Source organism: Chanos chanos, chromosome 10 (assembly GCF_902362185.1).
Source record: "Chanos chanos chromosome 10, fChaCha1.1, whole genome shotgun sequence".
In the NCBI taxonomy this organism is placed as follows: domain Eukaryota; kingdom Metazoa; phylum Chordata; class Actinopteri; order Gonorynchiformes; family Chanidae; genus Chanos; species Chanos chanos.
In genome coordinates this window covers 27,167,587-27,239,675 of record NC_044504.1, presented here as the reverse complement: position 1 = coordinate 27,239,675, position 72,089 = coordinate 27,167,587, and the positions used below count along the sequence as shown (strand labels likewise).

Below are 72,089 nucleotides of genomic sequence, written 5' to 3'. Positions count from 1 at the left end.
CCAGACAGCCTTACAGGAGACTCACAAATGACGCTGTTCACCACTGTGCCAGCACTGAGTTCCTCCAGCCAATGTTTCATCCCCACAATGACACAAGTGCAATCCCAGGGGTTCTCAAAGAGATCTATCTGCACCAGAGATTTAAGCTGATCTAAAACACCAGTAACTGGCAAGTTCCGGAAATGATTATTGCGGAGATTCAATCTAGACAGCGTGAGACCCTCAAAGACTCCCCCCGGTAAAGTTTTGAGAAGATTATTGTTTAGGAAAAGCAACTGAAGATTTGCCATGGGCCCAAATGTTCCCGCTGCAATCTCTCTGATGACGTTGTATTCCAAATACAGGAACTGGAGACTTTGTAAGCCATAAAACATGTCCACTGTGAGGCGCTCTATAAGGTTTCCATTCAGATACAGTCGTCGCAGGTTTGCCAGATCCTCAAAGGCTCTGTCATGAATGAGAACTATCCGGTTGTTTCCGAGGTGAAGCAGATCTAATCCAGTGGCATCAGTGAAGTCAGATCTGTTTACAACGGAAATATAATTTCCGGTGAGGTACATCTTTTTGGGATTGTATGGTTTGGGATTCAGATCAGATATGTGCTCTATTTTTCTCTCTTGGCAATTGACGTTCAAACCAAGGTCAGATATTTGGAGATTGCAAGTGCATGCAGTGGGGCAGTCCAGAGGCACTGGAGATTTGGTCTGATATGCCACCATAGGGCCATAATTTTGGGGTTTATTGGAAGGGACACGAGAGGTGGGTTTCGCCCGCAATTTGCTCGATTGCCGGGGGCTCTTGGTGGGTCTTGTGGAGCGTAATATGCCAGATGAGGTATAGGAGGCAGTTGCTGTAGAGGCCCTAAAGTTTCCTCTTGTGCTGTAAGCTGGCTCTGCACGCATCTCATACTCTGCAATGGCTCTTCTGGGGCACAGCTCCTGTTTGGAGATCTCGTCAAGATCTCGACCATGGAGCCGGAAAGGAGTCTCACACACAACATCTCCTACAAGCGCTGTGTATGATATGCTTTCTAGCCAGGCTTTAAGAGCAATGAGTTCACAAGAACAATTCCAAGGATTTTCTTCCAATTGTAATTCCACAATTTTATCCATGTGTTCCAAGAGGCCATTGTAAGGGAGAAGCTTAAGCTGGTTCCCTCTCAGATCGAGGTGAGTTAAGGGGACATACTGAAAAATGTTGGTTGGCAGAGAAGATAGCAAATTATCATTCAATATCAACACCTCCAGATGATGCAGTCTGCTGAGAGTTTTTGCTTGGATGTGGGTGATATAATTATAATCAATTTGTAGATATTCTAAGCTTTCGAGTCCAAGAAAAGTATCATTTCTCAAAATCTCAATTTTATTATTATTGAGATGTAATCTTTTTAATCCTTGAAGTCCATTAAATGCCCCTGTATCAATTTCAGAAATGTAATTATTGCCCAGATGTAAAATAGTCACTCCTTCATATTGAACAAAATCACCAGCAGAGAGTTTTTTCAGAAGATTTCCACCAAGCAATAAATGACATGTATTGAAGTGCAAAGGTTGAATTTCTGAAACACTGACAATTCCTCTGTTTTCGCAGTCGGCGGTCAGTACACCATCTCTCTCTTCACAAACACACAGCCCTTGACATACATCTCCATAAGTGGCAAACATCTCAGTGGAGCGTAGAGATGTGACCACAAAAGTAAGGATTATTGTCCAGATATGCATTTTCAAAGGAATGGCTGGCAAAACTCACATTTCTGTTGCACAGATAGTCGCTTTCATCTAGAGAAAGAAAGAAAAGTATGTGCTGTTGAGTTATTTATCTATTTCTCTGCATTTAATACCATAAGTACTAAGATCTGACTTCAGTAAATGTCCCAGCTAAACACTAAATTATATGTTAGGAGGAACTCACTGTGTACCGCTAAATCAATGACATGATTTAGCGGTAATGCAAGATGTACAGTCTAACAGTGGCGTGAACTGGAGCCCAGCAGGTGATGCACAGAGCGACATCCATACAAGCATTGATGTAAAGAATAGAAGACAGATCTGACCTATATTACCTACCACAGCAGTTCACAGGCTGATGTGCTAAACTAACCGTGAATGAATCAAAACAGACTTCATCAAATGGTAAATACAATTTAGGCAACGTCCCGATCTGTTTAAAATAGGCGAGATATGTAGATTTTACTCATCAAGTGTTTGTAACGGTAAGTGGTCGCAGACGTTCGCAAAAATATTTTTTTAAAGGAGGTCGCCTCTGATCTGGTATCATTCATCAAGTTACTTTGCACATTGTAGCCAAGCATGGGAATGTATTGAGACAGGGCGAGCGGAGGGCGCGTCTCCTACCACGTTCAAGATATCACCCCCCAAAATATAAAATTGCTAGGTCTTTTTTTTTTTACAGTTTGCAGCCGGCATGATTCCACTGCTGTGCTACCCGTGTCACTTTTTTGAGGGGTCTATTCTGACCACCTCCGTTTCAGCTGTCCCACTTACTTGTGATTTCACTCAAACGCATATATTACCACTCTACTTGCGTAGGCATTTAACTAACAAAGGCACTTTAAAGAGCGTTTAAGTGTGTACGACACGACAGCTAGGTAGTTAGACAAAGGTGGATACAAATATTTAGAACTAGGACTCAGCTGACTGGTCTTCTAAAGCGAATGTAGCCAATACGCCAAGCAAGTAATGCAGCCATTGCGTTATTTGTGTATTACGCATCTTGGAAAAGCGAAATTACCATGTTAAGCAATGACTAAACTTGCTGCCAAAAATTCATGAGCTCAAGAGACTTGTTGTAAAAGAAAAAAAACTGTCTCCAACTATTCTGTTGTTGGCTGCTAGTCAAACTGATTCACTATCTGATTCAGCCTGGTACGTAAATAAAAGGTAAAGAGAATTTTTTCAGCATACTTCCACTTTGTGAAGTTGAAAATCTTTAACTTTTACTGTTTCAGTGAACCTCATTTGGAAATGCATTTAAGTAATTCAAAACTGTCTGTGGGAGAACCTCCCAGACCTCCCGCGGAATATTGGTCCTCCAACGTGTCATACTAAATTACGTTGTCGGTCGTGGGTGATTCATGGAAGAGGGATGTTGACACAGTCTCTTTCTCTCTCTCTCTCTCTCTCTCTCTCTCTCTCTCTCTCTCTCTCACCAAGAATAAACGGACGCGCTTTGAGGCGAATGGTCGCGCTTTGAGAACGTGCTTTAAAAGCAGCAATTCATTCTATTTGATTAATTATATAGCTTTCGTAACTGCCTTTTCAAACTGAAAACTCTGCGGTCTGTCACGAACTTCATAGTATGTGTGTCTTTCACATTTTTTAAGCTTGTATTTTCCCTCGCCACTTAGTAAAACGCATCGTAAACATATCTGTTTGCCTTTACTTCTGTTTGCTGATCTGCATAAAAAGAATCAAATGATATTTAAGGTTTGATTTAATCTGTCAACACGTTTAAAAATGGATGTGAAATTTAAATATTTCTTGCCTCACCCATAACAGATGACCGAATTCAGATAAAATTATTTAAAGCTTACCAGCTGGTCGCCAGAGAATGATTTCAAATCATACCGACGCCGTTTAGTTTGAAATACGGTACTCCGTTGACCCTATTGAGCACCCCAAAAGAACTGCTCCGATCCAACCATCCATTGCATAGCCAATACCACCGCGACGATGAATCAGAAATGGCAATTCAGTCCTATTCGAGGAGGAAGCGAAACAGTGCTTGAGTCGCTTAACATGACCCTGATGATGATGATGACGACTACGATGATGATGCACACGCACAGGCAGAAGCCTACCTATCGCATGGAAAATATGTTTTTCTAAAGAGGGAGCTGTAAAAGAACAAGGCACCTGAACAGCATCTCTCAACCTCTCTGTCATTCGGGGAACGTTCTGAAACAACAACAACAACAACAACAACAACAACAACAACAACAACAAAAACAACCAACGAAACAAACAAAAAATCCCCTTAAGTTTGAAGTGCCTTTTAATGTCCATTTTCATATAACTTGATCTAAATACATATGTATGTTGTACCAACAGTATCCAGGTTCTGATTTTATTATTATTATTATTATTATTATTATTATTATTATTTTTAATCAAAGAATTTCCAGATCTATTAAAGCAGATGCACTCCAGTTTGGTGGGGTCAAAAGTTCAAAGCTCCACACCAAGTATGTTAGGCACTACAGTTTATCAATTCATCGCCAAGATCATGTTCTTTTTCTTAATATATGTATTTGTACTATGTGTGCATGAACACACACACACACACACACACACACACACGCACTTACTTGCTCACTCACAAAGAAGAATAGAAGGAGAGGGCTCTGTTGCCAAAAGTGAAGTGAGAAACACTGTACTTCTTATTGTTTTGTGGTACAAACTGCGTGTGACCGTTCTTCTAAGTACAAAGAAGAACAGTGACATAGGACTCTACATTACAATCGGACAAAATTCCAGTATTCTGTCTATTTTGTTGTATAGCCCATGAAGACTGGTTTTGTCTCCTGTTAAATACACACAGCTGTGATATGTGTTTAACATATTATTAATGAATGAATTTTTCTTAATTACAGACACTAATTAAGAACACCTGTACAATATCAGACATAAAAAAGAAGCAATCTCCTCAGCTTTCTCTTTGACTCTTAGAAATAGAATACCCCCCCCCCCCCCCCAAAAAAAAAAAAAAAAATCATATCATCATGTGACGCATGAAATATTCAATTTTACTCTTGTCATGCTTGGCTTTCAAACTGGGCTTAATGTAGACTGGAGTCCATAAACTGTCCCACTGTGTAACACAATAACACAAAGAAATGGGTCAGGGGAAGAAGACGTCAGCTTTGATTTGTAAGAGGCTTTCAGCATTATATTTTCAGATTGGGACAGCTGACAGATAAAATAAAAAGCAAAGCTTTTAACTGTTCATTTTACGATTATGTATATATCTCAGTGCTGACTGAGTATCACGGGATTGTATATATGCAAGAAAGAAGAAAAATGTCTGCTCCGTCACAAACAGAGCATATTAGGAGGAGGAGGAGGAGTGTATATTAAACTCTACACAAATTGCAGTATTGCATAATTGCTGTATCCTGAGATCATGTTCTGCATGACACCTTTATAGCCTCACTTGTCATAATACAAGCACAAACTTTCTGCATAAAAGCATAGAATACGCACAATAAAATCTTTCATGACGCAATAAAGCAGTCTTAAGCAGTCTTGAATAAAAGCATTTTATGCCTACTTGTTGAATTTGATTGGACATATCACAAGGACGCTGGCTGGAAAACACATTATACTTCATTAATCAACACTATATATGCCTCTAAACTTTGAAGAACTGTTACTGCTCCAAGAAATCAGCACAGATATAATTCATGACAGGAAACCCTCTCCAAACCCTTGGGAACAGTAAGTAATCTGCTGCGTGTCATGTCTGGCAGTTTTCAGGGAAAACTGGGGTTTATTCTTTCACCAAATGTGGGTAAATATTATATGTACACATAATGACTATATTACATCTCCAACAATCATACTATCTGTCATTGTGCCACCTGTAGTCACTGATGCATGTTTTTTCTTCCTTTTCTGTTCCTTTCTGAGTTTTTTTTGTTTTTTGTTTTTTTTTTTTGCCAGAGGCTTCATTTACAGAAGAATGCACTAAAATGAATGAATCATTCACTCTCAGTTTGCTGTTTATTTATAGGTTTATTTTCTACAAACATAGTTGCATGCATCCCATTTGTGCATGGCTTTGTTTCTTCTCCTCTGGTTCAAACTATGGTTTGTGTCACATAGAATCCACATGTCCAGAGGGCAAAAATATATGAAGCAAACCATGGCGACCCTCCAGATTTAATCCCCCGGGGATTTCATTTGTTGGCAAGTCTTCCATGACATTGCACAGATTTTCATTGCTACACTCCACAGAACAATGCTCCTCACAGTCAAGCAACAGCAACAACAAAAAAAGATGAGTTCAAATGTTTAATGAGTCTAAACATTCAGTTTGAATCAACTTCAAAATGCAACTGTCATTGTGGTCTTGATAAGTTGAAAGAGTGAAAGAATGTGACAGGAGCTGGAGGGGTGCCTTGTCAAGGCTTTCTCTAGTGAGACAATGCTGAGGTCATGGATGGTAAGTGATCCCTTGTCCATAAGACAATGGGTATAATTACACAAGGCTGCCTGGGTAAACACTTTGCTAATTTGTTTGAGAAATATGAAGTAGACTAATTAGTTCAGAGAGTTATGAACTACCGTAATTACATCACGTCTTGTTAAAAAAATTAAATAATGTGTTCTTCTAATATTCTGAATTATTCACCCGAGCTATTTTTGGTCTGAGAACTAAGGCTGTGTATGTTTTTGATTCAAAATAAAACTATGATCAAGAAATTTACCTTTCTCTTGTAGTCACTCTTTTTAATGGAGACTATTTAGAGCACCAGACACAAGCTTTCACTAAACCTTCATCAGTATCCATTCTAGGTCACATCCCTTTTGCCAATAACAGAGAAGATGAAGCAAGAATTGGAGAAGATCTGGGTCTCTTTACGTTAATAACACAATATAATTTAATCTGTCACCAAAAACATCACACATATACTTTCTCTAACACCTTCCCTCTGTAGATACAACAACTCCTTTTGTGCTACAGAGAGCTGAATAATTGATTAGTTAATGAAAGTAAACTAAAAAAGCATTTGTAGCACTCCATTATGCATGAAAGGAGAAGCCCTGGATGTTCTAGAAATAGTTTTAACCTCCTCAAGGAGAGAGGAGCTCCTTTGTTAGGAACAAACCTGAAAAAGGTGCAGCTCTGACCTATTATAACGTCTTACAGTTTTATCCTATGTTTTTTGATGGAAATAATTTATAGATGTAAGGAGCGGTAATATATTGGATTTAAGGGGATTTCACTGATTTGTTATGACATGGCTAGTATGGATTTATTTTAGTAAAATGAATTAAAAAAAATTAAAACAAGCAAACTGGAAAACCTAATGTCACATACACAACATCCGTAGATTCCAAGTCAGTACCTTGTCATTGTTGTGACATGAAGTCATCTTTTATTTGTGAAGCTGTCTCCTTAACTGATGATTAAGCTATTTCAAACAATAAAATAGGTCATCTCTCTCTCTCTCTCCCTCTGCAGCCACAATTCAGCACCATATAAAATAAGCAAGCATATATCCTATCTGATCCTATAAAATTCCATATGGAGAACAATACTATACGGTAACTGTGGCAGTTTTAAGTACTCATTAGGCCTCCAGAATCGCAGGATTTCAACTCTATTTCACCTCAAGTCATACATAGACTCACATACAAGCCTCAAGATGCAATAGTGCTCTCTGCTGTACATGTTTGATAAAGAATGATTGGAAACCAGTGTCATGCCCAGACCGCCCCAACATTTTCCACTGCAGAAAGGCTGTAAATACTTCTAAGAGTAATACAACAAATTAAATTGTTGCCACTCTGAACTTGGCTAACCTCACAGTGAACCCTAACTGATGTTGACCTAAGCATCACGGTTGACATAAAAGAGGAATTAGCGAGTAGGTTGCTGATGATGGGAACAGTCAAATCAAAAGCATGCTCATTGTAAACAGAGACAAAGAGATTCTCCCTTCCCCTCATTCAAATCTTGGAATATCAGGCAGTGTTGCCACAAAGACAGCCTTCTCTGTATGTTTATGTTGTTTTCTGGTGTGAAGCCATTTGCATGTTCACAAGCACAGGAAAACTGTAATTTTGGGCCTCCAGAGGCGTAAACATCATCTGTTGTGTGAAAGCTAAATTCATTACAGGATTCATGGAACAGGACATGTGAATGTTATGGGATTCATTTTGTGTTGTAAACTATTTAAGAAATTTTGCACTCTCAAAATGGATGATCATAAAGCTCACATACCAAACCAGGAGGTACGCGGCACGATTGCCCACTTTAACAAAGAGTCATCAGTGTCAGAGTGACTTTACAGACCTTTCTCAGATCTCCTGCATTTTATACGCATAGATAATCTAGCAACAGAAATATACCTATGAAAATCAACTGGTTGTGGTTACCCATGCTAACATGGCGTAGCATGTGCAACCGCCACGCCTGGAGTAAATCTTTGGATTCTCCATATCCCCAGTTGTGCCTGATCTCCCATTGATCTCAGGCACCAAAGGATTTGTGCATCATGAAACTAAGGGACCATACTGAGGCGACCTCGCTGTGCGATTTTTCATAATCCTCGACCACGCGACCACGTGGTCACTGTGACTCCTGGCCTCAATCTCTGTGAAATGTGAAGAACCCTGCTCTGTCATCGTTGCTGTTCTTGCCTTGAGAGACTTGACACCAATTTTCAGTTTTGCATGGAACCCATTTGTCAGTCTTCGAAATGTAACCAGTTTACACTGCAGCATTTTGGCATTATAAACTAAGTTAGCTTCACTGAGGACTACTTTCCAGTTGTAATTAGAATAAATCTACCACAGCAGAGCCTGTTGAGAGACTTGGCTGAGCACTCTGTTTCAATTATCCTTTCATTTCTATCTTACCTGGTTCATTCATTCATTATTGACATTTTGACATTTGACATGGTAGTTATATGACTTAAGTTGAGTAAAGCATGAGAGTACGGTCACAGCAAGCGGACTCATTTGAGAACTATCCCCATATGAACATGTATTAAGTCAGGAAACCATTCATTACATATTTGATCTTTTATTTAGACTATTTCTCTAATTTGTGCATGTGTATATGTTATCTGGATGATGTGTATCCTTTTTTTATCACACAAAAATACTTTTTGGTTCTTTTAGGCAAGGAGTTGGTACAAACAAATAAGAGAAAATCAGAAAGTTGAAATGAAAGTTTGCTCATCAATTAACTTAAGCACACAACTTCAATGCGTGTGTCATGGGCAGAGAACAGAGAACCAAGCTCTGATTGTTTTAGTGCATTTTTGAAATCACAGTCCATCATCTGGTTTGCATCAATCAGAGACAAAAAGCCTCTTGAGAGCTGCCAGTTTCAAATAACAGAATCTTGGTGCTTTTTTGACAAACCGGCTTAAATCTGTCAAAGACCAAGCTTTCAGCCAGTTTGTGAAGAAAGCACCAGCATTCTGTTTGTTGAAACTGGAGGCTGTCAAGAGGCTGGTTTCCTCCAATTTATGCCATTTGGGACATGGGTGAGAATAGTATCATCTGTAGACAGTGGTGGACATGATAATCCCAGGTCCCATCTGAGCACAGATGGCCTTAATTATTCTTGGGCCAAAGGCATAATTATGCTATCCTTTCACCATGCTGCTCATACAGACTTCAGTAGCTTGAATGCAGTATACATGGCCCTCTTAAAAAGTTTGCAGATACCTTCTGCATCACCTGAATAACAATTAACCCAGGAAAATATTGTCCATTTCTGGCATTCTGGGGTTGTCTCTGCATTGTACCCTATAGCTGCAACTTTGACCAATATACAACTTATCTTGCATAGATACAGTCTTTGAATTGGTCCATATTTCAAGAGTTCATTATGTGACTGAGTGACCTATGACACAGACACCAGCTTTGATGTATACCATGCCTCTCTCCATTGCTGACCATGGCTCTAACAGCACCAACATGCCCTCTCCACAGCTGTGTCTGATCACAGCCTGCCCGCAATTAGGATACCTTCATTGCTGACCGTGGCTCAACCAGAATGAGCAATTTGTCCACTACTCCTTGCTTCACCCCTGAGAACCTTGGAGCTTATCCAAAAGGCCTGTCCCTGGTAAGCTGGCAATCATCGACGAACAAATGATTCTGACTGGTACCCATCTAAAAGGAGGGAAATGCTGCAAGAGGAACATATCTAGAGAGAAAAAAAAGAACTTTTCTTCAAGGCTCTTGAATTTTAAGTTGTATGTTCTCAATGGAAGGCTGAGTAAAGAGCCCTAAACAGTTCAATAAGCTTCATGAATAAGTTAACTTAAAATGAATCATTAAGTATTTCAGAATAGAATGGACAACATCATTACATTTTCTCTCTGCTCTGCTATTTTGATGGTCATTGTAGTTTTAAACAAAATGGATGTAGGAAGACAAGTCTGTTCACAAAGAACACGCCAATGAACAATTTTAATAAGACCCTTAAGGTGGAGAATGTCAAAATGTTCTCACATTATTCAGAAAATTGCCAGGCCTGTCCATCTCTGTTGGGTATAATTGTTTTCTCGCTAAGGATGATCATTCCATATCTGTTGTTAAGAAATGTTCCATGTTTTTTTTTTTTTTCTTTTTTCGTGAAATATACTTTAGCAGAGTGCCTAATGACCTACCAAACTAGAAACATTGCATTTAGAATATTTTGCTCTATTCTTATTCATTCTTAGGTAATATCATATTCAAGTTGTGACAACTTATCCCACACCATGTGTCCATTATGCCAGTGATGTTTTAAATGAGTCATAATTCATGTAGAAGTAGGGAGTGAGGATAAAAAGAAGAGCTATTTTTGCATGAAACGCTATTCTTTCTTAAGGTATTGAGAGTCACTCCATATGATGTATTGAAGCTGAAACATTTTAGAAACAACAGAACACGCCCCAGTCTTGCCACACTTGCACAGTCACCATAATATTTTTGGATCATTGCTATCAAACGTCATAATATTTTATCTCTCTTTGATTATTTGTCTTCACATATTCAAGCTGTGCTGACTTTTAAGGATAGAACAAAATTCCTCAGATTAATTATGACTGAACTTTACTTGTCTATCAATGGCATGTGTCTATCAGCATAGTTTTTCACTTTCAATAGTCTGGTACCCCAAATTATTATCAGTAATACTAATAATTTTTTTACATGAATAATCAAAAACGCGTTAATTGACAATAGTAGTAATTAAACAATAACCTCTACACCAGTGATGAGCCATCTATATGACGCTGATAAAGAGACTTAACACAGGACTCAGGAGTCAGTACATAAAAACAATCCTTCATTTATTTCTTATTTTGAGCCCATCAAATGTGCCTGCCTACTGTTCATTACATGAAATTGCATTGGGTCTTGTATTTTCTGGTGAGTACCTGCAGCGCTGGGATCTGTTGTAGAGGTTATAATGATCTCACTTAATGGGAAGATTCACTCTTTTTGACATATGAGCTCATTATAACCACTGTCTTTCTTCATACATTATGACTCCTTCTGACAAACAAGCAAACACTGAAACAGTAAATGGGAGATGATGAGCCAGGTGGACATAATCATATTTTAGCTTGGTCTATTCAGTCACTTGTAGACCAGCAATAGTGTTTAGAGAGGTAAGGATGAGAAGAGAATATTTGTTCAGGTACTGCTTCAGGGTCAAAACACCATCTATGACTTCTGAGGTACTATACCTGCATACAATTCATTTCTAAACCTTGTTGGCACAAGCTTTAGGGGATATATCTTAGCACAAAGTATATTTTATTAAGCCTTTGCCCAAAAGAAAAATACATCAGTTGCTTGATTTGTTTGTTAATTTCATGACATTTAAAAACTAAAGAAAGCAAACGTAGGTTAAATATCATGACCTTCTCTCCTCCTCTCTGACTTCAAAGCATGCCAGAATTCACAAGTTAGTGCTAATACTTTTAAACAACTACTTTCAGCTATCTTTTGAACTGGCACAGATGCTAACGCATAAACAGTACATAATCAAATGTGCATAAAAAGTGAATACATTTTGTTGAGAATTAATCCCAGTCATAAAGCAATGTATCTGCTCAGTAATTTAAGAGGTTAGAGTTTTCTAAAGCTCATTCACTTTTGTTGCATATTAAATAACTAATAATACTCCAATGCAAAAAGCCCCTTTGGTAACTGTGTAGCTTTAAAATATTTATAGATATTGCATAAATAATCTATTCATAGTTCACATCTATTAAATCATTTAGTGTAGCCAGCTTGTCCTGAAAATATTGTTGTTGTTATTTTCTGTAATGCTCACATCCGTTCCTCTACTTACATTTGACTGCCAATTTCTTCCTGTGTCTTTGCCTAGTGCACACCCCCCCCCCCCCCCCCCCCTTACACACACACACACACGCACACGCACACGCACACGCACACGCGCGCACACACACACACACACACACAAGATTTACAAGATTTGTGCCTAATATATAAACATTGATATAAATTAATAAACATACTATTAGATTCGATTCGATTCGATTCGAAAACAAAAGAAAACATGGTATTTACCAAAAGAACTTTATTTTCATTATTCACTTGTACAAATATATCTAGTTATATATAATGTATGGATAAATCTAAGGGTAGACACTGGTATTCAGACAACGGTATTCAGAATAATGGTGATCTCCATGGGCCTGAGCTCATTAGAAGATGCATGCTGGTTTCATTACACTGAGACTTCTAATAAACTAAACTGATTTACCTCAATAAAGCCATGCTATATGGTACAACATATATGTACATTTTGAAGTTTTTTCAAATTAATGTTTTTAAATGAATTTACTGTATTCATTTCGTAATCATAATTGTTGGCATGTAATGCAAGAGATATAATTAAATGAAAAACTAAAAACTACACAGTGACAATACAATTAAAGCAAATTTAGGTACTTTGTAGACACAAATCTTAATGATTCCCCTAACACTTGCAAGACAACATTTCCAAAAAATATTATTACTTTTATTATGCTTAAGGGTATGGTGTTTATTGTTATTAGTAGTAGTGATAGTAGTAGCACTAGCAACAGCATTACTCAATAATTTATTTCAAGAGGATGCAGTGGTTACAAAGGCAGAACTCCATGTGCCCCTCTAGTGGTCAAAGCGAGACTACCAGCCGGACCACTTTCTACCTCTTGTCACCAGCTTTTAGGCCTTTATCTTTATTCCAGATCTCTAGTGCTTATATTAGTCATCTGAACTGGCATTTGAGAAAGAAAGACAATGATAATATATTGCTGCTATATGTGGCAGTGAAAAGAACAACAACAGCAACAAAAACAACTGTAATCAAAGGCATTAGTCGTAGCGGTACCAACTTTTTCACTCTGTTATAGTTGTCATTGCTGTAACTGTATTAGTAGAATTAGCTGCTAGAAGTCGAGTCGTAGTGACAGTGAACAGTAGTTGAACAGTTCACCCCAAGCAGTTGTTACTGTGCAAATCTAGCAGAAATAATGCGTGAAATAATTAAAGTCACTGGAAAACTGAATCAACAACATGCTCTGCTCGAATCTGAAGACGCTGCTTCAAATACGGGAACAAGGTGAAAAGTACATCATCGACTAGTAGGGTCATACTAACGGAGGCACACTATTAGTTTAATAGGAATATTCTGCTGTTACTCATCATAATGAGGAAATACATTGAAATACAATTATCAAATAAAATTCCTTAATTACCTCAGGTAAACGTCTGACGGGGATGAATGAGAGACAAAGAAATTAAATAATTCTAATATTCGTTGATTCGGGCATTAACGTGGACAGTACCTTGGTGACGTAAAATCCAGGCGACGCCCGCTGGTCCTGACAGCTCCCAGTCGCCGTTTGAGCAGTGGAGGGCGACATTAGAGAAAGGACTTAGTGAGAAATTAACAATGGCATTTCGGGTTATACGGCTGGTTGTACCTTCAGGCACAGCAGCGTTCAAAGCATGCAGATCGGTGCAAACGGTAAGATTTCGTAAATTTATCTGTTGTCCAGCCCAAGTGGAAACAGTTTAAATCAAAGAGTTGAAATCTGTGCTATGATATGCTATGCTAGGCTAACCACAAGGACACCAAAACAAAGCGGACTGTCAGTCAAATATATTGTTCATAGGTGGCAACAACCACCGACTAAATTGTTTAAAGCGGTTATGATAATGTGCACATACTGTTTACCTGGACAAATGTCTGCGATTTATTAGTGATTTACGTTCAATATGCTAACGGTTTAAACCATCCTTGTGTTATTGGTTTGTGGCTTTTGATAGTTGTATCAGAATGAATTTTCTATTACTGGTAGCAAACCGTACATGCATGTTTAGCAATTTATGAGTTACTGTACCTGTGGTGTTTTTTTTTTCACATCGCTGAATTTTCTTGCATTTCCCTGTCTGTCAGCTTTGATTTTCTCTTAAAATCATCTGGACTCGTATGGTCTTACATTAAAAGAAGTTGTCTGTAATCTGAATTCACTTATTAAAATTAATTGCATGACCTCTAAACAGTTTGGCAGTTAATGTTTGTAGGCTGTTTTTCTTCTTATAATTAATCTTAAATTAAAGTGTCTGCCTAAATCAGGATTCTGCTCACTTCTTTTTAAGGCGGGAATTCATACAAGCACAGTGAGCAACCTTAGATATGGATGGTGGTCATACGCTCTTGGAGAGAGAACTACCCCACGGTTCAATGAGTACAGCAAGATTATATCTATCGATGGTAATCTGGCATCTGGTAAAGGAGCACTTGCCCAAAAACTGGCTGATAAACTGGGTAAGGAACTTCACATGGCTTGAATCATTTGGTGTGTGACCACAGCAGGTGGTGATTGGTAATAAGCAAAAACAATTATTTTTGAGATATGTGTTGAAATCATTAGCATTAGCAAGTGTCTTATTTTTACTTGCATTATGATATAAACAGCGATAATAGTTTTGCAGTGGCACAACATACAGTATAGCTTGAAACTGATTTTAGCGAAGTCTAATGAAATGTTACTACAAATGTTATTCTTGGGCAAATGTTATAATTGTCAAGTATTATAAAAATGACATTCTTTCAAGCCTCTCAGGACCAGATTTTGGAACACTTTTCTCGTTTTTATGTGACCTTTTACTTCTTTAATTGACTGAGCTTTAGCTCATTGTGACACCATTTGAGCAGCGACAAGTTTTGGATCTTGTTGATTCATGTCACTTGCAGGGATGTTGTACATGCCTGAGCCAGACACATATTACCTGAACCAAATGACACAGAATAAGCTGCCCTTGGACAAGGCATTGAATGGCAACTGCAGTCTGGAGAAGTTCTACATGGACCCAAAGGCTGCTGATGGCAACTCCTACCGTCTGCAGTCCTGGATGTACCTCATGAGGCTCTTACAGTACTCGGATGCCATTGAACATCTGCTCACCACAGGTACAGACATAGACAGGCTGATAGGAAAGCTACCACTTTCTCTTCAGTCACACTGAGGCTTGAGTTAAGTCAACAATGTCATACCAAAGGGAATTCTATGGTGAAGTGTTAAGTCCCACATGATAGGAAGGATTTTGAACTCCAGCAGAATAGTTTCATGTTTTTTTCCAGGCATCTTTCCAGCATACAGTAAGCAGTTTGAAACTGTTTAAGCTTGAGCAGTTGAATTATTTGGTATACGAAACAGTACCAGCAAAACTGCACGTATTGGTTGGAAACACAGCTGGAAGTCACTGTAATGATGTACATCTCTCCTTGTCTCTGTCTCAGGTCAGGGAGTTATTCTGGAGCGGTCTCCATACAGTGACACGGTGTTTTTGGAGGCCATGTTTAAACAAGGCTACATCAGGAAGCAGTGTAAGTTACTGACTCTGAGAGTTATACATGTAAACTTGTTGTCTGGCTCAAAAGATGTTTCCCATAAATTAGCCCAGATAGTAATGATAGGGGTGCTTGGTGTGTAAAATGCATAACAAATTAGTAATCCCATCTGAATTTCTAATCTTGAATATCTCAATTTGTGGAATTATATTTAATCTTTCTCTGCATCTACACCATGCTGTAGATAGTTCGTTTGTGTTTGGTTGACAAGAACATTAAGTGTTTTGTTATAAATTCATCCATGAAATGGCCGTTTTTGCTATGTGAAATGACCGTTTTTGCCCCAGGTGTGGAACATTACAATGAAATCAAGAGCATCAGCATTTGTGAATTCCTGCCACCCCACCTGGTCATCTACGTGGACTTGCCTGCTGAGGAGGTGCAGAAGAAACTGAAAGCCTCTGGCAAGGTGGGCCACACTGAATTTACCCCCAAATTCAGGTTTAGTTCATAACTGGAATTTAAAAAAAAAAAAAAACTGAAACCAAATGTATGTTGCAAGATTGTGTAATATAGCAAGAGAAGAAACAACTGAAAATGATTACGTCTTTGTCTAGCATTAGGTTTGCTGGAAAAGAGGCACTTTGTAAATTGATCCTGAAATCTCGTTTAGTTTTAAGCAGCAAGTCTTTATGTGTATTGAAAGAAAGATCCCATCTTGGTGGAAGAGTTTGATACAATATGCATGACAGTTATGCAGAACCAGTCCAGTTTGGATACACTCTCCCCTCAAGAAGACACTAGTGCAGGAAATTTATAAAAAAAGAGGCTCCTTCTGAAATGAAGGAGGGAGGTGGTCCTGCTCCTTTGCATTTATTTGCTCCTTTGATTCTGATTCTGATTCTGATTATAGAAAGTTTTTCTTTTATAGTCATGTATTTCATCAGTTTGATATAATTTAACCATTAGCATTGCCTTTGTACCATCAGAGTGAATTAGCCAGCCCAACCAGTCAAGTTCAGAACCGTTCATACTTTTGGACTGAGCCTGTACTTCATTAAAATGGGTCATATGATGTCAGTTTGTTTCTGCTCTGTTTGGTTATAGACTGCACAGCAAAGAGTGAGGTTTTCAAAGGCCTCTGGAATAGACATGTCAGTCCAAGAATGAAATTGTAACATGTCCTCAGATGTTTCCTATTTTAGTTGCTGCGTATTTGGAAAGCAGAATGTGCATAGTGTTGAATAATTGTTCAGACACTGATTGGATTGACTATGTATTTTTTATAAGGCAGTGGAATGAAAGAGGAAGCTTGTATGCATTTGTAAGGGAATATTGCACTTGGCTGTTCTACCTGTCTTTTTTGGGTGGATGGAGACAGTGAATTGTGTAGTGTCAGTACCACCCCCATTAAAAAAAAAAGAAAAGAAAAACATCTCCAAAATGGACGTGTGAATAAGTGAAGACCTGCAGTTTTGGGACCACAAATGCAGTGGAATGGATGTTTGTTTAAAGTCCTGTTGGCACAGATGTTACACTGATAAGAGCACTTTCCCAGAGAACTAATTTGAGGTGAACGTTTGTCATGCGCATTTTCAGCCATACCTTCAGAATGTGCCCTTGCCCTACCTGAAGAGTATTGAGACTGCATACAAGAAGTCTTTCCTGCCCCACATCAGGTAAAACAGTCTGGCCTTACCAGCAAGCACAGACTTGGCTGAACTGCAGCCTATCACATAATAATAATAATAATAATAATAATAATAATAATAATACAATTAACTACTTTGAATTTGTTTAATTATTAAAGGTTTAGGATTATTCTAGAATTTGTTAATTTCTTTATTTTATTCACAACATCAGAAAGAGTTGCCACATTTTGGCACTGAGTACCTTCATCAGGATTTGTAGTAGTTAAAAAAAGTGATGTTTGGAACAATTTAGCAGTAATAATGAAATTGCATTGGATGTATTGTAAATTACTTAATATTATAGCTAATAATATTATTACAGTTTCTTTGGAATTTCTTTAAAGCTGCTTAAAACCTTTTCAGAGAAGGCATTTTGGTGAATATTAGTGACAGTAGTGTGTGCCTAGGTTAAGGTGCATAAGAACAAAAGTCTTATTCTCTGTGTTGCGTGTTACACTTTGGTACATTAAGAAGCCAGGGTTAGCTGATACAACTAGAGAATAGCTCTTGTTTTTATAGAGCATTATGGCGTTATGTCTAAGATACTCTAGAAAATTCAGAAACTTTGTTTTGAGACTCGATCAACACAAGGAAACACAATTGAAACAAACAAATGAGAAAAGACATGTCATTTGTTTATTTGTAATTTTTTATCTGGTACTGAAATGTTCAGTAAATCTCTCTGTGTTTCAGTGAACAGGCAGAGCTGCTTGCCTATGATACAACACAAGCCCAGGACGTTGAGAGGGTGAGAACATAAGACCCACATTAAATGACTCCTGAGGGCTCCTGCCATCCTTCTTACCTATCTAACACTGCTCTGGTGTGTCAGTGCCCTGTGTGGCAGTTCTCACAGGCCTTCTGTCCTGTCTCTCAGGTGGCAGAGGACATCGAGTATCTCAAGTTTGAGAAAGGACCATGGACGGAGCAGGATGATGTCACGTATCACTACCTGCGAATGCTGTGAGTGCCTTTCCAAAACCCTTTTTCCTTTTTTTTCCCCATCTTGAATTAGGATTAGGTTTTGTAATTGTTTTCCATGTACTGTAATGAACTTGACCTCTTTCAGAAAAACAAACAAAAAACCCCAAAACAAAACAAAAAAAACCCCAAAACTTTGCTGGATACTTAGAAACTATGGGGGGGGGGAATCATGTTACCTTACTTTGACATGGTTAGTATGTTTTTTTTGTTTTGTTTTTGTTTTTTATCTGAGGCCAAACAATCACTGTTACATGTGTAATAGGTGAATTGGTAACAGCCATGTGAACTGAACCTGTTAACCGAAGCTGTCATTGTTTTGTCTGTGTCATTAGGGTGGAGGATAAACAGAGGGTTGCCAGCCTGACTTGTGTTCCTTACTTCATCCCAGAGATCACTGTTGGTGCTCATGAGTTTGATGAGAGCTATCATGCCTTCAGATCGGTATGTATGTACAGGATCTCCAGTTTTGGACTTGACTGACTGATGTGATATTTACAACCTAGCATATTTATGTGTTTGGCTATAGTGGCATATCAGTGAGTAAAGTGATCTTCAATAGCCTGGTCAGACTTTGGAGCAGAATTTGATTGGGCTTTTATTTAGAGGATGTACAGTTTGGCTTAGTTCTGTGTACGAAGATACTTGACACATGCCCTGATGGTTAAAGTGTCTCATCAATAATTAGGAATACAACAACCTTTTGGATCAAATACTGTTTTTTTTAAGGACATATAATAAAATAGAATAAGAGAGAGGAACCATTTCTGTCTAAAGTAAAAAAGTTTGTATGGTTTTTCAAAATATGTGAGTTGAGTGTTTGGGGAGAGTAGGACACAAGACAGAGGCTTGTGTTTTCTTCTTGGTCCTTGTATGGACAGAGATTTTGTTTAATTTTTTTAATGCGTTGGATTATTTTAGCCCACATATGGAATGAACAATTTAGTGTGAAAGTGAGGTGATTTGCCTTGGCAGAGGTCAATCCATAATGACTCTTCTCATGAAATACCCAAGGCACTTTGTGAAAACAATCACATGTAGAGCTGCAAAGTTAAGCTTCCTCTTCAAAGACCTCTGAACAGCAAAAGAATGTAGCTATCACAAACTCACTGTTTAATTAAGTTTTTATCTCTCAGGGTTTTTTTTTTTCTTTTGCTTTCTGCACTTGTGGTTTGTTATTCAAGACTAATTTTGAACTTGGAGCCACACAGGCTTTGAACTCCATTCATGACTATTATTCTCCTGTCTTTATTCTGCCCATGTTTATCCATAAGCCTTTAGAGACCATTCTGATTCGCTTATTTAACACATGAACTATACACTCATCACAATTTAAATTCATTTCAGGGCCACTGAAAACTTCCACTTTACACTATAACAACAGCTAATTTAGCTCTCTAAAACCAAACAGGGAGGATCTCAGAACACAGTATGTCATAGAGATGTGTGTTTTTTTTTTATATTTATATTTATATATGTGTATGTGTGTGTGTGTGTGTATATATATATATATATGCGTGTGTGTGTGTGTGTGTGTGTGTAACCCAGTGGTTCACTAACAAATTGTAGTAAATCCAGATGCCTTAGAAAAGGAGAGGTCAGTTGTTGAATATGATCAACTTAGTTTTGATTAGTCTCATATGAACTTCAGGCCTTCAAATTTCAGTGGCAGGATAAGATTGTATTCTCTGAGTTTAACTGAGACACTTCAGTGCCAACATTGTCTTCGCCTGTTAAACAATGAGATGTAGGGATGTTGCTCAGTTCATAATTGTTCTCCCTCTGAGATATCTAAAAAACTCTTGTCACACGAAATGCTACAAAGTTATGAATAAAGTATGAAAGGTTAAGGTTTCTTCTTCTGTTATTCTGTGCAGTACATTCAGATGCAGCCAGCATACCAATGATTTTGGCACAGGTTTTGGGAGGATGCAGCATTTTGTATACATGCTTAGTCTCTTCTGTCTTTTTAGCCCAGTGTAGGTGTTATAAAAGAAAGCAAAAAAGTCAATCCCGGTCACCACAGCACATGTCTGTGATCAAACGGTACTGTCTCTGTCTGCACCGTGCTGCTGTACCTGTGACGCTTGGGCTTCTGACATGGAACAGATTTTGGATTAGGCTGCTCCGCGGCTCTTTGACTGTTCGCCTGAAACCCATTCTGTGACTCTAAGGCCTTACTGCTGCCCCCTTCCTCATACTGCAGGACAGAGTGAGAGAAACTGAGGGGAATGCTGCTTTCTACTCTAAGGGAGAGGAAAGAGTTTTTAGTAGCGCTTGCTTCTTAGTAGTTCTGTTTTTTTGACCTGACCGAAGAACTGACCTCTAGTTAACCTTGAACACAGTGCCCTACCCATATTTTTATGGATAACCCTCAGCTGTTTATGGTTTTAGAAGGTAGTGCACCTTGCTAAATTCACCTGCCTTTACCTCTCCACAGAATCCTGGGAAAATGTACGCGGAGGGGTACAATGCTGATGTAGGAGACAAGAACATCTGGCTGAAATGAAGAGGTGAACATCCTGCAAGGGGGTGGGGCCCTACCACCAGAGAGAAGGGGCGAATGAACAAGGACCAGTCTGTCATCCCACGGGTGGCTCATCCTCCTCCCTGAAATAAGTCTTGTTTTTTTTTGTCAGCCCTTTTTCAATATCCTAGTGTTTGCCCCCCCCCCCCCCCCCCCCCCCCCCCCCCCCCCCCCCGGTCCTATTGTAAATCCACATCCACTGGGAGAAGTAACAGCAGATTATATGTGGGAATTATTTTCTTGGGCAACTCAAGTTATGTAAATTGTTATTAACGAGTAATAAATTATATAAAAACTACAATGCTATGCTTTGTTTCTGTTTTGTCTGTAAAACAGTAGTTTAGTCACAATTAAAATGCTATGTTAGAACATACTGATATGAACAATATGCTCATCTGGAGTAGGTAACTGTTTAGTTTGCAGTTCAGCTTCCCATTACATGCAGCTTTGCCCAAATGGCTCCACACATGGTCTTTAGCCAGCAGGTGTTGTCATTTGCAATTTGAGCTTTTTCAGGAGTTAGTGCATCTGTTTCTCTGAGTAATGTTGTCAGACAACAGAGGTTTAACTTAGTAAGGAGTTTCTGTTGTATGTGTCAGTGGGGCTGAGACTATTCCCAGTTGCACACTTAGACCAAGTCCTTGAAGGAAGCTGAACAGCATGACGGCTGGTCTCAGATGGTAGTCTGTGTTGGTGTTTATCCAAATGGCCAATCACAAATGAGCAATCTCCCATTTTCATTTTGCTGAGACACTGAATCACTGTTGATCAGGCAGGCAAATAGAATCCAAAAAAGCCATCAAAAAGTGTATACACAGCGTGGGGAAAAAAAAAAAGTTTCTTCATGTTTTATTTGGTGCTGCTAAATGACTTAATTTAATGTAATGCCAGTCCCCCTAGAAAGGTAAAAATGAAAATAAAGGTGTTTACACAAAAAAGGCGTTTACACAGCCACGGTATTTTAACCAGGGGTAGTCAGATGTCACTTCATAACGACTGCAGTTCAATGTCTTTTTCAGCACCATTAATTGCAATGGCTTTTGCAGTTCAGCGAATGAAATTTTAATCAAATCCATGACGCAAGTCTAAACTCAGCTGCCTGTGGCTAATTGTTCTTCATAACCGTTCTCATCCAGTAGATGGCTGATCATGTTTATTACTTTTTAACATCAGTGACACTCTTCTTCTTTGTCTTGCTATATTTGAAATCGGCGGTTCTTTTCCTGGGTCCTGATTGCTAAAACCTTATTGCTCACAAAAGCCTCAGAATGAGTTATGGTTCACAATATCAACTATTCGTTGCAAATCTGACATATCTGCAAATTTAAGAAACACAATACTAATACAAACTTAATACTAATTTTGAACTATTTGAATAAACAGACCTACATTTCTATGTGTTTTATACCTTTATGTGTTTCATACTTCCATGTTTTTCATTTACAAAACTTTTCACATCTGTCAGCTGGTTTCATAATTTTTTAAAAATGAAAGTTATGGCATAAAAAGCTCAAATTTCATGAAACAAAACCAGTCAAAGATCTGGAGTCAGATGTTTTAAAACTATACATTCGTCACTGAAGAATACAATTGTTATTCAAGAAATACATTCATAATTGTCAGTTTGAAATTTGCTCTCTGTGACATCAAGATTGCTAGCAAGTAAGGGTTTCGAGCACTGGTCAGACAATATCATGTCACTTATTGGCCACTTGAGACCAATGGATTCTTGTTCCCCAAGAGAGTGCTATCTTTGGCCGGTCTGTTGTAGTGTTTTGTTCCTGATACTTTGACTGCCGGTAAGAAAGAGCTCACTTTCCAGAAATAGCTATGCACCACGTGTGACTCGTGCTTAATTTCTGTCTTTTGTCTGCTGAAGAGGTCTCATATTACCATAATCAACTGTCGAATTGCTGGCACCATTTCCCCAAATGACCGTTGATTGCTGATTATTCATGAGAAAGAAACGAAACTATCCAATTACACTGCAGAAATAGATCTTAATTATTAAAAAAAAGAAAAAAAAAAGTCAGACCATGGACTCATATGACACCACTCCACGGAGTTAAACTGCAAGTTTTTGAATGCTTTATGAATGTGGAGCTTTATTGGTGTGCAACAGGGACACTCACAGTGTTCACTCACTGTATTCATTTACATAACAAGGTTCTATGCTGGAAGTCTAGACTTGTATTGGATGTTGTTCTGTGCACATTCTTCACTCTGCCCAAAGAATTTCTGATCCAGAGTAAATTGTTAGAGAATAACAAAACTTTCCTATTTCTTTTCTTTCTTTCTTTTTTTTTTCATTTTATTTTGTGTGTCAACCCTTGAAAACATTGCATTTATTTATTTCTCGATTTGAATTCATCTATAAAACACTAGGGACCACACACAAAAAAACCCCCAATAAATTGGATAATGAAATAAGTCTACTGTACATTTTAAAAGAGAGAACATTTTTGGACGCATTTCCAGCAAGTCTGCACCTGGAGTGTCACTTTGTTATTTCAAATCTTCCAAAATTAACCAATATTCATATCTACGGGTGTGACACAGTAATCATATTTTAATTGGAGACCAGTGTCTATTTCTGGAAAAATTTGTGGAGTTTTACTGATTTTCCAAATAATAATTCTAAATGTCAGAAATGTCTCTCCCATTTTCTGACCACATATTTCATAACTGAAATCTGCGGTCTCTTCTTCCAAAAGTAAAGCCAATGACTATAAAGACATGCTCATCTGAAGCTTCACAAAAGTACAGTATATTTAAGAAAAACTTAAGCAATAATCATCATCATCATCATCATAATCATCATCATCATCATCGTCATCGTCATAATCATCATTACCATCATCAGTGAGAGGGAACTCTCAATGATTGTCATTCACTGAAAGGTAGTGGATATCTTTTGTACCAGATCATGTTCATTTAATTGTATTACTGACAACAACTATTTACAGTTATTTACACTGGAACTATATACTAATATAGACCACAAGGAGGCACAATTCACTCATGTTTAAAAATTCACTCACTTAGGGTAGTGCTTGCTGCTGTCTAGAGTATTACCGGCCCAAAGAATTTTCATATGTTTTACAAACGAGGGCAGTGTTGTATCGTATTTGTTATGAATGCATATTCAAAGGTTTTATTTCTGGTGCTTCTGATCATTATTTTAGAATGTATGAGATGATTTCTTTCTTTCTTTTTCTTTTTTTTTTTTGCCTTGAGTATTGCCAGTGTTGCAAAGCTTTTATTTTGACAGTAGACTTTTACAGTGATACATTTTTAATGCTTTAAAATCCTTAACAAGTTGTTACTGCCCTTTGGTTTTAGAAGATCTTGCAAAGCAGCTTTAGTAATGACTTGACAAGGAAAAGAGAGGGTTCCCCTTTTACACAAAATAATTGAAATTGGAGTGAAGAATACACTAGTAATAATATGAAAACAGTGCAATAAGACCTTGGCCAAATTACCTCTGATCCATGAGTCATACTACAATGTTCACCACTTCCAGCATCTTAAGTCACAAAATGACCTGTTTTGATCAACTGAGTGACCAGCAACAAGAAATCTACAAATGCAGTCTTTATATCTGGGTTTAATGTGTGAGCACTCAATCTTGCAAGAGCTATGTTAGAGACACGTAGCTAGGACTATAATGTCTGTATTCCTAGATAAGAATATTAAGTCTGCTCTTGGCTCTTACAGATGTGTCATAGATGACTCTCTAATAGAAAGCCTATGGTTTTGTGCTTCACTCCTTCTGTATGGTATTAGGCAGATTAAGGCTTAAAAGGGTCATCCTGCCTTAATTCCATATTACTGTTTACTCCAAACACACTCTGTCTTTATGTGTAGACATGGTTGACAGAATGAGCCTTACATATCTATGATGAAAAACATGTTATAAACAGGGAAGTCACTGACATCACTGAATATCAGTAAATGTTTGGGTGCAGTTTTTACAGCTGATGAAACTTTCGTAACTGTAAAATTAATACTGAGTGTTTTGCCCCTGAAATCGCTATGCCGGAAAATGGAACATGACTATAAGTATTACAAAAGATTTGAAAGACATATTTTAAATGTGTATAAACTGAAAGACCTTCAAAGCTTTTTTTTCTTTTCCTTTTTCAAGTTTGTCTGCCTTGGACAAACTTTAATGTTTATTTCTCGCCACATTCACCTTTCACCTAATGATAATTCTTAACCCTTACATATTGATCTCTCCAGGTCATGACCTTCAGGTTCAGTTTCAGTCATTTAATGTTGATTACATGTTGTTGTTTTTTTTTTTTATTGTTGAGATGAACATTGACAGTCTGCCTCTCTGTGACATGGGTGAGATATACTTGAAAAGACCACTAAGTCCTTGGCTGTCTCTGTGTCCTTCAAGATAAAATGGGAACAGAGGGAAGCTTTGACAATTCGTACAGGCCAAACCCAGAGGCTACAATTTCACAGCTAGAGTGTCACAAGCCTTTTGACAAGTCTCCATTTTTCCATGTCACCTTAATCATATTTCATACCTCATTTTAAATTAATCATTAACATCTGAGGGACTTTGATTACTTTTGCCTCTATGTCAGTGTGACCACTGGGTTATTATTATTATTTTTTTTTTTTTAATTTATGACACATTCTCTGCCTCACATCTTCACTGTGGTGTTATCTAATACAGCCAAAGGTATGTATTTCCGTTAGACAGTCTGTCTGTCATTCTGTCTGTTTGAATTTAACTTGCCAATATAATACATACGATTCCTCAGACATGCATTCTGTTTGATTTAGCAAAGAACACACGAACACTTCAAAATAGAAAAAAGACATATGCACAACTTGCCTGTGAGGCTGACAACCTTCCATTCCTTAAAAAATAAAATAAAATAAAATAAAATAAAATAAAATAAAATAAATTAAAATAAAATAAAATAAAATAAAATAAAATAAAATAAAAGCCGAGACACAGCTTAAAGTTGTGTGAGAATTGCAGAGAGTGAATCAACTCACTCACTATGAACATTGATGTGTGACTCTTTTTTTTTTTCTATTTTGCAGTTCTGTGTTTATCTCCTTGGTCCTTGAAACTACCATTGTTTTACAAAACATTAAACTCAGTAGGGTGTTTTGCAGTGAAGAGATTTCTTTACATATTCAATATTATATGACTAATATTGCAGAAAGTAGAAGGTTTGTTGAAAAACAAGATGTGAAATACTTTCATGAAGGAAAACCCTAAGTGGACCCTTTTTCAATGCGGTGATTATTGTAGGACAATGTTGAGCTGTGGACCAAATAAGACAAAAGAGCTATGCGTGTGTGTTCAGGGCCAAATATTACCTGCTGAGAACAGAGAGGACTTTGAACACTTTTATGTTAGGACTTGAAGAATAACTCCAATTCCTGTGTTTTTCTTTTTTTGTTATAACATCTCCAAGGGTAAGTAACATGAAACAGGCTGTTTCAAAGCTTCAGCTAAATACAGAAAATGGAAATACTCTCCTTAAGGTTCAATTATCACCTGCACTTACGCTGTCTGAGGTGGCATTTGGTAAAGCATTGATACCAGGGTACCTTGCAAAGCATAGGTGAAACTTGTCACTTTGGAAACCAAGTCAAGGCTCTGTCACTACAAAAACAGTCAACCAGTATTAATTCATCACATTATCTACAAGTTAAGACAAAAAAGTAGCCCAGGGCTGCTTACACAATGAGAAGCTTCATTTTATGGTGATCTTCCATGTATAAGCCCCACAGTACTCTTCGCTAGATTTGAGGGACACTCTTGCTCCTGGGTATGTGATCAGCATAAGTGCCTAGCCATAGCTTAGCGTTTGGTTAGCAAAGATCTGACAACTTCATGCCCAGTGTGGAGAGGGCTAAGGGTTCACATTTTCTCATCATATTCACAGAAAACCTGATTTCATGAATCTTTTTGGCAATGTGTGCTTTAAATAGGGTCTAATCATATTTCCATACGTTAAACACATCGAGGATTCAAAAATATATATGAGGGAGAAATGACTTTAGAGAATAGTAGCAAAAACCAGTTAATTTGCTCCCTAGACAGAAAGAAGCCCACAGCTCTCATAAATTACCATTTCATTAAAATTCAAAAGCCAAACAGATTTAAATATTCATAAACCCCCACCCCTTCTCTCTGATTAGATTTTAATTACATGACTTTGTCTTAAACAAATGGGGGGGGGGGGGGCGTCCACATAAAGGAGCTATTTGTTTCCACGGATAATGAGTGCACCTGAAAGGTAGAGCAATATGAAGGGGAGTATCATTCATGAGAAGAGACAAAAAGCCCCCTCAGGACACAATGCCTCTTTCATTTTGTTTGGAGGAGAAATGAATGCATAAGAATCAGAATTCTGGCACTTCATGTGCGTAGCCCAGAGGATCCTGTCTCATACAGAGCCAGAATAAGTCAAGGCCCTGCCCTTGCTCTCAAGTAGAACAAGCTTGTATTCAAACAAAAAAAGAAAGAGAGAAAGAAAGAAAGAAAAAAAAAACAAAAAGCCTTCACCTTTTTTTCTGCTCCATTTTCTTCTGAAAATTTCATGATCTCAAATAGTTATTCAAAGTGGGGTGTCTGCCCATTGTGCAAAGTCTCTTTTTCAAAAACTTCCATAAATCTAAAAACTTCTAAGAGGGGATGTCACTGAAACAGTATTCCCAAAGATGCTCCGGTGCTACAGTCAGTAAACCAACGAATCATAACTGTGCTGGAGGACACAAGCATCCATTGCTTTTAATGGAAACTTCTGCCAAGTGCCATCATCAAGGTCAAGTGGTGGTCAGGTACACATTTTTGTGCACAGTGGCAGAACACTTCATGGGCGCCAAAAAGATCTTGACTGATTTTTTTTTTTTTTTTTTATCAAAAACGTCCATCTTTGTCAGCGGTGCATGTCATTGCTGACTGTGCCCCCTAATCGCCGTCATCAGTAATTATCCTTCTTAAATGAGGCTAATTGTTGCTCTATAGGCAGTATGTGTCCCCTGTGGGCCCTTTCAGCTGAAGGAAGAGCCTCAACAGATTCATTACATTTCAAATCCCTGACTCTGAGCTCCCATTCCTGTTTAGGTGGCCGTTCAATGTTGGAAGAGCAAGAGCAAAAATAGCAAATTACGAACTACAAGGAATTATTATCTCTGGCTCAAAGAACCCGTAACAAAAAGAGAGGCTGAGAGTATTGTCCTCTGGTGGCATCTTGTAGACTCAAAGCTCTGTCTTTGCTGTTTCCTTTAATGATTTCTCTTTAATATGAAAACATTTTAACTGGGCAAACTGCTACAGAGTATGTGTGCTGTTAAGCTCAGCTTCTGATTTTCTGTTTTGAAGGCTTCAGTCAATGCTCTTCACAAAGACATGCCACTAGCAGAGAACAGTAGAGAACACTGGGAACTGCAGTTTTGTTCAACCCTAAGGATGTTCAAAGCATCAGAAAGAGCCAGCTTATTAGGTCCCTCTGTCTAGTTCCTCTCGAAGGAATTTCAATACTGAGCAATTTAAAACCAGTGGTGATGGCTGTGCCAGCTTTTTGTGCTGAGATCACTGAGTTTTGGCCCACAGTGGATAAACTAAAATGCATCACAACATAGATGTCAGCTTTTGTTTTGTTATGGGTAGCCTCATCAGGCTTGTTTATGTGTGAATAACTTTTAGCACCATGAGACCATTCCTGAAGTTATCAGTTTAACAAAGTTTCCCATGGCAAATATTTGAAAGGTGTCCTATTTTGGATGCTACTAAGAGGATAATTACGGTGTCTGTACATGCATAACAGAATGCCTCTAGCTTATGGAACAAAAATGAAATGTAAAATGTAAATAATTTGAGACTGTGAATGTACTTTTGAATGATGTACTCAATGTCCCCTTTTGAAAGGGTCTTATCCAATCCTGCAAAACAAGAGTAATCAACATGAGATAAATAGACCTGAAGCAGTCCTCTCCTATGCTAATTGCACTTCTGTAGGTGTATGCAGACTTGTTGTGATTGCATTCTTAAACACACTGATTAATCCTGAGGAAAAGGACAACTCCGTGCCTCTTGTTAATGTCAAAGACTACTAACACTTTCCAGCAAGTGCAGGTTCTTCATCAATAATCACCGTGCTTTAACATTGTTAGTATACGTTTCGGAGACATTTCAAAAAGGTAAGGACCATATGTGTATCAACTTGGATTTATGTTTCAATGCTGTATGAATATTTACTTTAGAAACCAATTTAGAAACCAATTAGAACTGTCTTTGGTGTGACTATGAATAATCTTATCACATATAGACAGTTATCAGTTCTGTTTGTCAAAAAAAAAAAAAAGCTAATGTCATTGTTAACTGTGTTGACCATTGTTTCTGTGTGGACTCTCCAGGTCTTGTCATGGTGCTGTTGTAGGCTGCTTAAACTAACACGACATGTCACAGCTCCAGGCAGCTCTTAGGGTGTTCATCAGACGGCTGCAGTGGAGACACCCTGACCTCAAAGACAATTTACCATAGCTGTGTCATTGGTTTCACCTGTGTCTTGTTGCATTTACTATTTAAGCCTCCCTTACCTTTCAATCAGTGCTTGGCCTTTAGAATCAAGCATTTTTTTTCTTTTCTTTTTTTTGGTAACAAGATGGTTCTTCAGTGCTTTGTGGTTTTGTTTTTGATTTTTGTGGGTTTTATAACCCATTTGTTCTTGTCTTTATACTTTCTTTCCTCTTCTTATGGGATGTTTTGTTCAATATTTCTCTAGTAAACATCTCAGTTTTGATTTCACAATTCTGTGTGGTCTGGGTTCATTATAGAGGTGCTTCTAACAGTGTGCTTACTTTGCGCAAATCTGCCTTTAGCTTAGCAGTTTCTGGTTTTGAGTCCTGGATTCTGGTCACATGTCATAGAACTAATAATGTGTATGCTCCATGTGCCGTCATATTGCTCAATTTGCACTGAGTGCTTCACCTGTACTTGCATACACTTATTTGATACATAGTATATGTGTGCATGTTAATCTGTTATCAGACTCTTTCCATTGTCATGTTGTTTTAAGAAATGTCACTGTGTGAATTGGTTTCACCTAGGTTATGCAGCAAATTTCTTGTGTAGGGCAGTTAATAAATTCATTGTTTGCTTAGCTGACCAATTTATTGATTCACTGAATGCAGAAGACTGTAACACTTTTGTAAAACACAACGATGCTTTGAACAAGATCCTCCTCCCTGCACATCTGTACAGTCATAAAGTCATCCCTGCCTTGTTTCCAATACACTGTGCTTTCCAAGTGGTTCATCAGTTGATGACAAAAAGAAACAAAACAGGATGGGCCTCAAATCTAAGAAGACTTGCTAATTGAACTCATTAATGAAGATCTCCTTTAGGTATTTTAAAGAATATGATCTCACTCCGTCTACAAAGGGAAGCAGGGGGTAAAAAGGTCCAGTCATTTCAAAGTAATTTCCATTCAATATGCTTCTGCTATGGATACTGCCAGATAAGCAGTTTTGCGTATATTGTCTTCCACAGGCTTCTGCTCTCTCTTTAATGCAAAGATTCAGTGTTCAATGGTGCGTCACCACCAAGGATGGGGATGAAGATGAGGGTACAGTGCAGATACCCTGGCTGTGATTCAGGGGAAACGATCTGTCCACTGTAAGATAAATGTCATTGTGTCAGCCTACCGAGGCCAATCACTTTACAGTGCAATGTGTTTACACGCATTGCCCTTTCTCTCCTTCATGGATGGACAATTGTCCTTCATGGACTGTTTGATTCATGGACAAAACCTAAATATATAACAGCTAACTATCTATATATTAATGAACCCCAACATAGAAATCACCTGAATCAGAGAAGATATTTGCATTTTTAGGTAAATCTGCTGTAAACCAAAATGGGTAGGTCCCTCTTTCCTGTGATGAGAGCATTTGGGCTACCGTGTTGTGGTCAGTGGTCAAAGGAACAACCTTGCCCTCATAGTCTAAATATAACCACTCGAGTTTCGGCGGTGTGACCCTTCCTCCTGTGAGGACAGATGTCACTGTATCAGCAGGGGCACGGACAGCCTCCCCCGCCCTCTGCTCCTACCCTAAATAACCCTCACAGCTGGATTGGCCCAGTAATACCACACAAGCTTTGCGGTAGGCAAAAGTAGTCGTGTTGTGCGGATGAGTAATACTACCCAAAATGAAAATGGTGCAAGCTCATTTCTGAGGCACTTCTGTTTTGAATGGAACATGAAAGTTCAGTGAATGTAAAACCATGTTTTTACTGTTTCTGACTTTGGTCAAGATGTGTATTTTTATTTCAACACACATATTACTCTGTTAACATTAAATTAAAACACAGTAGATGTACTTAATGCCACATTAATGATTTAACGGAGGTTTGGATGGGATGTGACCTGAAGTCCCCAGTACCTGACTGTGACTACACCCCATTCTATAGTGCTGTGTAAGTAAACTATCACAATAAACAGTGCTGCAATGCACAACTTCAAGGGAAATGTAGTGAGCTAAAGGTCTACAGTATACTTGTCATTTCTGCCACCGATAAAAAAAAGACATTTGCCATGAAGCAAAAATAATTGACCATGAACTCTATTTAAGCATGCTAGGGATGACTACAGACCTGCATTTGTTTGATCACAATGCAGACAGAGAGCTTTGCTTTGTTTCTATTAGATGTGAATGCGCATGAATAAATAAATATAAATTAAAGCATAGGGATTGTGGTATTCAACAGGAGTGAATACAGTAATCCTGCTACATGGTATTTTATAATGTCACAAAAATCTTTTGTGTTAGTATATTATTTTCACTGATCCTCATGTTATCATACTGTGTGGACAATATACATTTTTTTAATCTTCCATTTCCACAACTTAAGAAAGAAGTAGCTGGCACACATTTTTCATCATTGTGCTTATTGAAAGCCTAAACAATATAAGAAATCTATAGAAAGTATCTACACTGAAAGTATTGCATTTTGAGTAGCTCCTATGTTAAGAGGTTTTGTCTTTTTGAGTATCATAATAATCATCAAAATAGCAGAGGTGTATGATTATTGGTTAGATGTCCTATAATGGCTTTCTTAACACATAACTGCATAATGTTCAACGTGCAAACACCTGCATCAAATCCCTTCTGAAATACAATTAATCCACATTCACTCTTTTATAGCTTTGACAAAAACCTTTGAGTCACGTCTAATTAAAACAAGAAGTTTGGGTCAAAATCTTTGAGTCACGTCTAATTAAAACAAGAAGTTTGGTTTGGTTAATGTTTACCATTCATGATAATTTACAGTATACTCATATTATTTTTGGATTACATTTCGAAGTAAAAAGACATACGAAGTGCTAATTATTAATACATCAAAAGGAATATGCTAAATTATCCTGAACCAAGAGACTCAGATTGGGTTTTACAAAACGTACCATATTCTTGTTTTCTTCTAACAAAAATACAGATCACATTCCTTCTGATATCATACCTTTTGGGGGGAGAGAGAGAGAGAGTGGGAGAGAGAGAGAGAAGATTAAGCTTAGATACAGCAATACCAAGCATGCTATGTCACTGCACCACACTTACACTAATCAAACAGCTCACTAAGCCTTAAACACAAAGGAGAACACATTTCATTTCTCTTCCCATTTCTCTCTTATCTTTTGGCACAAGAAGGGGCTGTTTTGGGGTTGATGTGGGAAAAATGCTTAAATAAACTTCAAAAAAGCAGTTTGTCTCTGGCAAAGTTGCCACAGACTTTGGAGTGAGATTGGGAATGCTAAGTTACAATAGATGTCACTAAAACCCCTTTTTTTTTTTGGCTTGTCTTGAAAAATCCTCATACAGCTGTGTGGGGACTGGTGGCTGCAGTTTGTCTGCCATGCACATCAAAATAAAACTTTTCCACCTGTACTGAATTAAGTCAATAACTTGGGAAAACTGAAAAGGTGAAATTTCTGTATAGAGGTATTTTGAGGCTGTAAGAATTACCATAAGAACGGTTACAAATGGTCATTATGGATTGTAAATGTCAATGGTTATAAGGAGTTGTTTTACTTATATTAATAATAAAACCAGTTGTCTACAGTATGACACCCCTCATTTGCTTTATTACATCTATGCCCATGTGTTGAAACCTCATGTAATCTCAGATCCACCAAGCAGTCAAAGGATGACACCATAACAGCTGAGACTCTCACTCGGTTTCAGTGTCAATGATATTAGCTGAAAGGGGAGTGTTTATTAAAAAAAAATGCAGGGAATGTAAAGGTCCGAATATGGAAATATCGAGTACAGCTTTCGCACGCCTCTCCCAAGTTCTTGCCATCCCATATGAATAAAAATTTTTTGGCTTGGTTTTGTGTAGCGTGTACCCTTGCAAACAACCTGAAAAGTGTTGTGAGTGGTGATTGATTGAAACAGGGCATCTTCATCATGAAAAGGATCCCAAAGGCTCCTTTTGTCTTCTTGCTTTTGTTGTATGTCTGAATTATTTACTCATTATTCAAAATCCCTGGAGATACTTTTTTGAAGTGAATGCCAGTCTGGTATAGCATGTCAGCGTCCAGTCAAAGCAAATCGACCCTTGTGCGCCTCTCCACATCCCTGAGAATGTTTGTCTGAACACATCTCAGTTTCAGATAAGGCAGTGGTCAGGATCAAAGAAACTGAATTATGAAGGAAACATACTGACACATCACTAAGTTTTCAGACAAAACAGATTTTATGACAAGCAGACTCTCTCAAAAAAAGTCCTGCAACATACTGTTTGTTTTGTTTGTTTGTTTACATAGATTGATGCCTTGTTGGTAAAAAAAAAAAAATCCAACACCTGTTTCTTACTTGGCAGTCTGTAGGTAAAATAATAAGAGACTTTTGACAGGGACTATTGAATGTCTTACTTGCCTTTAGTCTTATGTACCTTGCAGGAATGAATAGAGCATATGGGCACTGAAACAAACATTTTTTATCAGTCAGGTGACATTTCTATAAAAGGGAATTAAGAGACTGCGTTCCTCCTTAACATATTGTTTTACATACTTAAGCGAAACGCCACTATAGTCATAAGGTGCATTTGAGTCCGGTCCTCATCTTTACTCTATTTTACCCTGTCTTTCTAATCTCAACATGCCATCCACAGTAAGTCAAGTATTTAAAGCCTCAGTCTGACCATTCAATAATGTTCCACAAGAAAGTCCACAATACTACCAATTTACTTTCACAAATGAGCCCTAGAGCCTATGGTAGAGTTATGCTAATCTCTTGAAGCTGAGATGGTGTAAATCCATTTGATTCATACCTTTTGGTTTGAATCAATACTGTGGACCGGATACAGCATTCTTAATTTTGTGTGAACATGTGAGATCTAATTGTTCTCCAGGAGAACTTTATTCGTATTCTTGGCATGTTCTTGGTTTTCTTTCTGCCTGTTGAGCCTTTTGAATAGTAACAACATAAGACAGGTTTAGTGAGAAAATTCATGCCATCAGTTCAAACAGTACACAGTGCTACCCTATTTCTGTGAATGTTTGATGTCTGAAGGGTAATTTACATTCACAGGAACAGTTAAGCAGGGATGAAAGATAGTCTGTACAGAATAAGTGCCTTACTTCATGTTTGATGTTGACTCTGAAAGGAGCCATTGCGAAAGGTGATAATTGCATTGTCTCACGCCTGGTTGTAGGAGGTTAATCACGCTGGTGTCGGCTTCATTTATCAAAACGAATGGTGTTGCTGAGAAATTTAGCCTACATACAAGAGAAAAGCTGCTCTTTGAGTCTGGATAACTGAAGTCCTTTCATTTTTCCTTCAAAACATCAAGGAACAGTAAAGAGAACTTTTCTGGTACCGATTTTCCCATTAATCAAAGCTGCTGGAGTGAGAAGCAACAGGGGTGAGAGAGGTGAAATGAGATTTTGAGGGTTTACTTTCAATATGTATCCTTGCAGAAATAAATTACTTAGTGAGTGGTCTTGGGATTTGTCTTTGTTTTTTTCCATCGAGGCCATATGTTTACATATTAATAAAATCTACTAGTTACTCAACTGAGTTTAGCACAAAACCTATGACACTTAAGTCTTCCATACAACTAAAAGGTGGTAATCCAGGGACTACTTAATGAAAAGTGGAACTACCTAATTGAAGCTGGGCTGCCAGACAATAATTCCTCTATAAGAACAACCACCATAAATACCATGTCCTTAATTCTGTTTTATTAATCTCATGAGTATTTCACCATTTTATTCCAACTCAAGGACTTCACAGACAATCACAGGCAGTTTCACAAAGATTTTAGCTCAGTTTGGACTGAGCAATCTTTACTTGCCAAGCACTGGCACATTTTTTTTGTTGTTGTTGTTTAAAAATATAGCAATGGTGAATTGAAAATGTGCAAAGAATTAAGATCTTTAGACACTGATGGCAGCGGACAACTGACAAATGCATATAACTTTTGTTTATACAATTTGTACTCAAAACAGAAAGTTAACAGTTAAGTGTAAAGCTTGCTCTGCCCGAGGGCATCGGGAAAGACATCATTATTCGTAGGTTACTCATACGCCATTGACAGCATTTTTAAGGGAGACATTGAAATCACAAACATTTGTCTCAGAATGGCTGAATCAATGTGACTGATGGTCACAAAAGGAACCAGACTGAGTTAGCAAGGATTCAGAAATACCTCATTGTTTTGCATCCTTTGAAAAGCACTCTGATTGCACGCTGTGGCAAAATAGTAAGTGGTAATCAGCAAAAATGGGACAGTTTCAGCGTTGGTCTGAATCCAGTACTTAGCCATGATCCATAAACACTTTGGGTCAATATTTCTTTTCAGGTCATCACCCTAAGTTGTTCAAGATGTTCTTAAGGCAGCCAATTAACCTAAAAAAGAAAAGATATGATTGTCTCGAAGCATCTAAAATGTTAATATTGAACATAAAAATATAATATTGAGCATATAAAGCAGAGTTGAATTTTTGCATATATCCAGATAATTTGGCCTTAGGCATACAGGCAAATGGACATCATGTATACAAGTAGTTCACTGACAAACAAAATGTTTCATAATAGAAAGGCTGCACAGAGCGACTAATTAGTTCATTTTATGAGTATGACCTGAGCATGTCAGTCAGTGACACTGAATATGCTTAGGCCACACTCACATAGATCACATATTAGGAGTCCGGTCAGCAGTAAAAATAATTATTTCTTGTCACTCTCTGTGTGTGTGTGTATGTGTGTGTGTGTGTGTGTGTGTGTATGTCTGTGTCTGCATGAATGTATGGTGTTTAAGGCACTATAGCTGGCAGGCTCAGGATTGTTGTAGGTGCATAATTTTGTGCCTTTTGCAGTGTTTCATATTTTTCCCTGTTCGCTTTTGAAAAGCAATTTCATTCTTTGGTTTTTAGCATGACAGTGCTGTGGATTCAGATTCATTTGCATAGTTAACAGACACTTCAGTCTTTGGTTCCAGGTAGACAGTTGTATACACTTGTCTGGAGAGTTTGTTTTGTTGTTGTACATTCTGGAGCCAGAATGTACAACATTCTGTAGCTTCCTCTTGTTGCACAGCCCTGGGTTAGTATTTTGAATAGCCATGGCACAAATTTTTCAACACCCCCTCTACATAATCCTAGCTTTGATTGTCTTCTAAGAGAACTGTATTATTGACATTTCTACCATATAGTGTTGTTTTTACAAATACACTCCATTGCAAGTATTGAATTTCGGCGGGGAATGATGATATCGACACATATATTGATGCAATACTACCTTACTCCCCCATAGTCATTTCGGTCATTATTATCCAAACAAAAACACTATACGTTTAAACAATTGGAGAATATGGATCAAACTTGACAGTTTGCCAAAGAGTTTTAAACTACTCGTCCATCAAATGAACTGGATACATTTAGTTTAAAAAACAAAACAAAAACAAGAAACATTTTTAGAGCTGATGTGCTCCAGACTGAAACATATTTGTGAGGGTGTTGTCTCAGATGAAGTATTCTTTCTTGTTTTCATCCATGGCATCTTGCAACGCAGGGTCACTTCTTAGCGCAGCATCGGCTGTCTCGGCATACTCCGTGCCCTTGGCCTCGTTAGTGTGATACGTGCCTTTGTGCCGGTACATGTACCGGAGCACCACCACGACCAAGCACAGCAGAACCAGCACCACTGCTGTTATGACAACTGTTAAATAAATTAAATACAATAAATACCACAAGTAAATCAGCAAATAAGGAAAAAAAGCAAGTAAGTCAGTAAATAAGTAAATATATAAGTCTACTGAAAGGGATTTTCTGTAGGGCTTCTTTATCTTAACTGTTGCTTAGAGATATAGATAACAACTATGTCTGTTTAAATACAGTATCCAAAAGACAAAAAAAGGTTATAAAGATTCCTTATGAATCAAATAAACACAAAGTGCTATGTTAATATCCTCGTAAAATGTAAAGATTGTTTGCTTTGGAGAGGTCTCAAGGACCACCTCTTCAATATTAAATGGCTGTGAATTATTACTTGCAGTAACCTCTGAACTCAAACAGAGAGCTGCTTTCTGAGTTATGCGTAACTGAAGAAGTCATGTGTGACTGAAGAACAAAATGGAGCACACATACTGCTTTTGACATTACTACATCATTTTGCCCTTTCAACCCTCTGAAACTCTTTTGAGATGGAGGGATATCTTGTATGGAAATTGTCTTCCATTTCTGGGTAATCACCCGTGCCTCTCCATGGACGTCACATGATAAAAGTCTAAAGCCCCGAAAATTGGAAAAACTGAAGACACAGAGAACAAGATGACTTCAAAATCATGTTCTTCAACCCTGTTGGCAGGCACTGTCTATCTTTTATGAGGTTTCTGTGCCATTAAACAGTAGTGACATTACATCTCAGCCATCTGAATCCCCAATGGCTTTATGCATCCCTGTTCCAAAACATTAAACATAGGATACTGTTGTGTTCTTAAGTGACAGAACTGGACATTAGAGAATTTTGCACCATTATAAACAATAAGGCAGCCAGCTTCAAGATTCACTATTATTCACAGGAACTAAATTTCCACGTCAAGGGGTGAGTCTGATGGGACAATAAATACTGGGAACATGAAAGTTCATTTACTCACCTCCCAGTATGGCATCAAAGTAGCCATTATCCTCTGCTTTGTCTGGAAACACACCACAAAAATGTTTAGGATAAAGGCATGGGATATTCTGATTTCTAATAACATTTTAACTGTCGATCTTGTGACTGTTTTTATAAAGACAATTGTGGATTACACAAGCATGCATAGGTGTTTATATAATCCAAATTTACATTCCTAGAAATTTGCTATGTGAATTGTTAGATGGGTTTCCCAGGAAAGTATTAAGACTACTTCAGATTGCTCACTGAATGATAATTCATAATCAGATATACAGTTTAAACAATGACCAGTATTAAACTCTGGTCTCAGACCTGTTTTAGTATTAGGCTTATATCTTTGCTTCTCCAGATGCCAACCAGATATTCAGCCTGTTTTGCTGTACATTGGTCTGAAGAACATATATTTCAGATAAACTGGTTACGTAATCATTATTTCACTGGTTCTACAGCTTTTTTATAAATTCGACCTGTGCCTGTAAAGATGACTAATCTCACTACTCCAACAACAATTACATTCAGTTTGACAAGACATGCACACACACTCGCACCTGTGCACACACACACACACACACACACACACACACATACATATTCTTATATATTCTTATCAGATACAGTCAGGCTTAATGGCAACTTGGTGTGATTCTCTTGTTTCTCTATACATGACATTTAAAATATGATGAGTTATATCATGAACTGAAACACATTTATACGATCTGTGTAGCGCTCATTGTCTTGGTATGATCGCCATGGGGTTTCAGTACAATATTTAGAAGGCATTTTGCAATAACTTTATTAAAATTAAGAGTTATCAAAACTGACACCCCTCCCCCAATCACTGTACAATGCACCACATGTTCAAACTTGTATTAAATATTTATTTCCCCTGACTTTTGTTGTAACATTTGTGCATTTTTCATGAGGCATTTGTTTTTATAGACAGCTGTCTCTCTGACATCCACAGGGTGACTCAATGTGTCCTTAACCCTGGAGATGAGCAGCTCATTAAAGAAAGTGATTACAGATAATCATGAATTATTGCATGGGCAACATCTGCCCGCCTCGACTTGACTTTCCCTGAAGGACAAAGGAGTATTGCTGTGTTGTAAAACATGTCGCAGTGGAGATAGTCCTAGCGCAATGCTGAGTTAATGGGTCAAAAAAAGTCTCCAGTCCAATCTAACTCATTTCCCCCCAAACATCAACAATTAAAACTACCTCATTAATGTCTAATCACCCATGACATGAAGCTGTGTGGTTGTCATTAAAACCTCATAATTCTGTGGTGTTTACAGTGTGGTTGTACTCTAAGCAATTAGAGAGATTACTGAATTTGGTCATCTGGGAAAATATGGTAGGGATTAGCATAGGGAGGTCTTGAGTATGGATGCAGCGGTGAAGCATAGTAAATCCTGAAAAAAATCTGGAACAAGTCTTGCATGGCTCTTTCCTTCCTCCTGAAAGTACTCACATTTACTGATTTTGACCAGTTTATCAATAAAATGAAGTTGCCAAACCAAGCCATAAAGGAGAGTAGAAAAAAGTACTACAAGTGAAGATTTATAAATGGCTCTGTAATTTGTTTTAATTCACAATTTTACCTTTATCTTTAACTTTAACTTTAGGTGTTGTATTGTTCATTCTTAGTTTGGAAACAGATTCTGTGGTTAATTAAGTTTTATACATAAAACTGACTCTGACTTAAACATTTACGTGAGTTGGGTTTTATAGCTAGCTCTAGTTCACAAGTGACTACAGCCTTTCATAAGCAGTAATAATTTTCAAAACTAACGAGAGTTCTGTTGGCTTTTTCAAAGCGACCATATTTGAAAAGAAAAGGGAAAAAAAACAATAAAAAATAAAATGAAATTCTGTCTTGTAAAACTCTTAACAAAGATGTTGCATCAATACTGAGTTTGCTCTCTTGGTTCTTGTTATTCACCAAGGGAGTAGAAAGGAAAGGTGAATCCTCAGAGCCCCAGGAAACACTTTTTCTCCCCCAAAATGAATGCTGTAGTGGTTTGGCTTGTACCTGGGAATGCAGGAAAAACAAATACGGTAACATTTAGGTGCTTCAACACACGGATGAAAACAAGTGGTTCTCAGTGTAGCTCTTTCATTCACAAGACAAACAGTGCTCTACAGCACTCTACAGGGAACATCTCAGCAGAGTGCTGAAATGTTATTTTGTGAAGGGGAGATTGAGAGGAAGATATCTTGTGATTTGGATAAAACATACTTTATGCTTCATATTATTCTTTTAGGGATCTCACAGGTTTTGTGAAGGAGAATTCATATTATATTTTAATCAATACATGCACTCATGAAATTTTTATGAACGGAGGAATGTGAGGAGATGCTGAAAAGTATCCTAAAACCTCAGAGACAGAGGGAAAAATGTTAGACTTTAGAAAGCTGTAAAAAGTCAGTTGTCATATCTGCAAAAAAGTTTTGAACACAGTGATCGAAGAGCCTAAGGAAGTTCAGTAATGTAGAAACAGTCACAGGTGCATAAAATAATAGAAGCATATATTCTGTGTCCACAAAATTCAGACAAACTGAATTTGCTCATTTGGGAGATCATGTAGGGTATTAGCACACAGGGGTGTGGAATGTAGATGCAGTTATGAAGCACAGACATTCTAAAAACACTTCTTTGCAACTGAAGTGCCATTTTAAATTTTAACAAAAGTGAACATGTGTGTCTTTCATTAGTGAAGTTTGTTTCACAGTTTTCTTGTTATCTAATATATTTGCCACTAAACAACAAATGAAATGTACAATTTGTGATTTGGGCATCCAAAAACTCTGTAATAGGTGCCAAACTGATGTGTCCAAAGACCCCACAGTCTGCCACAAATTGGTAATTGGAGAGTTAAGCTTCTTCAAATGAACCACTGCTTGTCCTTTTAATCGGGCCAGCAACAGAAGTGGCTATGCGCTCTGAGGAAGGCCCTAAATCCCAGCTATATTTTGCCGAGCAAACACAAGGGAAACCGATCTCTCGCCCGGAGGTACATCTCCTGTCCCAAACCTTCCTTGTTAGTCTCATTAGCAAGATTCACCCGAGGTGCCGTGACACAGAACAGGACATCTGTGCCAGCACAGGCAGATCTGACGACTTCTCCTTCTTCCTCTTTTTTTTTTTTTTTTTTTTTCTTGGCTTGCCATCAGACCCAAAGGGCCTGAACTGACAGGCGACTGGGGACTAAAGGCTTCACATGCCAGGGAACATTAGAACTATCCTATCCTTGGCCATCTTTCTCTCTCTCCCCCTCTTTATCTCCTTTCAAAACATTCAGATTTTCCCACATCCATTGGAGGGAGATCAACCCACCCCTTTCATCATCTTCCCAGAAGTGGGCCTAAGCTCAGTCCAAAGCTGGCTTTTGCGTTTTGAAGTACTTCAGGTCACCTCCTGGCAGCAAAGAAGGACAGCATATCCTATGACTCGAATGAATTTCACTCTCCTGTTAAGGGGGACATAGAACATATTGGTTTTGACACTTGCTTGTGTACATGGATGCTGATCTTTTCATTCCTTTATTGCACTCCCCTTACTTTGTCCAAATCAGTAAACTTTGACTTGTCCAAGTTGTTAGAGGCTAGACAATAGCTAAAAAGCTGTAAGATGACTGCTAATGCACAATATGTATTTCAAGCTTCATAAGAACTAAAAGTGATTTTGCCAGACATCTCTAGTTTTTCACCTGTAGTGATTGAGTTTTTCAGGCACAGTATAACTACATACAGTACAAGACTTCACCAGTTTAATTTATTCCTCTTTATGGGATGTTATCACGCTTTATTATACGGTTGCTTAGAATGCTGCAGAGAGTTCCACTGAATTGAATGGGCCATCCCAACCTTTCGAAGGTCCGATATTTCTTGATAATGACCGCTGAAAAAAATTAATGGCAGTGGGTTTTGTACTTCTGATTCACGTCTTTCACGTCATTCCTCAAGTAGCCTGTTCACTTATCGTAACTGAAATGTATCTATGTGTGACAAGACCTAAAAAATGTTTCTGCGGACAATCAAAGACAAGAAATAAATGGCGACATCAACTTCAACTTCCCCTGAGTTGTGCCATTGATTCTCTCACACTGCACCATTAATGGAAACCTTCAATTTAATATCAATAAACAGAATGCTTAGCCTATTAATCTGCAACAAGTTGACGAGTCTGCAGTGGCCTAACATGTTACTACACAACACCTGCAACTTTAAAGTTCTATTTGCTAAAAGGACTATTTTTCTCAGTGGAAGCCACAAAAAGGCAATACAACCATTAAAATAAAATATTGTTTGAAGTTTCTTTTATAATTTTGGCAAGTAACTGTATAATATGTGGGATAATGTATATTCCGCCGGTCATTATCGAAAAATAAATAACTTCATGATGAAACAAGACCCCTCTGCTGTGGGTCCTGTTTGTCCTGTTGGGATTTTTTTTCGATAATTACCGGTGGACTATACATTGTCCCTTATTGGTGTTTAGAGTGATGAAACCCTCATAACATTTGAAATGCCTATGACTTCTCAGTGTGTTGTTTATTAGCTGTTTGAGCAAGTTGTGAGCATACAAAATATTTTAGCACAAGCTAAAAGCCTGCATTCAGTTTTACCCCAAGTGCCAGAATGATTGATGCTGAGAGCCCTTGTAATGGAGATTCTGTCAAAGCCTTTATAATTTGCATAAAAGCCTGGCTACCAAGTAAATTAGCCCTATGTCCAGTGTCTTTCAGCAAAGCATTCGACTGTGGCCCAGTACCTGTGCCTAAGTGAGGGTGAAAATAGCCACAAAACAAATGGATAACCTATCTTTCTCCATCTCTACTGTTTCGTTCTCTTAGTGACAAATGCCAAATGCTTTTCATTTCATATTTAGTGTGTAAAGAGTACGTTTCAGTGAGAGGCTGAGAGAAATAAAGGAAGTTACAACACGTGTGAACAACACTTGTGTCCTTGTATCCTTCGTACAGGCAGCTAACTATATAGGAAGTATAGCGGAAGTGGAGGAATAGGAGTGAAAGTAAAGGGAATTCAGGGAGACAATTATCTCCAGTAACAGAATGGGAGGTGCCCTGTGGTGGGCATTAACTGAGGCACTGAGCCTTCCAGTATAGTGTAATTGACATTACACTACAAATTACAAATTTTCATCGGTTAGACCATTTAAAAGGATGTATCAAAATGCATTTATGTTAGTTGGAAAGCTTTGCTTTCACAATCATGGAGCTGCCCCATCATTTCCAAGATAGACAAAAAGAAAGGCAGTATTGACAATAATATCTAAAAAAAAAAAAATAATAATAATATAAAAAATGGGATGACGTGTAATTTTAGATGAAGTCTTATGACAAGCTGTCTTGCAGTGAAAAAAGTGAGCATCAATCACATAATTTTATATCTTTAACTATCTCTAAGGTAATACAACAAGTGTGGAGTATTGCACTGGTTATGATTTTGCAATAATTTATTGTGAATGAGTTAAGTTATAGATTAATACACCGAATGTGCAGCTGTGATAGCATGTGACATATAACATCTATACTAAACATCTCTGTGATGATAATGCTAAAATATGGAGACAAATGGGGTAGCAGATGTGAAGAACTTTTTTGAGCCTGAACCTGGGCCTGGGCTGAAGCAGTTACACTATTGTCGACAATGATATATTGTTTTTTGTAAATGTTTTTAATGATAATGTCTGGAAAAAAGCAAACAAAAAACCCTATTGTGGGTATGTTTTGTGTTTGCCTGTGATAGATGCCATAGTATGTGCAAATTTGTATCATTCTGGAATTCAGAATTATGCATAGTTAATGTATCAACCCCATGTATGCATTTGTTAATTTTTAAAACCTTTCCACATTCTCCTTGGCCTTCTTGATTTTGTGCCCTGCACATTGGCAGTGGTAAATACTGGGCCACTGCCATGTTACACATGTTGAAATTTAGGAACAAGATGGTGCTTCCTGATCCACATGCACTTACGCTGTCCATAGGCAGTCCTCTTTTGTGCAGAACAAATAGAAAAAATCCTTATTTGGTCTAGAAAGGCTCATGACTCTTTAGTCAAAGCATAGATTACAGTGGGGTAGAAGTGTAACGATCTTGCCTTTAGGAGCAGTTGGAAGAGGAGCAGCATAAACAAGACAGGAGATGTCTACCAGAGCTCTCTTTAACTGATGGAAGGCTTGCTCACATGTATCCGTCTGTTCCACAATGGTGTCATTCCTCCTTACAGTAGTACTTTGCAGAAGGAGGGAGGGAGGATGTGATCTTGGTGAATCAAGAGATGAACCATCCTATCCATAATAGCCAACAAACCCCAGGAAAGATTGTACCTGCTTTACAGTGTTAGGTGCTCCTACTTTTGTAGCACAGCTTCCATGGGCCTTTTGCCACTCCATCATGGCTGATGCCATAGCTGAGTTAGGTCACTTTTTGCTGGAACGGGCAGTACTTCCTTGGCTGCAGCTTTAGCCAAAAGTAGCACTCTTCAGACTGTGGAGGTGGCTTTTATAATCTTAAGACAATGCAATGATTTTGTTGCTACTAACAAGCAGCAACTCACTTACCATGCCCCCCAGACAAAGTTACATGAACAGCTGGAATGTAGTGGGAACATTTGTTCAGACTTGAAGAGCACAAGGAGGTAGAGATCCACCTCAACCAAAACCCACTGGACTTGCTCAAGGTAGTGTTGGGCTAGCATTAAATTTGAAAGTGATTCTTTAAAATAAAGGAGAGAGTAGGTATCTGTGGCAAATGACGCAGGATCATCACCGTGATCCGTCTCTCATGTACACCAATGTGATAAGTGCCACCCATGGACTGGAGCTTTCTCGAATGACACTACTTTCAAACACCCCCTCTAGAAGGCTTCTCAGTGCAACATAAGGGCAAGATGGAACAAGCCTGTGCTGCTCTTAGCTAGGGGATGCTGTCTTTGACTAGCTATGGTGCCGCTTTATGCTAATGTGGCCAAAGTCCACATCAGGCTCAGCAAATAGTTTCATCCAATAGTTCAGTCAGGCATTGCTGTTTGCATGAATTATCTTACTGAGTTAAATAAATAAATCAAAAATAATAATAAATCTGCCGCCACAGGGCAAGAGCAAGATAGGATATAGAAGGAAATGGGCGAAATTAGCTCACCTTCACTTCCACCTTTTTGTGGGTAACCATGCTGGGGACAGCAGCATTAAACATGCTCGACCTTTTTATAAGCTTGGCATGTGGGATATCTGTACTCATCCCATCTGTAGTCTGGGTGGCTCAGAGGCTTCCTCTGTTGGCATGAACTGGAGGGACTCTTGGCAGTGACTGGTGTGATTCATGCAAACATTGTGCATGGGATGGACAGCTATACAAATACTCAAGCATTTATTGTTCAAAAGTTTTGATCTGCTCTGATAGCTTGTGTCCTATTTCATAATGAGCTCTCCTTCTGTGCATCCAAATCTTGGCTTTTCTTGTGGCTGTGGCTATTTTTGCCTCCACCAACACTAATCCAAGGCGTTACATAGACAAGCCTCATTAAGTGATCCAACCAGTTCCTCTTCCAGGGTGCATGCCACTGCTGTGGCTTCGGCAAACCTAAGGTGGGAGTATTACTGCAGGTATCATCATAGCTCACTCTTGACAGGGTTCATTCTCAGATCTATGATGAACTTGTCCAGCAGCAGGTTGTTGTCTGTCCTCCAGCTTTCAACCCACACTGTGCCACCTGGAATCACACCCAAAGACATAGTATAAAACCACTAAACCTCTTCGTCAGAGCCTTGCTGACATTTGAAGAACTATGCTCTCCACTGAGCATTGATTGCCAGATCACTGTACAGGTGTTGAAGAACCAAGAGGATTTGCTCAACATTTGCTTTTCCCTGGATACAGACTGAGCAGGGCTATTTCCCATCAGGCTTCTTCCTCCAGGGCACAGAAGATGAAATTGGCCTGCTGCTGTACAGTTAGTGGCTGTGCTTGAAATGTGTCCTTCACCTGGGTCTGCAAATCGGTGAATAGTTGCTATTTCTCACTAAATTTCAGCACCCAGCAGGCACTAAAGTCCAAGGTATTACTGAAGAGGATTGTGGGGGAGAGGCTGAAGATGCAAGAAATGTTGCATTAACATTATTTCTTGAATCTGACTCTGTCTGGTTAGCATTGCTGGGATCAAGCTGACCTCACTAAGAAGGAGGAAAGAGCTTCACATTTACAACATTGGACACAGCCTAAAGTAGTTTCGTTCTCAACCAGCAGGGGCACAAAGACGCAGCATGTTTGGATGAGCAGTTAAAGACCATAATCTTTACTAAAAACATATATCAAAACCTTTTCATTAAAAGATGGTGCGCAAGAAGTAGGGCAAAAGGCAAAAGGGAAAATTGGGGAAAAAATACAGTTGTCAGGGGAACAAAGAGCAATAACTAAAGTCATTTCACTTTTTTGACAGATGAACCTTTCACACTTGCTAAACTTTGTTGAACTAAAGTGAAGTGGAGGCATCCAAGGTATTGAGAAAAGTAACTGCACCTTTTGTTCAACTGAGATGCTAAAGTCACTAGATGCACAAATGTGTATACAATACAAGTACAAGTCACTTTCCAGGTTGCTATGCTATTCATACACTTCAGTTAGCAAATCAATTTCACAATTTTAATGCAAATAAAAGAAAAGGAAAAATCACACAATGTCCCTCCAGACTTAGGCCAACAGGAGTGTCTGACAAAAACTATTTTTCTTGTACTTTTGAATGAGCATCAGTAACCTTAAATTTATGGGCTCAAGGTTGTCTTGACTGATTTGATGTATTCTCAGCATCTTCTCTTTATTTTGCAAAGGTGTTTTGCAATGAACATAACTAAACAGCTTTTGCTGTGTCTCTTCTTCCAATGCACTTTTTTAAAACTTCAGTACTGTTGAAATTATATTCTGAAGCTGTTCAGTGTATGTTATTCTAGTAAGAAAAACAAACCTTACCTTCTGTTTCATAGCCTTTTATTCATTTTTGTTTAGTTTTTATTTGTTCTGCATTTGTTTACATTACATTACATTACTTTACATTTGGTTTTTTTCCCTTTTGCCTGTGTACCACATGCCCATTTATAGTAAGTTCTTCATATCATCATGAGTAGGATTCTATGAGAATTCCTTAAGCTGAAAAACATATTCAACACTAATTCACAGTAACAAATCCTTTTGGGCCAGACCAGTATGAATGGACAAAGACTGAGACCTTAAATAAAAGCCTCTGGAAGTAGGAATCACATGTAAAAGAGAGGCCACCGTATATAAAATTGAGTGAAACCACATGAAAACTTTAAAATGAATCTGCCACGCATCATTCAGAGACCTAAAGTGGTGCTACCAGACACCTCTGCACAACCAAGGCTACACAGACATTTAGCCATTTTTACTGCCACCTATTCCTATCAAAACTGTAAAAGGTGGCCACTGTATTTCTCTTACCTGGCAGAGGGGATTGTGAAGGAAGATCCTATCAGAAAATTAGTGCTCGAGGCAGCTTGTTTCAAGGTTGTGAGACATATATCACATCATGCATTAGAATGAAGGTGACACTTTTCCTGAGAACCCTAAACAGATTTTCCTGTGACCCCCATCCTGACCATGTTCCATCATAGCGGTTCTAGGGTGCATGACTGCAACTTTAGAGATAATTACAGCTGATTAGCTTCAGCTTCAGCTACAGATTCATTTGTTTCGAAACTTATTCAGGAACAGTAATTTAGGAGGGAAAATTACTGTTTACATTCAAAATGGAGACCTTGCACATATTTACAAACATGTTTTGAAACAATGCTTTGAATCACTTGAGGTTCTAATTGCAGGTTAGACCCTGGCCTCCTGTTGTTTCTGGCAGAATCTCTGCTACCTGAGGAAAGGCATCTCAATGGTAGCACATATGCACAGCACCTAGTATGAGCTGTTTTGTAGTGACTGTGGCTTTAAATTGCTTGTGATGAGGAAAGGCTGAGGGCTAGAGAGGAGTGCCAGAAAGTTTGAGTAGGGGGTATTGACAAGTTTCCTGTTCCCACTCCACACAAAAAAATAAGCAAGGAAAGGAAAGGGAGGAGGAGGGAAGGGCTGATGTCATGAGAGCAAGTAAACAAGAGACAGAATTCACCATGTTTGAGGGAGACATCAGGGGGGAGGGAGGAATAAATGGCTGAGAGAGCACCTACGACTGTGAGGAGGATGAGATGAGTAGAATAGATTGAGGAGAAGAGGAGATGAGATGAGATGAGATGAGATGAGAGAGAGGCAGACATATCCAGTTTAGGCTTGTATGAGTGAGGCTGTGCTTTGGTGGGGGTGTCATGTTTATTGTAGGGAAAGCAGCTATAGCAAATGTGTTGGCCCTCCTCTCCTCTCCTTTGTCCAGGCCCATTACACAGCATCTGAACTATTTGGCAAATTCCTTCTTTTTCACTTTGCCTTAAGCTCTCTCCCAAATGTGACTATCTCTACCTCCTCATTTGCTTCACAATAATGGGAACCACTCTGTGAGACTCATTTTACGGCCCTTCACTCAGTCTATCCTGTGCAGGCGAAAAAATGCTGAGACCTGTGCCTCACTTGGTGAGAAGGAGTTAAAGGACAGCTCTGCTGTGCCATAATTAGAGAGTTAATTTGCTTAAGTGTTGTCTATTGGTAAATATTTCTATATGAGCGAGACTGTAGCAGACTTAATTACCCTAACATGCCAGGTTTATGCATCTATTACAAAAACACTGAAGGCAGCTGTGAGGGAATTTTTATGGATGTTCACATAAGTTATTCTGAACACTGTCAGCCTTGTGACAGAACACTCCAGGCAAGTCATTTTACTGAAGTCCTCAGAAGCAATGTTGACTGCAGGATTTCTATGACTTGTAGGACGGCCGTCCGTGAAACTTTAAAAGTTTATTTTTTTGCTGTGCATCATAAAACTATAAACAATTACTCTGTAAGTTTTTTTGTGTTGTCCTCTCAGGTATAAAATAATGCATACACATCTAAGTACAGCTCATATCTGACAGTCAGACAAGTCTATGATTGCTCTCACATTAAAAAAAAAGAAAAAAATTGTACAATTACTAAAGAGGAGGGCACGCTCTCTCAGTTTCAAGTTCTTAACCAATCTCAGCTGCTTCACACCCACGCCGCATTGTGACTCATTTTACTCTTGAGATCTTGTTCATCTTGCCCTTGCGAAATAATGTACATATTTTTCCAATGAGGTTAGGCTTGTCTTTGAGCAGAGATACGGTGAAATTGGAACAGATTTTTCAAACTTAGGTGATCACATTCATCATTGTAGTATTTCTCACAAGGCAGTGTGTCATAATCACTGGACCATAATTATGATCAGAACAATCATTTCCATGGAAGCTGTTTGACCTTGTCAAAGTCACCCCGAAACCACGAGAAATTGAACATGTAATCTTTTATAGTGAGCAAAAGAGCAAGAAATGGATTAGAAATCCATAGCAAAAGAAAATAAAGAGTAAGAAATGGGAAATTGCAAATGACCCAGAGGTCACTTGGCCACAGATATAGTTATTCAGTGACCTAGAAATCAGATTATGGTGCCCACAGGTGGAATGGGAGGGGGTTGGTGAGAAAAGGATCTGAAAAATCATATTGCAAAATGGAGCTAGAGGTAGAAAACTCCTCTTTGGTGAAGATAAGACAAATTATTGCAGTGACACTCTTAAACACTTCAGTCTGAGGTATGTGAGAGGACTCAAAATTTTGGGGACGTCCTGTTCCAAAAGAGAGGAATTTGAAGTACCTTCATCATACACCTTTAACCCAACAGTGTTTAAATAATGTGACTGTTTTCGATCAGCTCTTGTACTGAGTGTTGTTTTAATTACCTGCTCATTCTGTGGGGGCCAAACACTTCATCAGACCTTACTTGATGGCCAGTTTTGCATATTTTTCTGAGCGTAACACCGTTAATCCTGCGTGGGATGTTATTAATGCCACTAAATCATCTGCACCTGTAGCATTATTTTAAATATGATTGTTATCTGAGAGGACAGACTTTATTTCTCTCAGACCACTTCTGTTACCATGAATCCCTTGTACAGGATGAAAAATGACACTGTCATTAATCATATCCTGAATAAGAACAGAGGAGAGTAATTGGAGGCAAGAGGTTACTTGTTCTTTTTGTGTAGTTTGGGAACTTAAAGTTGGGGCTCTTTGTGTGACCTTATTTTCAGTCACATTGAATTCTTGATTCACTAACTAGGGCAGAGAGCATTTCAAATGAAGATCAAATATTTATTTCAGAACAAATAAACTTGGGGTAAACTGTTACTGGACTAAATCATTTTGGCATATTTGAACATTTCTGTGATTATTCTAATTTACATTACTATCCTCAGTAAAGTCAGTGGATGGGAAAAATCAAGAGGCCCTACCATTTTCAAACGTAAAAGTCAGGATGAAACATGAACCTTTATAGTAGCTCTATGAGAAACAATAGCATGTGTGCTCCAAACTTCAGTACCTGCACAGTGCACCATAAACTTGACTATTTCAGGGCCTTTGGCTGCTGTGTCCTGTTCAGGAACTGCCCAACCATGTAGAGGAGCATCCTACATCTGGGATTCACAGTTCAAATAACAGCTCCGCCAGATAGAAGAGCCTAGAGGGACACAATTGGCCATGTTCCCCGAGTGTCTTAGGCACCCACAGTCCCTCTCCCCCTCTCCACCTACTGGTGGTTACTGACAGTCATGTGTTTATGTGTTTGTGGGCAAAGTCAAACAAGTAGTGCTTTCCTCCAAATCTGTTACATCATTTCCCATGCTACACAACTTGTGGTCGAGAAATACACACAGTGACATAAGTGTCCACAAGAAAGTGTTTGCTAGCTTCATTCGTTTAATGTGATGTGACTGCTGTGCAAGGGAGAGGCATACACAATAGCGAGTAAATGTGTTCCAAAATGGGAGAAATGTGAAAAAACAAAACAAAACAAACAAACAAAACAAAACAGAAGCAAACGAAGAAGCAAAACAAAAATACAGCCTTCCACAATGTGTGGAAAGTGTGTAGATAAATAAAACATTTCCCTCACGCTATCTGCAGTGTTTTCAATGACCTTTAAACAGACATTCTCTGAAATGGACAGTATGATTGATAGTTAAAATCACAGAGGTGCACAACCCCAACAGAATCTGGAAAGAAGAACTTTACAATCCTATCCATGTCCGGGCTGAAAAGGCCTGTCATAACCACACCAACAAAACCAGTATGCTTGTACAGAGGACTGTTTATATAGACTTTGGTGCTGCACACAGACATTTCAACACTCTTACAAACCTCACTCTCCCTCTCCTCCCATGGTCTCCCCCTCTCTCTTCCTCTCTGTTCAACATTTTATCAACCAACAATACTGTCCTTCTCTCTACCCTCTCTTTGTTTTCACTGCCCGGGGTCACATCTGGCTGGGAATTTGAAGTCGAGTAAAAAGTCTGCTCCTATCTTGCACAACCATATGTCCTGAGTCTAGCCATGACAACATCTCTCTATCCCTTGCTCTCTCTCTCTCTCTCTCTCTCTCTCTCTCTCTCTCTCATTATCTCCCTTCTCCTCCAGTTCAATCTGAGGGTCCAAAACATTCAACTCACAAAGAAAGGGTACTTCAGCTAGTTTGCTAATAGACATGATAAGTCATGTGACTGCTAATTTAGTGGTGCTGATTGAGGACAGATGGTATGGTATCCCGTGCTATGTTCTGCCTATTGACGGTAGGGTAAAGATAGTGTTGTGTTGATAGGAAGGGAAAAAATCCAGGCTGCTGATCATTAGGACTTGTTTTAACAGGGAATGACACAAAGCTTAAATATAGCTCTTTGAAAAACGGAAAGTACTTTGTTTAAATTTTGGCACCTGTAGCATCTGTCAGTCTTTGATGACTTGGCGGCAGATGTTTATAGTCTTAGACAGCTGACTGGAGGAGAAAAAATGTTTTACTCCTCTTGCAATTGCCTCATCACATATTGTTCTTGCTAAAATACATCATATATTTAATGAACATGATGTGTCTATCTAATAATACACTGTTAATATTTTACATATAAAAATATGGGTACAGCGTATATTAACTTTAAACTTATTTGAAAAATATGAGAGCAAAGCGGCAATTCACTAGACTTCATGACACTGTTTTAAATATCAGCATCACTAAAGTGAAAGTTAAGCTTTCAAACTAACCTCTACTACTAAAGGAAACCAGATTACCACATATTGCAAACAGGAGATAATGATTTAGTTGTGATGCAGTCAAATATCTGTATGTAGTCAAATAAAAGTCAATTATCACATAGGTGACTGACATGGAGCCTCATCTTACCATAATCAACTGAAAATGAATAACAAAATGTACTTTCACCTCTACAAAAGTTCAGTTAATAATGAAGGATAGCATGTTTTATGGTTACTTTATTTCCAAGAAAAATATGATTTTTTAAAAATTATTTTCTCAATTTAAACATGCAAAATGTCCTGCAGTGCGATTGTAATATCCATGATTCAGGAAATGTAAACATCTTTAAAATAAACAACTATGCCTAAAATGGATTAAAAGGCCCTTGGCATTATTTCACAAGGATCTGTTTTGCTTAATGATGCGCTTTAATACTACTGAAGAAGAAGAAATTGATCACTGTTCATTATATTTTTTAATCAAAATCTAGTCTTACAGTGTGACACAAAATATGTATTTCATAAATGAACAATTTAAAAGTGCCTACAGACTGTGATATTTCAGCAATCTTCTAAGTTTATTGCAAGCCACACTGTCCGCCACGGATCTAGTAAACTTGGGTATGATCAAGTTTGATGTATGTAGACTGCACGATGATAATGTCTACTGAATCATAGGCTACGACGCAAGTCAATATACAAACGTCATCAGCGTTAGTAGATGTAGCAGTAGTAGTTAGCTGGTTAGTAGGTGCAGGTCATAGCAGCAGTCACATTGTGAGATGGCCATCCTAAATTTCTGACACTGTCACAATTCTGTCCCAGGCTGTCTTTGGTCGCAAGACCGTGACAACAGTCATCTTTGGACCTTGCTCACAGTGCGACGTTTTGTCATTTTTCGTCTGGGACAGCCCAAAATCGCACAGTGTGTACCCGCCTTAACATATACCCATGGGGTCTTTTCAATCAGACCATCACCGGAAAGTATGTCTTTTTAAAGAAAAATCTCCACGTTTTCATTATATTAAGAAAATTATGCATTTTCATCATGATTCAAACATATTACAAAAAAATTGTATAGGACTGTGAGGAAAAAATGCTGGCACGTCAAGAAATGAGTTGATTTTTCCTTTTTTTTTTTTTAAATTCTATAGATATGTGAAAAATATGCAATGATATGTTTAAAAGAATGTCTATTTTGTAGTGGATATGATCTGGCCTCAAAAATAATCATTGAATTATCTTTTCAAGAAAATGTGGTATCGCTCCAAAGGACAATTTAGGTTTTGACAGAAAAAGCTGATAAAGATTTGAAATGCAGGGAGGTTTTGATGAGTGTATATATATATATATATATATATATATATATACACACATACATACACACACACACACACACACACACACACACACACACACACACACACACACTCACTCCAAAAGGTGAGGTTTTGGTGAGGATATGTAAGATGTGTACATGCATACATACACATAAATACATACATACATATATGTGTGTGTATGTGTGTGTATGTGCGTGTGTGTGTGTGTTCACATTCATATTTACACTTAAAATGGATAGTTTATAAAATAGTAAATAATTATTGCAGCAGCTTATATAAAAAAAAAGTTCTCAGAACAGATGACTGATCAACTTTCAACATCAACATGTCCTGTGCTGGTTTGTCGTACGAGACAGCAGAGAGAGAGAGAGGGAGAGAAACTGAGAAAGAGTGTGGGGAGAGAGTGAGAGCGAGAGAGAGACTCAGTTGTCCCTCCTGCATAAAAAATAGTTTGAACTTTTTCTCAACACATTCCAAGAAAACAGGAAAAATAAAAGTCTGGTCTTCTTTAAATTCTATTTATTCTTACATAGCCTGGTGGACTCCATGCTACTTTTTAATCATTCTTCCCAGTCATACTGTCTTTTGACCCAAGTTTCCTCTTTCTCTATCACACGCACAGACTTTCTTTCTCTGTCACTTTCTCCCAACCACACATCCTCTCCTCCATTTAATCTGTCCTACTCTCTAAATAGCCATGGGAAAGCAGAGTGCTGTTAAAAAGTAGTTAAGGGGAAAGAAAATAGATTTGAGAAGAAAAATGTATAATTTAGTGCAACCATGTCAAAATCCCATGAAACATAGCTCCAATGTTGTCACTGGCTTTGTCAGTCCAAGTTAGCCTCACTCTTTCTCCATCAAAATCCTAGCTGGCAGTTTGACTTTACACCTGCGAGGGGAATAGCTCCCATAAGCTCTTGAGTGTGTGATTACTGTGTGAACTTTTATTGCTAAAAACAAATGTAAACATATTTGTAATCTGTTGACCCGCAATCATACATCTATTTGGACCTTATTTATTTATCATATATACAAATCTCATAGTTTTGTCCAGCTCTCTCTCTCTCTCTCTCATTTGAGGTTCTCCACCCATTAATATATGGTTAGTTGTTATGTACTATATTAGAAAATATTTCCCAAAATTTCAGACTTCAGAATTGATTTTCATTCGTCCCTATTTTTTGACTCAAAAGGGCCTTGATTTATAAATGGGCTTCCCTTTGTGCAAACACCTTTTTAACTTCCTGAAATTTCCTATTGTTTTTTTTTAAATCCTGAACATTAACTAACTTTTTAGGTATCACAGTAGGAAGACATCAATTAGCATGACGATCAAATTGTCCTTGTTTCACTTCAGGGACACTGGCAGTCAGGCATGCGAGAAATGTTATGCCTGTTTAAACACTGATATGTAAATACAAAGGAGGTGACAACCTTCAGGGTCCATTCAGCAAATTCGGGCTAGCTCTTAACCATGTGCAAATTAAAAAAAAAAAAAAAGAATACTTGAATTGCTGTGTGAGTATTATTTACTGTCTTTAAACCAATCCAGCGGTTTGGCATAATCACAGGCTCTTGGATGATGAGTGCTGTATGATGTATTTCAGTGTTTTGCCAAAAATATCACAGTTTTATAATCAAGCAACTGCAATCACAGGTTGAGAGATGCATGCATGCCCTTCAGCTGCTCTAGGTTTCCCATGGCTCAGAGGTTTCATGTCAGTAATTTACCACTATAGTGGCAGGAAGCGATGTTTGCTGCCAGTTCTGTTGTGTGTAAATGGAGTTTAAAAATGCATTTCTTGAGAATGCAGGAGGCATGACAAGAGGTGTTGTACTGCTTTATAAATAAGAGACAGCATCTTCTCTCTAGCTCTTTTTCTTTGCCTGTTTTTTTCATGTCATGTGTTCCAGCCGTTCTTGTTTGTATCACTCTGAAGTAAAAGGCCTGTCATTTCATTTCTCGGTCCTTAGTTCATGTGCTCCCCTACTGGAAAACCTCAGGGGACTGATGTGGAGAGAAATAGTAATGCTGAGAAATATGAACAGTCTTTTCTCACTAGGACTGTTCTTTTAACTCTTAATCTGATTATTTGTGAATGCCCTATACAGCGTTTTTTCCTCATTTGTTTTGACGGTCCTCGAATTCTGAATAACCTGTTTACCCCAATTACATGATCAGGATCTCTGAATTTATCCCTGATGGAATTGCATTTATACTATATAAGTGAGTATAAAGAAGCTGTTCCATTAAACTGACTGCTCCATGACAGTCAGCAGAGTAGTGCTGTGCAATAATTATTTTTAATCTTTGTATTACAAACAAAAGGATCTGAATTTAGTTAAACCGCTGTAGTATCTTGACTTGAAAACTCGAGTTTGAAAGCATGAGTTTGAGTTAAACTGACATGTTTTAGGCTGTGCACATTTATCAGTGCATTGATTTATTTTACCATTTTGAAATTTAAATAATAAAGGGAACATTAGCAAAGAAGTACTAAATAGCTTTATCCAAATTATGCAAAGTTTGAGTGATTATTTTATCAACATTAGGTTTGTACACGGGCTTTTGCATTTGACGTAAAGCTCCAGTGAGTGCCGTAAGCTGAAGAAATGAGTGAGGAAACGTATCGGAAGTGCAAAAGAATCAAAACTCAAAACCCTGAAAAAACACGTTTTAGTTTCTCAAAGTGTTCGAAAGAATCTGTTCACCAAAATTAATTGAACTGCCCACTACAACAGCAGAGGATAGGTTGTTTTTTTTTCTGAGGATTTCTTTATTATGCATGTCTGCTTGGAATCTTTCCCATGTGACTTCACAAGTAGTCCAGGAACTGTTTGGCCCATGAATGTCTAAAGCTAGTGTTTGACAGTTTTTATTACTATATCTATACACATCACTGAGCTGAAATACACTGATTAACAATGCATGAACAGATATCTTCCTAGGTAAGCAGCTATCCTTGTCGGTAAATAAGAAAATAAATTATTCAAGAAAAAAAGAGTATTAAGACGATATAATGCATAATGAGTCCTAAACATTATTTTCACAATTTTCATTATTTCAAAATCACTCGCTTGACATCAGAATACAATAATTCCTGTGCCTTCTTTAGCTAATGCACAGGGAATAATATTGAGGGTCCCTTTTTATAGCAAGTAGTCAGTGGTCCTTTTTCTATCCACATGACATTTCAGAGATGAATTGACAAAGAGTTTACTTATCACTGTGCATCCACCATACAACTAGCATTTAGTCCGCAACATCATGTGGCAACGACCACATAACCAAGTTACAATTAACTGTAGGAAATTCTATACGCATTCCCACTGTTAACTGCAACAGTGAGCTGCTTGGATGATCAAGCCCAGTTGGAATACCATAGGTTGTGCTGAACTGCGTAGTTGGGCTGTCAGTACAATCTTGCCAGGACTGCATGCTATGTTTTCACAGTTTTAGGCACCTGGTCTGACTAAACACATTCAATTACATTTGCTCAATGCCACACGACACTTTCTGCCCCCTCTAATCAAATATAAACACCTCACACAGTCTTTTCATACCAGGTCTAGTTGAAAATGTATTTGAAGGCTGACTGATTAGGCTTCCTCCCAATGTTCTTTAAAAACTCACTTTATTGTGCCCTTTACTAAATTTCAAACACAATTGAAAGTGGTGAGGTAATGTCGAACTAGCATCACACAAATGTCTTACAGAGGCTTTGCCATGGTCTTAGCTAAGGTGAGAGACCAAGGTGATAAGGAAGAGAGAGCTGAGTAATTGGGAGGGGGAGGGGGCATTTTGAAGAGCTGGTCTTCATAAAAGCAATTACAGTCTTAGAAATATTTGATTGCTGAATCAAATAGTGATCTCCATAGAATTTTGTCCACTCCTGATTCAACAGGTTAATGAAAAAAAATCTTAAGCTATGGCAGCCTCTCTAACAGCACCATCAAACAGCCACAGAACTTTGTAGTACAAACCGATCACTCTCTTTTTGGTCTGTTTTCAATGTTCATGCTCTCTTGAGTTAATAGGTCACCAATTATTTTAGCTTGAGCCTAAATATCTCATTTCTCTGTGGTGAATGCTGAAGGCTCCTGACCCCTTAGTATGATAACTGTGCAGTCCTGAAAGACCACACAATTACTAATACTAGGGAGGTAGCGAAAAAACACATCAATGACTGGCAAAATCCCTGGAGTGCTTTCTGAGAAATAAGCTAGAAGCACAGAGGGCAGCTCAAGAATTTGAGAGAATACCAGGATCAATGAAGTATGTACACTGTTACAAGCATTTGCCATTGTTCTAAAACTGCACACACACTCACACGCACACACACACACACACACACACACACACACACACACACACACACACAGAAGCATGGAGGTTTATTATTCAAGTTTTTTAAAGGTGTCCCATTCAGGGTCCTTTTACATTTGTGTGACACAGTCTGGGCCTGACCATGAACAGGTATATCTAAGCAGAAAGAGGTGTACTCACTTGTACTGTCCACTGGTTGACTTTCTGTAGATGTATTAAATGGCTTTGCTGTAGTGATGATCATGCTGTGAGGAGTGTTGAAACTGACCAAGGAAAGATTGAGGGAAACAGCTGAGAGAGTCAGAGTTTCGGTGTCCTGTGGGAAGAGAAGGGGGGTATTGCTCCACTTCAATTTCAGATCTCAGTAGAGCAAAGCAGAGAAAGACAGGGAATATTGCATGTCTTGTAGTAGTAGAGGAATTATCTTTCTTGTGAATTTTACCAAGTACTTTTAATTTTACTTAGACACTTATTTGGAGAGTACATAGTTTAAATTGGAAAAGCACCAACGTATGTAGTAGCTGCTCAATAGAAAAGTTACACAGTAAAATCAGGAACTGCAGTATTTCACACTCTATGCAGGGGTGATAAAATTGTTTGATAGAGACCCCCCCCGCCTCCCCAAAAGAAAAAAAAAGGATTTTTGCTCTACTTGAAACAGTACACAATGAACAAATTTTGCACTTAAATGATACAGATCACAGCCATGTCAGTTAGCACATGGCTCAACAATTTCTTTACAATGAGTAATAACCTGCTGAACTGGTAGCAGATAGGATAAGATAGCAGCCGTACTAATTACAGTAAACAACTAAACCACCACACCGGCCTGATGTTTATATTATTGCACCATCCCATTGTACATCCTTTGGCAGGGGTCAGCAGATTTTCCTGAAAGAACAGCAGTCTGATGTTATCGTGGTGCACTTGAATAAATTTTCCCTCTTTGTGGAACATGGAGCAAATTTTCCCTCTTTTCCCAAACAGCTGTGTTATTTTATTTATTTTTTTCCTCTCTGGTCTTTTGTTTGGGAACTTGTCGTTCCATTTAGTCTGTATGATGTCCCATTTTGGTTTGTAATTTTCTTAGATCTAACACTGCACATATAAGTTCAATTTTGACTGACATTTTCAGGGTCTAATAAACAGATGTAATAGGGTTTGAATCAGACTGTCTACGTGCTTTATCACAGCCTGTCCAACACAAACTCATATAGGGTGACTTCCTCATCGCTATCACAACTCAGTTCCCACACTTCTATTTCCTCCAACCAACCTGCAGTCATGAAGTTTGTCCTTGAGAGACCATCTCTGTATTCTGTATTTGACTGGATATATTGCGGTAATCAAAAACGTTTTCCACGTAACTGTAAGTGTATTATGTCAGTGCTATTTATATGTGTGTGTGTGTATGTATATATATATATATACATATATATATATATATATATATTTTTTTTTTTTTCCCAACTGTTAACTGTAGCCTGTCAATTACTCAGTGGCTAATGAGGGTTTTTTTGAAAAATGCTGCTGTACCTGACCAGGTAAAACTCAAATAACATGTATTTTAATGCATTTATTTGTTTCTGCAGTCCTAAAATAACTACCCTTTTTTAACCCTGGAAATTTAGTCATTCAGCCAATATTTACTAACTGTGTGCACCCATGTATACAATTTCTGATCTTATAGTATACATAGTCTAGAATGCCTATATCTATAACTGATAGAATGCAGTACAAGGTAACTGTACTCCAGTCATGGTGTTGACCTTTTTTCAGTAAGGCTGAAATGAAAATATATTGTCAAATAGCGGTTAACTGTGAGTAGCTACAGTAGTTTTAGTCTCAGAACAAGTCAGATGCCATTAAGAGCCGTCTCCAGTAATTTATTCAACAGGCATCCTGCGACCCGGCAGCCCTGAAAATTACTTAGCACATCTACTCTCTAAACGCCTTGTGGCACATGTCCTTTGTAAGTATTTTGCAAACATAACATTAGCCACATCATAAATTAAATTAATATATGATCTGTTTTATTTCGCCATAAAAGTCACAGAAATGGGCGCAGATACACATCTTCCAAGAGTGAAAACTTCTCATCAAAATCCATTTCTTGACTGCTGAGTGGTATTGCCAACAGATGTATTATTTTATATCCTATTGTGGTATTAGTTCAGAAACTGCCCTTCAAGCCTAAAAGTAGGAAAAAGAAGATTTAGACATCCACTGTACTGTAAGACTAAAGAAAAAAACACTCACCAACTTCTCTACAGCTCCACAACAACAAGTTCCCCAGTGTGTGCTTACTCTCCTCCTTCTGCTCTCTTACTTAGCTTTTCCTCAGAGAGGAAACTGCTCCACTAGGTCTGAGAATGGGAAAAATCCTCCTTTCCTTTTCGAGAGGAAAAAAGAGACTTGTCGGCCTTATTTCTGTGATTGTTAACTGAGTTTTTGTATGCAGTGTAATGCCCATTAAGGTCCAAAATGTGGCAAATGAGCTCTCATTTTTTCCCTTGTCCTGCCCTGGCTTATGCCTTAACTAATGATCTCTTCCTCTGGTCCAACAGTTCAGCAAGCCCCTCCCCCCTGCCGTGTAAATAACCCACAGCTGTTGCACGACACAGCTTCAGAAAATGTTGGGAGATGAGGGGAGGGGGAGCTGGACTGAACAGGAAAAGGGAGAGGGAGTTCCAGGCAACGGGGCAGTCAACACTCGCTTGTCTTGTCAGCGTGCGAGTTTGCCTTGAACAGCTGGGCTTCAGGGTGTGGACTTGTAAAAAAAATGGAATACTCTTTGTTTCTTGGTATAGAGAGTGAGAGAACATAATCCTCATCTCTTAAAAATACATGCGTTCAGTCCCATTGGATATAGCTACTGTCAGTTAAATTAATCAGCAAAATGCCTGACTTGCAGTTAAAAATTAAAAGAATGCAGTTTCCACAAGAAGCAGACAAACAGGGTTATTCAAATAAGATCACGTTATCTTGCACAAATATGCAGTCATGATCAGGAAGTACAACACTATGTGTTTAACTACTGTTCAGCCTCATCTGTAAGCCATAGACTTAGTGTTGTTTTAAAGGATTTTTGTACACCTTCCTTATGGAGGCTATTACTTGCATTTACATATTTTTTAGAGTATTGAAGTAGCGAGTCTGATTCCATTGATCAAGTGATTGATGTGCTGTTGACTCACTGACTCCATTCATATAATTCACAGATAGAAAAAAAAAGTTTTTATTAAATACCTAGTGGTATTTTCAGGAAGGAGTTAAGGAACAAATAATTTAGATTTAATCTGAACTCGCTCAGTAGAGAGAAAAGAACTAAAACTAGATGTAATGAGGAAATCAGGAATCTGAGGAATATCCACCTATACAAGAGCTAACCATCAGATTAGTTGGGACAGAAAGAGAAAGAGTTTTCCTTCTCTGGAACTTTCCATTAGGACCTGTCGGCATGCTTACTTGGCTTCCTGTTTTGGATAAGGTGACCAGTCTTCTCAACAGCATTGTGAAACCACAGAGCCATAATGGAGCATCAAACAACCTGCTGTTTCACCCCTAATGGAAACCAAGGCACATGGATGATTACAAGCACGGTTAACCCTCAGTTGTCAGTTCAAACCTCTTTTCAAATATGAGTATGGATATCATAATGTAAATAAAATTGGTCAATCAGTCTCCAAAGATGATCAAAGTTAGTCTCTAAGTAATGGTATATACACTCATTGGCTGCTTTATTAGAAACACCCATCTTAGATTTACACTCACTGGTCACTTTATCAGGCATGTGTTTATTATAAACACACTGTATAGGTGTACAATCACAGACTGTACCACATCTAGGACCATGCATAGTTTGTCTTCCACCCTGTAAACCATTTATGGTCACCTGTTGATAGTTTCTTACTGCAAGGCCACTGTTAATCACTGATTAATGAGATATTATTTTGGAGTCCCTGCTGGATTAGTCCACCACAGGGGTGATTCCAGGATTTTTTAAATGGTGTGGCTCAGGGGGCCAAGAACCAGTCCTAGGGGGTGGGAGGTGGGATGGGAAATCAGAAAACTCAGAAATAAATACAGCTTTGAAAATTGACTTAGAAAACATTGGGCACTATTTTCAGGCTCTTGTGCAGTGCCCTGTACCCTAAATTCTTCCTAAAAAATAAATACAAACAATTAGGCTAAGTCACTCACTTAGTCATTAATATTACACAAAGCTACATTTGATAGCTACGGTCTGATCTGATTAAAGGCAGAATCATTCAGTTGTGAAGCCGTTTATGGATACGCACATGGGGCTTAATTTCTCCCACCACACCCCAGAATAACGTTTTGCTCCAATACAAATGTAACGGTATAAACCATTCTACAGCTTAAAATTCTCAACGTCATTGGATTAGATCGCTAAATTAACATTCGCTAAACCCACATTTCAGTTTTTACCACTTTACTGTAGGCTATCTGAAAAAAAGTGATTGTGCCTTTAATCTTTAAAACAACAGGAAAAACCTATAAAGTAATATTTGTCTATTTTCTATGTATCTGGTCATGCACCGCTGCTGAGTAACATGGGAAAGTCATTCACTAGTTTGCCAATGTTAGCTAAGATAACTAACTAGGTACGTAATGTTATAACGAGACTTTTGCGAGCTTTTGAACTCGTTTACCTGCTAGGGTCGTCTTTAGGGATATCGAGGCTCTTAGTAGCCTTCCGCCGTGGGTAGGCTACATCACTCACTACTGTTGCTGTTATCTGGAGTTCACCTGCATATGCATACTACTGCAGCAGAGAACGACAACACCCCAGTCCACATACAGTAAACCCTCCTTATCCGCGGATTCATTTTCCGCGGGTTGAAAATATTAAATGAAAAATTCCAGAAATAAGCAATTCATAAGTTTTAAATTGCACGTCATTCTGAGTAGTGAGCTGAAATCATCTCGCGCCGTCCTGCCCGAGACACGAATGGTCTTATAATGTGTCTAATTTATAAATTAAACTTCATCAGAGTATCTGTGGTTTCAGGCATTCGTGGCGGCCTTGGAATGTATCCACCGCAGATAAGGGGGGACTGTATTTCAAAATGTATAATTGAGTGTGTACAGACCATGGACAGAGACGTGGTCTGTGGTCGAGTCGTGTCTCTCCTCCTGTTTGAAAAACATGGTACTGCTTTAACCCTGCTTTGCAAATCAAGCCGCTATTGACAGTGCTCTGATCCAATGGCGTTGGGCATTGTCAGATTGACAGTGCTCTAGACCAATGGCGCTGGCGGGGGGGGTGGGGGGATGTCACCCCTTTAGACATGCCCCTGGTCCACCGGTCAAAAACATCCAGCCAAAAGCACTCCTGTGACCACAACTGACCACAAACAAGCGGGTCAATGTTAAGGAAAGGTTAACTATACCTAGATATAAAATGCAACATTATGCAGGTGATTTTACTGTCTAAATAAATTGAGTTTATGATTTTAGGCCAATGCCTGAGGCACAATAGACCTCACCAATGCTAAAGTCATCATTTACAACAAACTGCAGTAGTTGCTCTTTTAACCTATAAGTGTTTTCATGGCTGGGAGGGTCTGCCCATATATGCACAGAGCAGATGTTCTCTGATCTTATCAAGGTGACAGGAATTGCCACTGAGAGAGGGGTGATATTTTAGATATGGTGACACCTAACATCTGCAGAGTGCTCTAGCAGAGATGGTCCCTAAAAGACATGTAATTTCTATTTGCAGAGCAATGTCAGTGAAGTGAATTTACATTTTGTCTGCTTGATGCATGAGCCTCATGAAATTCAAATAATGTGCTGAAACACTCACTCGTCACTTTATTAGAAACACCTACCTTGTAAGTACACCTTGTTGATGTACAGTTAGAGACTATAGCCCATCTGTTGCCATGCACAATTTAGTCTGATGACTTTTGATGTGAACATCCTTAAATATCACATTATTTCTGTTGTGAACATACAAATTTAAGTTCTAGGTGCTAGTGAAGTTTCTAGGACCCAGTCCTGAAGTTATCCAAAGTCACAGGCTTTGAGCCATATCTTTTTGACATGATTTTTGCTTTGACTCTGAGTATATTTCAAGTGCCCTGCAAAGGATCAAACAAGGCTCCTCTCTTGTAATATGTGATTGTCATTCTTATTCACATTAATTAAAATTTTATATAGTGAATGTAAGAAAACATCCAATCATTGTCACCTAAGACTATAGTATTATTAATAAAATTAATGGTATGTTTGATGTCATTCAAATGAAATTAAGCTTAATCTGAAAATGTGTGTTTTTTTTTAAAAACCAAAGTTAGGATGTTGACTTTTGTGATTAAAATAAATGTATAAAGTTGTTAATTTAGCTGATGAAAACACTTTTTTTTTTTGTTGAGGAAACGCCAACTACACATCTAATTTCTCCATGGTCGCAGTTAAAAACAAACCATTCTGAATGTTTCCCAGGTGTTATGCACTTATCTGTGCTTTCCTCCTCTTCCAATGTTTTAGAATAAGCACATTTTGAATCTGAATTTGAATGATTTTTTTGTCTCAATACCTTGTAGTTCTATGTTTATTTCAAGAATGTACTTCGCTAGACAGTAAAGAATCAAGCTTACTGTTCAATAGAAAATTAGCTGAGGCAAATTCAGCCCCAAATTTAGTATAAATCCAGATAGCAAAATCCAATACTTTTATCACTTATACAGAATATTCTGAAGTGCAAAAGATCCAACAAAAAGTGGATGTTATGCCCCCCACCCCCCTTGTATCTTACAATTAAGAATAATTGTAATATCAGTCATTCACAATGGTCATACTTTCACTGAATAAGCATTTGCTTATTAGTATTTCCACATTTTCTTCCCAATATTTCTCTCCAATATGAAATTCCCAGTCATGTGATTATATTTGCAACTACACAGGCACATACTGACCATCTGTGAGCACTGACAAACTGTCAAAGGGAGGGGCACCCTGTCCAACACATCCATGTGTGTGTAATCTGCAGATATATTTGCTGGAATTTATGCTTCTCTCGAGGTCATTTTTGGAAAGGTTTTCCAGGCCTCTTCCATCACTGCAGCCCTAGGCAGGACCTCAGGTTTAGCTGGTCCAGGGACCTCATTTGGTGCCTCTGCTTGAATGATACTAATAATCAATACAGTAGCTGTCTTCTGCCACTGCAAAAGGTCACATGAGCTTTTCACAGCTCCACAGGGAAACACTCTGGTGCACTTTCCTCCTGTTCTATCCAGATCCATTTCAGTTTAGAGAACAACTGCCAACACTCTGGCAAGTACTTAGACCATTTTCTGTATCGTCCCATTTTCCTAAGAGAAAAAAAGGTGGTAGGCCTATGTGAGGGTTTGTAAGATGTGCTTCTGTGCTGGCATGGTGTTTGTCGGTTTGGAGGACAGGACAGTTGGGGTGTGTGTGTGTGCGTGTGTGTAAATGTGTGGGTGTGTATAACATTTTACACCTTATTGCTAGAAATTTTGAGGAATTTTGCTCTGGATTTTGTTACATTAGCAGCGAGGCTTCTCAGCCACCATGTTGAACTTGACATAAACACTACCTTTTATGTTGTTTTGTATATGTTGTGAATCCATTTAAAGAGTATAATTTACCCAAGCTTAGTTTCGTCTTCCTTGTGATGACATGCAGCACTCAGCAAAAGGCATTCTATGGTTTGTGCAATGTTGTGACTGTTTAATAGTAGCATTCATTAGTGAGATGGGTGTTTATTGTAATTATTGAAAACACCTCAATGGTCTCATTGCTAGGCAGATGTAGACAGGCTAGTGATTGGTTACCTGAGATCACACACTTCAACACACACACACACACACCACACACACACACAGAGTGAGTGAGAGAGAGAGAGAGAGAGAGAGAGAGTGAGAGTGAGAGAGAGAGAGAGAGAGAGAGAGATCAATTACAAGGGAGATTATGTACACGAATGCCATTAGTGCTATTCTGTTCCAGGATGTTAATTATTTGTGATACCATGGGTTATAATTAAAAAAAAAAAAATCACGACTGTGAAGTGTTTGGCTTATACATAAAGGTATACAACTGTGTTTCCTGATGTTTTCATTCCTCTTGTACAGTTTGGATGGATGGTGTGATTTCTTTTGTGATGCTTTGATTTCATGTGAGAAAGAGAAGTGAAATTAACAGAAAAGCTTTAAACTATATTTTCAGTTTGTTGTTCTAAATGAGAGAATTAGCCATGTGTTTGGCTAGTGTAATTGTTTTCAAAATCAATGTACTTCAGAGGCAACAGGCATTGAAATGCTGCTACTAAAACATACCTGCTTTGCCATTTTACTCTTTTCCTCTCCAAAGATGGGTTGAAGAGTCATCAGCAGGCTACCATTGATTTGAATGCATTCTGTTTTACAACACTGGAATTGTGGGAAAAACAATCACTCCCACCGCTGTGTCTGGCATAATCAGAGTTTTAGAAACAACACAGTAAGACTATTCAACTAGCCTCTGAACCTAGGGGCTAAGCACTGCTTTATCCCTTACAAGAGCTAAGTGTTACCAGTTGGTTGCAGAAATGTGTACACATGTATTTCTGAAGTGAAAATTAATTAGAGTGCTAAGGCAAAAAAAAAAAAAAACCCTTGGGAATAGTTCTGCTCAACAATATATGATTATCTTGAACGTAAGAAAGTTGTAAACATTGTTTTCTGTGCAGTGGAGGACTGTTTTTAAGAAAATGTATGCACTTAGTCTATGAGTCTATGAACTTAGCCTTACTTACTTACTTTGCAGACAAATTGACAAGTCTTGGTAGAGGAAAGGTTAATTTCTTTTGTTTAGTTTGCCAAGATTTTGTGTGCTACATTTAAATGTGTCCTGATCACAAACAGCCATATTTGCTAAGAGCACAGATGATGGTTGTTAATTGTTTGTTTTGAAAAACTAGATTTGCTCACACAGATCACTTCCTAATTATGGATGATCTACTGATGAAAGTATCCTAAAAATATACTTCTCATGACATTCGTAATCAAGGATAGTTCAAGCTAGCAGTTTGACTGGAGTCAGGATTGTGTGCTTTTGTTCTGATGTTTTCTATTACATAAAAAAAACCCCCATTGATTTCAGCATGAGTGGAAGCTTGCACCCGCCTTTCCCAACATAATAAATACTACATTCATCTACCTCTTGCACTCTAAAATTGCATATTGCAAATCAATCTGTTTTGCATAGTATCAAATACATAATTTGTTCCTCAACCTCAATTTTTGTACAACCCCATACCCATTGTTTTGCCACCTCTAAAGAAACTACATTCACAAACACCCACAACTAATGCCCATCACCTGTTTAACACCCATAAACATCTGTGTGTCACCTTATCTGATCAAATTCCACGATTATTTCCACATAAACACCTCAGGTTTTTCACCTCAAAGTCTTTACACTAAGCTAATAGCATTTCTGTCACAAGGACACTTTTGACTAATAATGAACAGGTCATTAACTTACATTCCATAAAATACCCAAACACGTCTCTGTATATATTTAACTTAGCTATTTTGCGAGTTTTCAGTTCTGTTGTCATCTCTTATACTCAGCTGTGCAGAGCAAACATGATCTCTGCACAGCTATCTGTCTCGTGACAGTAAATGGTCACATCCAGGAGGACGTTAGTGAGCCTAAGACCCGCGGGCATCCTTTCTCGTCTCATTGACTTTTCTCTGATTAGGCTGTGATATGCAACAGGAGATGGATGTTAGTGACAGTGCCTACTGGGCATTTACACGTCTGGCATTTCTGTTTCTCCATATCATTGGGACAGAAGTCGCCAGAGGCATGCACTGCTGTATAAAGTAAGATGACAGGATGAGAAATGGGTGAAGAGGGAAAGTAATACAGAAGAGGAAAATACAGAAGAACATGGGGAGTAAATGCTTAGGCATTTCTGATTAGATTAAAATGTCATACTTCAAGTACGTCTAACCTGAAATATTGCCATTATTTAAGCCTAAAGTGACCGTCAACACTGACTCTGTGGGTTGTGTCCACCTTCTACAAAAAAATAAATAAATAAATAAAAAAAATAAAATAAAAAAAAGACGAAACAAAGCCTGCATTTAATAGGCACCAACAGAAAACCTCTTGTCTCAAAACAGGTAGCAAGTATGTCTTAACTTACACGAGTGCAGATATTCAGACCTCATGTACATATTCGGCTTTTGGTCCCACGCTGACAGAATCACTTGCCCAGACCCATGAAATACACATCAAATATGTGGACACAGAATTTTGTAGGGAAATGTTAACATTTGACCTTATTGCAGCTCCATCCTGCACCTGTTTTGACTATTTCTTATTTCTCAGTTCTCATTTTCATTCCAGTACAGATGTCATTTCATTCAGACATGCTACAAACTAGGTTATATTAAAAAAGTTATCAAAGTTAGTTAAGGTTGAAGGTTTAAGTTCAGGTTCGGGACAGTAACAGTTAACTGAACATAGTGATATTTCATATAATAATCAGACAAACTTGCCACAACTGAGATGATTAATAGCAACATTTTCCCACTTTAATACGTGACATGTTTCATAAGGTAAGGATGCAGCTTGTGTGGGGATAAATAAATAGTTGAACTGAATGAGTTATTGTAGCACTCTTCTGCTATTTGAACCTTCATTAAAATCTCACCTATTTCTTGTACCGCTCATTCTAAGGTTATACTTGCTGCAATCTAACACATTTGATGATACTGGGGCTTATTGGAATTATTGACAAACTCTGTCCGACCGGCAAGGACCTCAAGGAAGGCTTGACGCATCAGTCTGAGTGCTAAGAAGTCTCGGTGAGTCATTTGTTATGATAAAGTGGTGCTGATAAAAATAACTTTAAAGACGGAGAGTCAGTCTCTGAGTGCTGAGGAAATGGATGTGTGCAGAAGCACAATCTAACTGAAGGAGCAACAGAGGTGCAAAGAAAGGCAATTAAATTCTGCAGCTGACATCCGGAGATGCTCAGGAATGATTTTGAGTGAGGACACATTGCGTGATCCAAATGTACAGAAATAATTGACTTCAACAGTCGGAGTACCAAGGAGCACCTAATTCTAATTACATGTTCCTATAGAGCATTATTTTCATCCCCAGACAATATCTTTTTTGTGTTTCACTTCACCCAGGATTTCCAACTGATCAAACTGACTAAACTACAAACACACAAATAAACACACAAACAAACTAAAACATGTCAAATATGCTAATGCCGCAGGTCTGTAATGCACCCAATACTTGGTACACTGGCTGCTCGTTAAGGATCTGCACTTTGATCGAGAAATATAAGCTTGATTTTTTTTTCTTCTTCTTCTTGCGTATTCTCTTTCTGTATCTTAAGAAGTAAGAATGTTCTAAGCAATAGCAAAATGATGCAATGACATGAACAGTAAAGCAATGGGCTCTTTTGTAATACCACAGGTATTATGTAAGCATGTATGTTTTTTTTTCTTTTTTCTGAACAATTAATGAGTATAATTTTCCAACTAGAAGATCTAAATAAATATGTTGTTTTGCTGCTGATATTGACATACTGGAGTGGTCATACTCATGCATAATAACCCTATTTCAGGAAAAATGCCCAGCCATAATGAGAGTGATGTTTATAGCTTACATATTTGAGCATTATAGCAATTTCATGTTAAGCATGCTCCGAACACTAACAGTTTGCTGTGCATTTCTGCTATATCTGTCTCTCTCCTTCTTCAAGTGAACTCCCACTCTGTCTCCTTTGTTCTCACCGGCTCTAACTTCAACTGTTTCTTCTTTTTCATTCTTCTTTTGGTCTAGTGCCCTCCTTTTTCTCTGTCTCTGTTCCCTCTTTTCAGGCCTCCCTGTTTCTCTCTTTTCCAGTCACCCTGGTTCTTATTTGCCTGCACTCATCCCCAAAGAGAGCTGTGAGCCGGAGGAGGTTGTCAGAGGCTAATGCCAGAGGACTCTAAATCTATGATGCTTGCTTTGGCCCAGGGGGTGGGCGATAACAGCAGCCAACGCACGAGTGCCAATATGTGCTCTAGACAAAAGCCTGTTGGAATGGAACAGAATTGTGTGTGTGTGTGTGTGTGTGTGTGTGTGTGTGTGTGTGTGTGTGTGTACGAAAGAGAGAGGGACAGAAAGGGAGAGAGAGAGAAAGAATGAACATGCTCTTCCCTGCAGTTACCTGTCAGCCTTTGGACTACCAGCTAACAGCACAGCAGGCTATTGTGAACACAAGGTTGTGATCTCTTTAGGGGGATTGCATTCCTCCGATTTGTTTGTATGTGTATATCAAGCTGAGGTTTAACCATGAATGAACATGGTGATTTGGTATACCCTAAGGTATGTGTAAAGGCTTGCAAACACAGGTGTGAAAACATATAGACATACTTATGTACTTGTGTGCATTTGTGCATTTTAGGTATTGTTTTGAATAAATATTGAAGAGCAGTAGGCTATAATGCAAAAACCTCACTAAGGGTTGGTATGAGAGTTCTGGTAGATTTTCAAATGAAAGCAGGTAACATGATTTACTTGGGCATTATACACAAATGTGCATTCCTACACTGTTTGGCATTTGCTGTGTGACCCTAAGTTGATGCCCACTGTCTGAAAGCTTGAGCGAATAAAGAAAGAAATAATGTCAGTATCTTATAATTGTGTCTGCAGTTGCCACTGACTCATATCATCGCTGATTTCTACATCAATTATGTTAGAATCCCTGTGGTTATCTGGCATTACAGTTCATGAGACAACACGGAGAGGGAGAGAGAGAGAGAGAGAGAGAGAGAGAGAGAGAAATGCAAGGATATGGTAATAAATCCCAGTACCTTGTAAGTTACATCCAAGTCATGCTAGAGGTAATTAAATCAATTAGGGCTTGTGTTTGCTCTTTCCAATGTGCCGTGGTCGACCTTGCAGACACCCTATATATGCCTCTGGCTGTACTGGAGGTCAGTATTCATTTGAATGGAAATTCCCTTGCATGTGCAGAATGTCCAGGAAACATTGATTGCAAGCAAGAACCTGTAGAAAAGAAGGTGAAAAAATGATGGTATAGCACACATGGGGAACACACAGGTCATGAGGAATTATATTTTTACATGATGATAAAAAAAGTTATCCAACTGGAAAAAATGCAGATCTATTCCTGTGATTTATTTCAGCAGTATGGCAGCATCCTCTTCCAACAGTGTTGATTGTTTTATACACTACACTGGTCACAATCACCATTAATATCCCAGTGCTCTCATTCAAGGGGACAAATAATATTGAGCGTTGCAACAGACCAGGGTGAGAACAAAAACCTTTTATTAGTGCTGCAAGGGGTTCCCAGAGCTGTTTAACTTGCAGGTGACACCCTGAATCGTTTTCTGTCACTTATGCAGTCCTCTCTGGCAGGGAACACAATGCAGACCCAGTTGACTAAAACACAACAAATCTACATTTCTAAGGAAATGTAATGTGGGCAACACACACTTACAAAAAAATTACTTGCAAAAATTTAACTTGAAAACTTGGAGATGAGTTCCTCAAGCATCCAAAATAAGGCTGATTAGGAAAATCTAACTCTGTTTGAGCTTAGTAGTTGATGACCGGACTGCATCTGTCTCAACTACTTTAGGAGTTGTGCTTGAAATATGACTGGGTGACATCAAATGTCAGTGTTAGACTAAACGCTCCTCTGACTACTGTCTTTGTGATAATGACTGTGAAGGGAAAGAGAAGAGACTATTTCAGAGCTATAGAATTGTGCCCAGATACAGATTGGAACACTATCATAAAGCTTCTCTGAAGAGAGTTTCATTCATTTAAGTTACACTCTTATCCAGAGTATCTTACCCTTAATTGCTATTTGTGTTAGAGGACACGGACCTATAGAGCAGCTTCAGTGGAATATCAGCAACAAACTCTTCAGGTTTTCTGTGTTGGCGATCTTTCGACATTCAGTCAGCAGATGGGTAACTGTCTCATCCTGCTGCTTGTGCACTCTACACTTTGGGTCATTGGTGACCTTCAGTATTCTTCTTAATGGCACTTTAGTGCTTGTATACCTCTTCCACAGTTGTTAGTTCTTCTACCTGATGTCGGAACTACCCATGCAGAATCTTCTCTCTTGAAATCCTGATGGTGTTTCCCATTTGATCTCCATTTCTCCAGGCCTCCCCCTCTGGGGGCTCATATGTACTTAGTTAGACTGAGTTCCTCTGCTATGATGGCTATTTCAG

At 38.3% G+C, this 72,089-nt stretch overlaps 3 protein-coding genes across 3 annotated transcripts in view; 1 reads left to right on the top strand and 2 right to left on the bottom strand.

Annotated features, from left to right (window-relative positions):
- Nucleotides 1-1,733, bottom strand: part of slitrk5b (SLIT and NTRK-like family, member 5b) — a 2,583-nt gene extending 850 nt beyond the window's left edge. The window contains exon 1 of the mRNA XM_030786942.1: nt 1-1,733. This exon is cut by the window's left edge and continues 850 nt beyond it. Coding sequence (XP_030642802.1) covers nt 1-1,721 — 1,721 coding nt within the window. The 5' untranslated portion in view covers nt 1,722-1,733.
- An 11,885-nt stretch (nt 1,734-13,618) lies between these two features.
- ndufa10 (NADH:ubiquinone oxidoreductase subunit A10) lies at nt 13,619-20,902 on the top strand. Its single transcript, XM_030786050.1, has 10 exons — nt 13,619-13,737; nt 14,373-14,541; nt 14,971-15,186; nt 15,517-15,603; nt 15,915-16,036; nt 17,167-17,246; nt 17,952-18,006; nt 18,136-18,221; nt 18,575-18,683; nt 20,680-20,902. The coding sequence occupies exons 1-10, from the start codon at nt 13,663-13,665 to the stop codon at nt 20,746-20,748; spliced, it is 1,068 nt and encodes a 355-aa protein (XP_030641910.1). The 5' UTR covers nt 13,619-13,662; the 3' UTR covers nt 20,749-20,902.
- A 14,091-nt stretch (nt 20,903-34,993) lies between these two features.
- gypc (glycophorin C (Gerbich blood group)) lies at nt 34,994-60,374 on the bottom strand. The gene is made up of 4 exons (XM_030785722.1): nt 60,091-60,374; nt 58,012-58,147; nt 37,907-37,948; nt 34,994-36,969 (listed from the first exon to the last, which is right to left on the bottom strand). Exons 2-4 carry the CDS (start codon nt 58,073-58,075, stop codon nt 36,773-36,775), a joined length of 303 nt encoding a protein of 100 aa, XP_030641582.1. The 5' UTR covers nt 58,076-58,147; nt 60,091-60,374; the 3' UTR covers nt 34,994-36,772.
- Nucleotides 60,375-72,089: the final 11,715 nt, after the last annotated feature.

Coding starts and splice junctions, on each gene's coding strand:
- ndufa10 (XM_030786050.1), top strand. CDS start 13,663: ATGGCATTTCGGGTTATACGGCTGGTTGTACCTTCAGGCACAGCAGCG. Junction 13,738..14,372: donor CATGCAGATCGGTGCAAACG/GTAAGATTTCGT, acceptor CTTCTTTTTAAG/GCGGGAATTCATACAAGCAC. Junction 16,037..17,166: donor AACTGAAAGCCTCTGGCAAG/GTGGGCCACACT, acceptor GCGCATTTTCAG/CCATACCTTCAGAATGTGCC.
- gypc (XM_030785722.1), bottom strand. CDS start 58,075: ATGATCATCACTACAGCAAAGCCATTTAATACATCTACAGAAAGTCAA. Junction 37,949..58,011: donor TCAACCAGTGGACAGTACAA/GTGAGTACACCT, acceptor GTGTGTTTCCAG/ACAAAGCAGAGGATAATGGC. Junction 36,970..37,906: donor CTTTGATGCCATACTGGGAG/GTGAGTAAATGA, acceptor TTTATTTAACAG/TTGTCATAACAGCAGTGGTG.